Here is a 71,325-nt window from a genome sequence, read left to right as displayed (position 1 = left end):
TGAATTTGCTGAAAAAATTAGCGGTTGGTGGCTACCGATCATTCAAGATGACGCACGCACACAAACCAACCACCTCAAGTCATGCATTGATTTATATCAACATGAACTCAAAAACAAATTTTCTTTTGATATTTCAAGCATGTGGATTTTTATTATATTATGCTCGCTAGTAGAAAAGATGAGTCAAATCAATGCACTTCGCGAGTAGGCATCTCAATATCAAGGGTCTAAAAATTATTAAGGGTGTTGTTTGGTTACCTCCGTAAGTAGCATAAATAGCTGTAATGTAACCCGCTTTACATGTAAAAATATCGTTTTTGTTTTCTCAGAAAATCGGGCTTTTACATGTAAAATGGTTTACAATTTATGGTACGTTTTGAACATTTCAATCTTATACCAAAAATTTGTGTAAGTTGAAAAGTGCAAAGAATGTAAGCGGTATCCGTCATCATCATATTTATCCCATATTTAATTATAAAAATATTGATAAATTAAATTGTCTTTAAAGTTAATTATAAAATATTATTTAATAAAATTAAAAATATTAAATATTTTTATAAAAATAATAATTATATAATTAAATATTTTTACTACTAAAATATTTTTAAATTGAAAATATTATATTATTTTTAGTAATTATAAATTTTTTTAAGTAGTAAAATTAAATAAATATTATATTATTTAATATTTATATAAATAAATAATCTTATCATAAAATATTTTTTATAATGGAAGATATTATAAAAAATTAATAGTATAAGTGTTTTTAAAAATTTAATTATAAATTTTTTAAGTAATAAAATTAAATAAATATTAAATATTTTTATATTTAATAAATAATAATTAAATTAATTTTTATGAAGATTATTAAATAATTCATAATAATAATAATAATAGATAATTTTGGTAATCTCACCATCCCACTTACATGGTAACTATAGCTTTAAACTTACATCAAACCAAACAAATCAAAAAGTAAATACAAAGATTTTCGGTTACAACAAATCAAACAAAGAAATGATGTAAATCGAAATACAACATTTTCACTTACACCGTAATTTGACTTACATGTGATTTCACTTATAGATAACCAAACAACCCTTAAGTGAAAAGTATGGTTTTTAAACTACTAAAAATTAGTTCTCTTGAATTTTGTGGTGATAGTATTTATAGGAAATAATCTAGAAAATATATTCCCATTAGAAAGGCTTAGAGGGCTTTAGAGTGTCTTGAATTCATACATGATAATCTATTTGGATCTATGCAAACTACATCCTTGGTGGGAGTTGTTATTTTGTGCTCTTTACTAATGATTATAGTGGCACGAATTAGGTTTATTATTTTGAAAAATAAGAAAAGATATTTCATAAATTCAAAAAGTTAAAAAGACAAAATATAAAAGCAAAGTGGCTCTTACATCGAAGCTCTTTGTACTGATAGTGGGGGAGAATTTTTATCAAACGAATTTATTTTTTTTTGTGAAAAATATCTTGTCCATCGGAAGTTGACCATGCCTTACACTCTAGAGCAAAATGGTATCACAATACCGCAAACCAAATCAAAATATTGTGAAAATGCCAATAAGCATGTTATAAGAGTAAGGATTTTGAAATCAATTTTGGGCTAAGCTATGGCTACATTAGTCTATTTATTGAGCTTTTCTCCCATAAAGTTATCATGAATCAAACTACATCTAAAGCTTGGTATGATAGAAGGCCATCTGTAAGTCACTTAAGAATTTTTAGATGTATAGCTTTTGCTTTGGTAAATTCACAATTTTGTCATAAACGTAATGAAAATTTTCCAATATATATATATATATAGCATAGAGATTATATAACCCATTTAATGGTAAGATTTCAATTAGAAGGGATATAATAATTGATGGGAATGTAAGATAGAATTGGCATAGAAGTAAGGATAACTTATGATAGTAGATTCTTATGCACATTCGACTCACTCCTAATGACAGTCAAGATTCAACTCCTACAAATTTTGGCTAGTTTGAAAACATCATTTATTTGAAGAAGGAAAGAAATTTCGATTTCTTTCTTATTTGTCTTTATGTTGTTGATATCATTTAAACAAGCTCATTAAGCATTCTTATGGATGTGTTTATATCACATATGATGCATAAGTTTCAAAGGTAAGATATGAGTTCATTACTATTTTTTTGTCCTCAAAGTTTAACAAGCAAAAGATGGGATTTTTATTTCCCAAAGAAAATATGCCATGGATGCTGTAGAAATTCGGCATGCTCATTTGCAAGTTTACAACTACAACCATGAATATCGATGAAACATTGTAGATGGTATCTAACCTACACTTGACCTAATATTACATTTTCTATTAGTGCAATTTCAACGTTAACGCAACATCCTTCAAAGGTTTATCTTGGAGCAGCAATGCAGCTCTTATGTTACATCTCTTGAACTTTGGATTATAGGATTTGGTACTCAATAGTTTCTAATTTTAGATTATGTACATTGACTGATTGTGATTGGACTAGTTCATTGGATGATAGGCAAAATATTTTGACAAATACTTTTTATTTTGGATCATGAGTAATTACTTAAAGCTCAAAGAAGCAAGTCACAACATTATAGTCTTCCTCAAAATCTTAGTATGTTGTACCCACTTAAGTAGCTTTTTAAGCTATTTGGATAAAAAGAATATTGGTAGAACTTCAACAAAAGCAAGAAAAGCAACAGAGATATTTTTGTGATAGTAAGACTACAATCTCAATGACAAACAATTTACTTTTTATAACAAAATAAAGAACATTGACAATTGTCTTAGTTTCATTTGTGATTTAATTTAAAAAAAAAGGCTACTTTGAAATATTATACCACCAATGAGATTGGTTAATGTGCTTACTATCAAATGAGAAATTTATCTGCTTTGGAATTTTTTTCTTGGTGTTTGCAACTTTAAATCAAGGATTGTTGAAGACTAAATAAAAATTGATTCAAACTATATCAAATATTTCCAAATATGTTAGTTAGTAATGATATGATTTGCTTGTTTTGGGACAAATTGACTAATCATATCTAACTTAAATTCAAATCTTTATCTTGTTATGATATTTATGACTATTAGCCTATAAATATAGATAGGCATGTTTGGTTTGCCATTCTAGGCCTGAAAATAAAAGGCTTTCTTAATTTTCTCCATTAAATTATAATTTTTCTCTCCATTATCTACATCAATACCAAAATAAATTTTCATTTACCCTTGAATAGCACATAAATTTTTCGATTTTGATGATTTAGGAAAAGTTAGTAAAATATTTCCAAAGGATTTTTAAACATATCCTACAAAACTTCATCATACTAGAACCAAGATTCAAAACTGCCCTACGACTAATAAACAAAAAAAAAATTAATTCAATAATTTCATGTAATTTGGCACAACCTTCGTAAGAGCATCTCTAATGGGATGAAAACATGGGTTCAATGAGCGCTCAAGCCTTTGAGCACCCACTATGAGCGCCCAGTGGCCATTGAGCGCTCAATAGCCACTGAGTGCTCAACCGGTGGGGCCCATTTTATTTTTTTTAATTCAAATAAAGCATAGGCCAACGTATTAACTTTTAAAATCCAAACGTTTTGATGCAACCGATAATCTCTTTATTATTTTTAAATTTTCATTTTATCTCAATAAATACACCTACATTCTCAAACAAAACTTACATTTTTCTCCACTTCTTCATCTTCGAATTTTCAACTATATTATGGATAAAAATACTCCTCCATTTTCCTAAACTCTGAATTTTTCAAATAATTTTCAAAATTATCCATATTCTTACTTTCCACCAAATATGCAAATTTTTCAAAATTATCCTCAAAATTCAAACATTATGCTACCACACAAAATTTTCCCACTTTTATCCAAATGTCCAAAATCAACCAAATTTTCCATATGGTTAGCCTATGTTTTCGGGACCCAATTTTTCAATCAAGCATGGCAAGTCAATAGGCCGATTCAAAAACAAGTGGCTTTTAGATTCCTTCAATTGACCCCAAAAATTTGGATAAAAGTTCTCATGCCGATCAACTGAATGAAGATTAACATGGAGATCAAACTCTAGGATAGTTTAATGGGTTGATAAGGTGGCATGGGCATCAAACTCTAGGATAGTATAATGATTAAATCTGCCCTAAGTATGATAATTATTATTTGACATTCAAATAATCATAAATCTTCTTCTTCTTCTTCTTCTTCTTCTTCTTCTTCTGCTTCATCTTTGCATTTTAATATATACATCATTATCCTAGAGAGAGTAGTTATAATTTGATTAGGATAGATCAATTTCCGTTATAAAGGGAGGCACTTGCATAGGTATATGTACATGCATATAATTGAAGGTACTAATAAGAAATCTCAAAAAATGTAATTTGACCACATAAAAAAAGGTTAGTTTATGATAAATATATATTGAAAAACATTTATTAAAGAAAAATCTTTCCGCTACAATTTAAAATCATTAGATATATTTATAAAAAGGTAAAATTAATCCTAGCCTTACCTTAAAACCTAAATCATCTCAGAATCTAGATTTAGATCTCACTAGAAGAATGATCAAGGCTACCATTTGTAAAAGGAGTCAAAGCTTTTGTTGAGATGCCTTGAATACAATTGTGGTGCCCCTCTCCAAATTATGATTCAACCCAAAATTTAGGGAGTTTGACCAAAAATTAGAAAATTCAATGAAGATCAGTGATGGGTTTATGGCCTGGGCCCCGCAATACAGACTGATCTGGTGTGGGTTATATTATTTTATTTTAATTCAAATATAGGGTTTTTCTGTGTATCATCTTGTATCAATTTTTCCCTCAAAAGAGAAGAATAGAAAATCTCTCTCCCTGCCTGTGGACGTAGGTCACATTGACTGAACCACATAAATCTCTCAGTACTATTGTTTTTCTTTGTTTTCCTTCATATCATTATTGCGTTTGGCATAATAAATGGTATCAGAGCAAGGTTCCTTGAAATAACTTCGAATTTAGGGTTTCTAAAATTCTCATCTATAAAAAGGATTGCCTCTCATAAATTCAAAATTGAGAAGTTCAATAGACTGAATAATTTTACTCTGTGGATGATCAAGATGAAGGCGATTCTGGTTCAATAGGGATGTGTGGCAGCACTGGAACAAGAAGGAAAATTATACCAACGCAGTTGAAGATGGAGGAAAAGGCAGAGATTCTAGCAAAAGCATATAGTGCTATTCTATTAAGTTTAACTAATGAAGTCTTGAGAGAGGTCATTGATGAAATGATTATGGCAGGATTATGGAAGAAGCTAGAAAGAAAGTTTTATAAGAAATCCTTAACTAACTAGTTTTATCAAAAGCAATGTTTGTATACCTTATGGATGATAGAGAATATGCAGGGGAAAAATTATCTTGATAATTTTAACCGGATTATTCTAGATCTACAAGGTGTTGGTGTTAAAATTGATGATGAGAATCAAGCGGTCATCCTCTTATGTTCCTTGCCAAATTCATATGAGAACTTTGTTGATACTACATTGGATGGTAGGGACAATATTTTTGGCAGCAATGTGAAGGATGCAATACAGTCTAAGAAAATTGAAGCATAAGGTTTTTGTTCCAAAGGACATGCAGATGCAAGTTTGATTGTTAGTAGAGGCAAGAACACGGAAAAGGATGGTAGGATCATAGGAAAGTCATGTTCCTAATCGAGGCCTGGAGGATTACGTTATTTTTACTGTAAAGAAAAAAGTCACTTCAGGAAGGATTTCCCACAGAGGAAGGGAACAAAAAAAAAAGAAACAAGTAGTAATGCTAGTGTAGCTGTAGTGCAACAAGGAGTTATAGTTGTGCAAGATAATGATGATGTAGCAGTAAATAGTTTTGATGATGATGTGGACAACGATGTTTTGACTATCAGTATTTCAGGTTCTGTAAATACTTGGTTCTTGGACACTGGAGCATCTTATCATATGACATTCTCCAATGAATTATTCACTTCTTAAAAGGAATGGAAAGGCAATGTGCATTTGGGTAATGATGAGGAGCTTAGTGTTGATGGCAGTGGTTCTGTATAGATTAAGATGAATGATAGAATAGTCATAACATTTGATACATGGTATTTTCTTGGTCTACCGAAGAACTTGATTTTTATTGGTACTCTAGCAAAAAAAGATATAGTTTCTCTAGTGATGGTGAACAATTGAGAGTTTCTAAGGGTGTTGTGGTAGCCATGAAAGGTAAATTACAACATGGTATTTACTGATTAATGGGTATTTTAGTGATGGGAATAGTTGTTATATCTCATTCCTTGGAGCAACATGATGATAGGAGAAAATTATGGCATCACAGATTGGCTCACATAAGTGAGAAGGGGCTTGCAATACTGAGCAAACAAGGATTGTTGGCTAGTACAGAAATTGGGAATCTGAAATTCTGTGAGGCTTGTGTTATGGGCAAGCAGCGTAGGGTGAAATTCAATTCTAGAAAGCACACTTCAACTGGTATTATTGATTATGTTCATTCAGATTTATGGTTCCCTCTCTAGTTAAATCTCATGCCAGATGCATCTACTTTGTTACATTCATTGATGATTATTCTAGAAAAGTCTGAGTGTATTTTCTGATATCAAAGGATGAGGTGTTTAGAGAGTTTAAGAAGTGGAACACTACAGTTGAAAAGCGGACAGGAAAACAAGTCAAGACACCCAGAACAAGTAATGGTTTGGAATTCTTTAATACACAATTTGATGAGTTATACAAGAAAGAAGATATAGTGAGGTACCACACTATACGACATACACCACAATAGAATGGAGTTGTAGAACGCATGAACCAAAACCTCTTACAGCATGCTCGATGCATGTGATTAAGTGTTAACCTCTCTAAGCAATTTTTGGCTGAAACAATTAATACTACTTATTATCTGTTTAATAGATCTCCATCAATTGCAATTGATTTGAAGACTCCTCATAAGGTTTGGTCTGGTAAACCCTCTGATTATTCTAGCCTGAGTATATTTGGTTATTCTGCTTATATACAAATTATGGTAAACTTGAGCCAAGGGTAAAGAAATGCATACTTTTAGTGTATGATACTGGAGTTAAGGGATATAGATTGTGGTGTACAAAAAAATATAGAACTCTAAAATTTAATATTAGGAAAGATGTTACTTTCGATAAGTCTACAATGTTTAGCCAGAGAGAGGAGCTTGATAATCTTGCAGGTAATAAAGATCAGGGTGCCAACCAGAAGGTGGAGTTTGAGATTAAAGCTCAAAAAGGAATAGATGAAACTCTTGAACCATAGAGTATAGTAGTAAGGAGACCAAGAAGGGAAATTAAAAAGCCTCTGAGGTATGTGAATTGTGTTAATATTATTGATACTAACTCTGTTGCTTACCTTGCCAGTAGGAGAACATATTGATTTTGATGAACCGATGTCATATAAAGAGGCAGTTCAGAGTAAAGAAGCATCAAAATGGTTGATTGCCATAAATGAGGAGATACAGTCTCTTGTAAAGAACAAAACCTAGGAACTAGTTCTATAAACATAGGGTGTAAAACCAGTGGGATGCAAATGGGTGTTCAAGAAGAAAGAAGGGATTTCTGGAGTTAAGCCAGCGAGGTTCAAAGCAAGGCTTGTGGCAAAAGGTTTCTCGTAGAAAAAGGGAATAAATTATCATAAATTATTTTCACTAGTTGTGAAGCACAAAACAATTCAGGTTCTTCTAGCCATTGTAAGTGTTTTTTATTTTGAGTTAGAACAACTTGATGTCAAAACAGCTTTTTTACATGGGAATCTAGAGGAAATGATTTATATGTCACAACCAGAGGGGTTTCTTGTTTCTGGAAAGGAAGACTGTGAATGTTTGCTTAAAAAAATCTTTGTATTGGTTGAAGCAATCGCCAAGGTAGTGGTATAAAAGGTTTGATACATTCATGGTTTCTTATGATTTTGTGAGTAAATAGTATGATAATTGTGTTTACTCTAGAAAGCTTCTAGATGGTACTTTCAGATATCTATTGCTATACGTGGATGACATATTGATTGTAGCTAAGAATAAAGCTGAAGATGACAGTTTGAAGGCATTGTTGAGCAATGAGTTTGAAATGAAGAATTTAGGTGCAGCCAAGAAAATGTTCGGCATGGAATTGGGAGACACAGGAAATTAGGACTGTTATATGTTTCTCAACAGAATTACATTGAAAAGTTGATGCAGTCTTTTCTGATGGAACACTCAAAGTCAATTAGTACTCCTTTGGAAGCACACTTCAAATTTGATGCAAGTGCTTTACCTAGTACAAATGATGAGAGGGATTACATAAGTAGAGTCCCTTATTCCAGTGTTGTTGGCAACTTGATGTATGGAATGGTATGTACTAAGCCAGATTTGGATCATGAAATTAGTGTGGTAAGTATGTTTATGAGTAATCTAGTGAAGGCTCATTGGGAGGAAGTTAAATGGATTATGCAATATTTGAAAGGTACGAGTGATATTTTCTTGATTTATGGTAATGATGGTTATACTGGTGGTCCAATTGGCTATACAAATTCTGACTATGGTGGAGACCTTATTAAGAAGAGATCTCTAACTTGCTATATCTTTACTCTATTTGGATGTGCCATCAGTTGGAAAGCAACACTTCAGTCTACAGTTGCTTTGTCTACCACTGAAGCAGAATACATGTCATTGACAGAAAGGGTGAAGGAAGGCATATGGTTTCATGGACTTGTTGGGCTTGAATGTGCAGAAATTGATTATATATTATGATAGTCAGAGTTAAGCTTGGCGAAGAATCCAGTCTATCATGAAAGATCAAACCATATTGATTTTAGGTTGAGCTTCATTCGGGATGTTATTGAAGACAAATGACTCTCCATAGAGAAAATAGCCACGGCAAACAATCCAGCAGATTTGTTGATAAAGCTTTTACCTATAGAAAAGTTCAATCGTAGCTTAGACTTGGTGAATATTGACACAGCATGAGGCTCTTCAGTACGTGGATGGCAGGAAGATGTTCTTGGTTCTTGAAGCATGGGAAAATTCAAGTCAATGTAGAGATTTGTTGAGATGGCTTGAATATGATTGTGGTGACCCTCTCTGAATTATGATTCAACCCAAAAATTTAGGAAGTTTGACCCAAAATTAGAAAATTCAATAAGATCAGTTAAGCCTATGATGAAAAGATGTAAGTAGGTACACAACCCCAACATTCTCAACAGTAAAAACATCTACAATGATTTAGGGAATGTTTGTTTCGAAAGTAGTCCACAGAGGTAGTGAAATTCTAAAAATACCACTTTGGTGGAACTGTAAATTTCAGTTGCAAGTGTGTTGTTCTATGTATTTGTTTTCAAGGGTAAGTGTCAAATCAATAACCACTTACGGTGTTTGGTTGATGGAAGTCAAAGTATGAAAAATGACACTTCATCCATTCATAGTGTTTGGTTAACATGGAAATCCGGTTATAACCACCACTTTAGGAGGGGAGGTAAGATCGCCCCTTTGTTATTGTATGGATGTTTTTTTTTAATATTTTAATGTTTGTTTTTACTAATTAACATATTAATTAGATATTTTATGTGAACCAATAATTATAATCTCCCATGTCTATCCCACCTATTTTTAATTAACATATTAATATTATATATTAATAAATTAACGTATTAACACCTAACTAATATATTACAAGTGTTTTTTTGTTTTTATTTTTTTATCTTTAAAATAATAATTCCATGTTCATTATTTCTTAAATTTACCGAAACCTAACATGTAGTTTAAAACTTGTTAAATATAATACCTTATGTCTATCTAACCATTTTTTTTTTAATTAATATGTTAACATTATATTTTTAGTAATTAACACATTAACACCTACTTAAGAGATTACATGTGTGTTTTTTTAATTGTTTTTGTGATTTTTAAATAAAGGAAATTAAAAGAAGATGGGCTTGGAGATCGCCGGCGATAGTTCGCTGGAGAGGAGCTTCTGTGGTGAGGATTCTAAATAATTCTGTAGATTACTGTAGCAATTGGGAATTAGGGTTTATTTGATTAATTAAGTGGATAATGATGATTAAAATGGTGATGATAATCGGTGGAGATTAAGTGGTTAAACTTAGCAAATTGGTTGAGTGGGTTTGATTTGATTGAGTCAAGTTCATTCAATTAGGTTCATTTGGGTTTGAATGAGAGTAAAGAATTGGTTTGGTGCAACCAAGTGAGAATTAATTTGATTTGGACTCTATGTGTAATTGAGTTGGGTTAAATTCAAGTTAAGTTGGTTGAAATTGATTTGGGTTTGGTCCAGATTTTAGACTAATGATTTTGTGGTGAACCAATCAAGGAGAATTGGGTTCAGTTGAACCTAGACATGGACACGGACCGGTTAAGCGGACCGTTGGTCCCAACCCGCCCAGTTTGGGTCGATTTGAGGCCGACCCGTAACCAGTCTGTTGTACAGTAATGACCCGCCTGATCGGGTTGACCTGGTAAACCCGACGGGTTACGGGCCAGCCAAAGGATGACCCAAATCTGGTGATTATTAAATATATAAAATATTTTTAAAATAGTTTTTTATTATAAAATTAAAATTGGCTTTTAATGCCATCGGTGGGATTTTAACTTGAACCAATACAAAATCCCTCCACCCCTTTAACCAATTACTCTACAACTTTTTGTTAACTACAAGTTAAAAATAATTGAATAAAAAGAAACCTAAAACCATATTTTTTCTTAAATTAGTTTAAAAATCATAAATTTAATGATAATTTTAATAAATAAAAAATTGAAACAAATCAAAATAACTTCAACAACGATAAAGGGCTTCCACTTAATTTGCTTTCTTATTAAATTAAACTGCTTAAATATTTTGTTGGGTGTTACTTAAATTGTTTATATATTTTCTTGAGTGGTTGAAATTAGAGTTCATATAATTTTTTTAGTTTATATCAAAATTACCACTCAATTACTAATTTGTCACTACTGATGTTTACCTAAGACTTAGTTTCACTCTCGAACTCTCAAGGACTATTATTTTTATGCTCATGTTGTCAGTGAAGTAGAAGTCACTAGTTTTAAGACTTCATATTTTTATTTTTTATTATTGAATTTAAGCACACTTCTAATCATTTGTAAATCCCCTTCTCCTCCTAGGCAACCTTCCAAATTGTTTTTTTAACATTGTTGTTAAAAAATAAATAAAACTATTTTCATATCGAGTTATTTTTATATAATTTAAAAATAAAAAAATTAATTCTAATAAATTAGATGAAATTGAGACAAGTAAAAAATTCAAAATAATTTTGGGAAAAAGGTCATGCACTAAATTCATTTATCTATCTATATAAACTGTTTGTACATTTTTTTATGTGATAAATATTAGTTCTTTAATTTTTTTATTGGACTTGTCATCTAGTTACTTATTTATATCCATTGAGATCTATTTAAGCTTTATCTTTTGTCTTGAACTTTGAGGTGTTATTATTTTTTATGCTCATTATATTTATCGATAAAAAATCATTAGTTTCATAGTTTGTTGTTTATGTTTCTTGTTATTCAATTAAAGCCACTTGATTCAAGTGGTTACCAGCATTAAAAAAAGTCTCTTGTGCGGTGTGTGGAGTGGTGAGAGTTTTAATCATCGTTGAATAAAAAAACTCACGAGTCATATCGCAGCCCACACTCACGCACCACTTGTCACCCTTTATTTAAAAAAACAACACTAAAGAACACTTTAAATTATTTATATAAATTTATATCAATGAAAATAATTAAGAATTTGTTAAGTCCAACAAGTGTTTATTTATATTAAATGTATGTTTATGCTTTATTGCAAACACAAAATAGATAATTAATGATGTCTAACAATTATGTATATGTATATATATATATATATATATATATATATATATATCTATCTTCTACTACGTAACCAACAAATGTTAGTTTAGCGAGGTTGGAGGTTCACATTAAATTGGGAGAGGTTGCGGTTTAAAGCCTTGCATGTGCAAATTTCAGTTCTCAATTTTTTTTTAAAAAAAAAAAAACAATGCCAACCCTGCGGGTCAACCCGACGGTTCACTAGGTTGGGAAAACCCAACCCGTAACCGGCGCCGCTATAGTGCGGACCGGTTACGGGTTAGCGGCCCGACCCACCGGGTCAGCAGACCCCCTCTAGTTGAACCAAACTGGATCAAAAGATTTTGTATAACAATTGGAATTGGTTCAATGCTGGTTGGTGAAATTGAACATGGTTCAGTGAAATTGAGGTTGGTTCGGGAGGGTTTAGCCAAAATTGAGTTGGTTTAAGTGCAATTGGAGGCTAGTTTGATTATGCAAGGTCAGGTTTGAACCGATTGGAGTGAGTTGACCCAATTAGAGAGTCAGTTATTGGTTTCTTGTATTTTCTTTTGGTTTCTTGTATTTTCTTTTGGGTTCAATTAAGTCATTAGCCTGCATTTTATTTATTTTTATTTTTATTCCGTTTTCTTGTTAGGTGGGGTTCAGGCTTGGGAGAGAGTTCCTGGTCTAGTGAGAAACCCAAGGGAGACCAGGTGAGTTGGTAGTGGCTACTATTTTTAATAATTGGTTAATTGCTATTATTTGAAATAATTATTTAATGGCTACTATTTGGAAATAACTGTTTAATTATTTCATTTTATATTGTTAAAGGTTACTTATCTTAATTTGCAGTTTGTTATGCCATAGTAATTTTATTAGTATATCTGGTATCGTACGATTATACATTGTTTCAATTGTGGAAAATACATGTATATATGTTTTAATTATTATTTTCAGGTATTTATTTTAATGGTTATGTGTACCTTGACTTTGGAATGATTTGTGAAACTATGTGTCCATATTAAAATGATTTTACCGTCAATGCTTGTGGAATTGATTTTCATTCCTGGTATAGGAATGGTGTCCTGGATCTGGACTTTACGGGTATTATGCATGTATTCTTCTATTGACCTTTCACAGGATTTTAATGGTGACTACGGACTTTAGTCCGACACTGCAGTGAGGGCCCTACGGTCCGCCCTAATTGGAGGCGACATGATCAACCCTGAGTTTACCCCTTGTCAAGAGGTGCGTAGAGCCATTGACAGGGTTTAGTTTTGTTGAGAAACCCAGGGTCACCACACGGGGATTTCAATGGCCAACGTCAAGGTTGTGAATACCTTGATGGCTCTCAACCTAGTCACGACAGTGGATAAGTCAGGGAGTGTTTTTAGGCCAATGATTTGAGATTGGTCTTACAGTTCAGTTGTGCAAAAACATGTTATTTTGGATTGTAATGAGGGGGCGAAGCCCAACTGTCTCTCTTAGGAGGACAGTCTCTCACAAAAGCTGTATTTCCTTGGAAAAATTGATTTGATGAAGATTCGTGATGAATTTATGTTTTAAAAGCTCTTTCAAGTTGTATTTTGCCAAAATTCTGGTATTTGGGAAAGATTGGAAATTATTTGAGAAATGTGTTACACTTGCAGGAGCAGGACCCTACTTGATTACATATGCGAGTATAGAGCTAGTCAGGGTAGAGTCCAAGATTGTCGTGGGTCCCTTTTCTTTCTATGTGTTAGTGTCGTGATCTTGTAGCGGTTGTACCCACAAATTTGAGTAATTATGTTTGTTGTATTCGTGTATTTGAACCTGTAGTTTGTTTAAAGGTTGTTAATCGCGTTCTGTAAGTCTGATTTGGTTTTTCAGGGGTGTCAGTTTCTTAGTTAAAATGGATTTTTAACTGATGGGTGCCACATTTACCTCGGTAGAAGGGGTGGGTGTGACAGAATTGATTATAACTTGTAAAGATTTTAGAGCAAGTCCCTCTACACTCTTACATCATATCACATAGCTTATAAAAAATAGTCTCTTATTTTACTACAATTAGCAATATTACATCACATAAAATAGCATAAAAAATTATATATATATATATATGTATATATATATATATATATATTAAAAACAACAACAACAACAACAATAACAACAACAACAACTATACAACCATAATGCCACAAAGACAAACAATCTCATGAATAAGATTGTCTATTATTACAGAGCAATAGATCAAATAGCATACAATGCAAAAGCATGAACATTCTCAAACATACTATAATCAATAGAAAAAGGAAGAAAACACATTCCATTGGTTGTTGACCAGCTAGATGAACCTTGATTAAAGCTGAAAAATTGTCAAGGAAGAACCCCATAACTAGATACAAGTCATTGAAGTAAAAATTACATTAGAGGTACTAAGATTGAATATTAATTGCCAAGAAAGAAACCCATAATAGCATAATACCTCACATGAATACAGTTGTACATTAGTTTTTGCTCTTTCACTTGATATATCCTCAAAAAGGTCTACTTTGAATCCACAAGTCCACTTTGAATCATTATATGGCTTAGCTGACAAGGTCATATTAAAGCACTTTATTGGCATGTCTAAGTCCTCAACCATTAACAATTTAAAATCAACCAAGCAAAAATAGACCCAATGCAGGGGAAAAACAAACAAAATGTAAGTCTTGCAATCAACCTAAAACAAAAAATGCCGACCATCTAAATAATAGGTTGCAATGGTGGCATACATATGCCTCTTGATAGCTTTACCCCTCTTGGTAGCTAGTAGATGAAAACAAAAACCAAAATCAGGCTGGAAAAAAATTGAATGCATGGAAACATGGATATAATTCACACCCAAAACATTAAGGGATTGATAAAGGAAAACAACCTAAAAGACATGATATCCCAATCATGGAACATCATATACCTAGGCAAGCAAAAATTATAAAGTGAATGCATGAAACATCATAATGATCAATAACCAAAACATCAAACATGACAACATTAGCATAAAGGGAAATATATTTTGTATAAAATAACAAAAAACTGTGAATATCAGAGATTATATCACACCCTCAAGATACTCAATGAAATGGGCTATGATCTAGCTACAATAGAAAGGCAACATTTGCCCAACTTATTGCTCTACCAGTAAAGCAATTTGCATTGAGGTTATACCATTGGACCATGCCTCAGTGTTGTGCTTTTCTTGCAACATTCTTGTACTCATCATTCCCATTCCATCCCTACCTGACATAAAGCAAGAGATCGTACAAATGTATATCAGTGATGAAATCACACAAAGGCATAATAAGTAAAGCAGAGCAGAGTAGCCAAATCCACATACATTACACATTGAACATGCAGTCCACTCATCGAGGTTTGGCTTTCTCTTTCTATTATGTCCTCTATTATGTGTTCTCTCGAGACTCCTTTCTCACAATTTGAAAGAAAAATCTTCTCAGCTCTATCATTCCCTTCAACCTTCTCCTATACCTAATTAGATCATATCAACTAAGAAATAAACTAGCCTTTCAAAAAAAATCAATAAGGAAGAGAGGGGTTCCCTCTAGATTAGGGAACTAATAATCTCTAGACCCGAAGTCCAACTACAAATAAAACATGCGTGAAATGCATATGCAAAATAATGCAAATGCAACATAAAACCAAGCATGCAGATATAGTATTATGCTAGATCCACATAATAGTTAACATCAAAATATGAAGTAATACATGAAATGCATAAAATAGTCTAGTCCTGCATCTGCAAGTAGACATCAAGAATGGCAGGGATCATTCACTTCATCCAGGAAAGGAACTTCTAGATCCAAAGTTTTCTTAGGGCCATATTTTTCATGATTTAGCCCCTTACTTCACCTTCACGCAACAATAGATGATCAAATACATCAACGAGCACATCCTCCATAAACCCTCCGCATCCATGACCTTCTCATACAAGATTTTTGTGAAATGTGTTGGGTACTTGATTGTGGCGGCCATGTCACCAACAACGGTTATGAGATCACTCACCATCGATGGGCTTTTTTGTTGCCATGTTGGGATTTTGTGGCCTCTGAGATGATGGCGTGGGCGGCTTGCTTGAAATTGGTGGGGTAGGGTTGGAATCACCATCTTCACGCTCATTGGTTCAGGTTGTCTTGATTCATCATTATCATTGTTGTTGTCATCATTTTCAGATCTATCCTCGAATTCTAAAAATAATGAGGTGATGTATGAGCCCGTAGCATTGTCCTTCCCGCATATTATCCTAAGACCCTCGCAGTTCTCTATTGGTCTATCGATGAAAAGTTGCACAACCAAGTGTACCTACATCACAAAAGATATTAGTCAATGTGACATGCATAACACCCCACTGCATGTGGACTAACTAATTAAAATATAAATTTACCTCGACGTATGTAAGTGCTACAGCTAGATCGAGCATGATCATTTTTGTTATGTCATCCCAATTGGCACCACTAAGGTCTTTTGCCTTTTTAATTTCAGTATAACTGGCCTTAAAGGTTCAGTATTTGCTCTCCACATTTTCAGGTCTGAAATTTGTCTTGAATCTGGTGTTTACAACAATAGTAACGAAAGCAAACACAACTCACTTAAATGATTTATGATATTTGATGATTTTTTGAGTTTCGTCCAAAAGAAGTGGAATCAAGAAGTTATCAAACTCAAGCTTCCATTGCTTGCTTGGGTGCCATGCTTGTTTCCAACAAACTTTGAGCAAGAGCCATCACTTGTGCGTTCATGGCCATTAATTTAGCTTAGATTCTAATAAATGAATAAACCATAGAAAGTTGAGGCAATGTAAAACCTAAAAGTAGAACAAACAAAATTGTGGGAGAAAAAACAAATGTAATAAAAGTAAAGAGTCAACTAGTGTAATGGTTAGACAAATAAAAATTGGAAAGTACAAATTTAGAAACACAAATGTGATAAAATATAAAAGCTTCAAACAATGGAAAATGGAAAATGTATGTAACAAAATGGGAAAAAATGTTTAGGAATTACTGAAAATAGCTTCAAGGTATAAGAAATAAAAATTCAACTACAGCAATGTTCAAAAAGTACAAATAAAAGCTTCAAACCATGGAAAGTGTATGTAATACAAATGCAAACAAGATATTATAAAAGACAAAATATAACTTCAAAGCAAAAACCAATAAACATTCAGCTAGTCTAATGTGCAGAACACACAAATAAAAGATTCAAACCATGCAAAGTGCATGTAATAGAAATGCAAACAAGTGTTCAAAAAAGACCGAACATAGAGTTCAAAAAACAGAATGGGTCAATTAATGCAAAGATCAGAGAAAACCACTACATCGGGCCGGCATATCATTGGCTATCTTATCCCACATATCAGAAAACAGAATGGACCAATATTTCTTGTTGTTGTGTACTTCCTAAATTCAATATCTTATCCTTCGGGTTGACACTTGCGATTAGGTATGGATAATCTAACACACTAGCACTAACTTTACCTAGGTCCTGAATAGGAAAGAAGGATGCGAGGTCAAAATATTGAAATAATTTTTTAGCACAGTGAATGCTCACTCAACCCTTGAAATCAACATCAAGTGTCTTAGACTAAAGAGTTCCTTCGGGTTTGTTAAAGGTCTTCCACTATGTCTCTTCAAGTGGTATCTAACGCCTCTATATGGAACTATAAACCCATTCATAGTGGTATAGCCAGCGTCTATATGGTATTATTTCCCTACAACAAGAGGTCAATGGTCAATTAGGATTGCTAGGATGTTATATATGAGGTGGAATTTATTTTTCCAGCCTTCTATTATCTTGAGGCCTTTGGGTTGTGGTCGAGATATCACATCTATTAACACAGTAAAATCATTTGCCCATCCTTCCCAACCAGCTAGCACATAAGGCAATTTCAAATCAGGGTTCACCACTACAAGAAATACAGGAATAGGCAACGGAAATATTGCTACGGATTTGTTTCGTTGCTATTTGTAAACATTAGCGACGGAATTAGCATCGGATTACCGACGAAATAAAACTTTAGAAGTTCAACTTGTTTTTATTACATTACCATCGGAATTGTATAATATAGCAACGGAAGTGTGATTAATAGCAACGGAAATGTAGCAACAAAATAAGCCCGTTGCTATTCCGTTGCTAGAGCTTACGCGCCCTAATTTTTCCGCCTATTTCCGTTGCTAATAAATTGCTACGGATTGATTCCGTCGCTATTTGTAAGTATTGGAAACGGAATCAGCATTAGATTACCGACGGAATAAAGCTTCAGAAGTTCAACTTATTTCTATTACATTACCGACGGAATTTTAAAATATTGCGACGGAATTTAGATTAATAGCAACGGAATAAGTCCGTATCTATTCCAAACTTATATATATATATATATATATATATATATATTTATTAATATTTGTAATTTATATATTATTCATTAATACATTTTCACTTTTTAATAATGTGTGATTATCCAATATATATATATATATATATAAAAATGAAAAGGAAGAAAAAAAACTTAAGTCTCAAATTGAGTTTGTTTTTCTATATAATAATAAAAATAAGAATAAACCTTAATTCTTTGGATTTTTTTCAAACAATAATTAATTTCAAGGAAAGAAAGGAATAAATAAAGGGTCACAAAGAGAGAGGGAATGAAAGGTTTGATTGGGTTTATCCTTTTTTGTTAAAAAAAAATTATATATATATATAAATATAAATATATATATATATTTCTTAAAAGAATAAATATTTAATAAACTTTAAAATTAATAATAAATAAGTAATAAACAGTATATTTCAATCTCTAGTGGAGTTGATGATATAAATATATTAAAAAAATATTAATTTCATATTAATGTATGCCCTGATGTAATTTGTTTATTTTTTATAAAAAATAATATTAATTAATTAATATATTTGTTTGATTGTACATGATTTGTTTGCTTGAGGGGCCTACATCGGGGACTCCAAAGAAGGAGAGTGGAGACACATAAAGAAAATTCTATATTGATTCCACTGTACTACTCTACATTAATTTGGCCCTGACTATTATTTTTTTTGCACATTTGTGTGGGCTCATTATGTTTTACGAATTATTTTTATTTTTTTAATCTACTTGAATTTTTAAATAAAAAAGAAAAAAAAAACAAAAACAAAAACAGAACAAAACTTGCTCAAGTTTGCATGCATGCACTTACGAAAACAAACAATTAATTTATGTTTAAACACTAAAATTTTTCAATAAAAATAATAACAAATCAGTTAATAAAAAAAAACAAAGTTATTATAAAATGGAAAGTTAATTTAAAATTAAACTTCACAATTAATCGAAACAAATTAATTTCATAAAATATAAAAATAATTAATTAAAACCCAAATAGGTTTAGGACTTGAACATTTATTTTTTCTTTATTTTGATATATTTACATAAATCCCCTTCCAATCTTCCCAAAGCCCTAATTCCCCAATCCCTAATTTCCCTCCCATCTTCTTCACCTCAAATCCGACCTCCGAGGGGAGAGAAGGGACAACAATGGCGGCAAGGGAGCCTGACCCCAACCTTGGCTTCCTCACCAAGAGGGACACAGAGGTCAAGCTTCCCCGTCCCACGCAGGTGAAGAACAAGACGCCGGCGCCCATCCAGATCACCGCCGAGCAGATCCTCCGGGAGGCTCGCGAGCGCCAGGAACCCGACATACGGCCGCCCAAGCAGAAGATCACTGACCATACAGAGCTCTCCGACTACCGCCTCCGCCGCCGCAAGGAGTTTGAGGACCTCATCCGCCGCGTCCGCTGGAATACCTCCGTCTGGGTCAAGTATGCCTCATGGGAGGAAACGCAGCAGGACTTGGCCCGCACTCGCTCCGTCTGGGAGCGTGCCCTTGAGGTCGATTATCGAAATCACACCCTCTGGCTCAAGTATGCGGAGTTTGAGATGAGGAATCGCTGCGTCAACCACGCACGCAATGTCTGGGATCGCGCCGTCACTCTCCTTCCCCGCGTTGATCAACTTTGGTACAAGTATATACATATGGAGGAGATGCTCCGGAACATTGCTGGTGCCCGCCAGGTGTTCGAGCGATGGATGGACTGGCAGCCTGACATGCAAGGGTGGCTCTCCTACATCAAGTTTGAGCTCCGGTATGGAGTGGGCGTTCTGATCTCCGGCGAGATGCAACACCGACGAGCGCTTCCCCGTTGGTACCATGCCTTCCTTTAGTCCTTTTATCACCACATGAAAGAAATCTATTTTGATTTTCATGTATAGTTGCGTTTAATATTTTTATTTTCTAATTCAAGAAGTTCATCAAAGTGTTGTGTGCCATTTGTAGATTTACTGAGTTTTTTATTAGATTTTCCCAGTGGACGGTGCCAAATCTATAAAATCTATAAGTTTGTTTTCTGGTACATTGAATGAGCAGAGATGCCACTTGTGTGGGGGTGAAGCTAGCTTAACTTCTCATGCAAGTTGTCATTTCTATTTATGTTCTCTTTGGTATCCATGATCCATCTGAAAATATTAGTTGTCACATGAAAAAGAATCATATTGAGTCAAACAGAAGAGTTTGCATCAGAGGAGATAAATCGGGTGGAAAATTTTGTATAATCTTTTCTTAGTGAGAAATTTTTGAGTCATACTTTGAGTTTGTTAGTTTCAGGGGGTTAAAATGAGTTGTGCTTTCAATTGCAAAGTTTAAATCATCAATGGTCTTAATGTAGGTATGCTAAGTTGTAAAAGTTTTGCCTAAGCTTCACTATTTCCTTGTGTATCTTAACAGAAGACCATAGAGCTTTATTGGTGCTACTTTTGAAATGTTCTTGTTTTATCATTTATTTGATGGTTGTTTAGTTTCATGTAAAACAGTAATTATGTCTTTCATTGTTATGTTAATAACTTTACTTTCTCTTGAAATTGTTTTAGTTATAATTTTTAACAAACATCATTAATTAATAAGTTAAAGTTGAATAAGATGGAATTTTGTTCCAATCAACATTCAAACTTTATTTGGTACCTGAACTATATAACACCATATTATAGTTGTATAAAATTAAGATTAGTAATAAACATTAACTTTGTAGACTTTTGAAACCATGTGGGTGAGTGTTTATATGAACTTGAGTTTTCCAGACAAAAACATATGAAGAAATAGAACAGGTATAGAATTTATAGATCTAACTGCAAAGTCAGGAAGCGCGCCGCTACTAAATTACAGCTCTTAATAGCAATGTATGATTGTTAGATGATAAATTATATATAATTCACAAGTAAAACCAAGAAGAATGTAAAGTAAACATAAGTAGAATTGTACTAGTATTGAGATTGATGTTCCTCTTATACTATAGAGTATCATCACTGCTAAATTGTAGCTATTACAGCAGTATATGATAATTTGACTATACATAAATTGAATCAACAAGAATGTACAATTAATAGATCTATGAAGAATCGAAATTGATGTAATTATAAAGAGCATGATGTACTGAACCAAGTGGATGAAAATATGATATGAATGCTAAATTATAGATCTAATATGATTACCAGGTCTCAATGCGGAATCTTCATGTATTTTTTTCTGTTACCTTGTTTAGTTAACTTGTACAGGCAGGTCAGAGCCAATATTAAAATTTTCACAAACATTCAAATTGATGCTGTGAAATTTTACTAAATTTTCAAATTAGATTGATTTGAAGAAACTTACTAATATACATTGCATGCATATCCAATTATATATATATATTTATATTTATAGATATATTTGTGTTTCTTAATTTTATTAAGATTATCTGTTTGTAGATAAACACATAAAAGAATTGGATTTGTTTTTCTATTTCATAGGGTATAAGTTAATTGTATTTTTGTATTTTTGGTATGATTGAAATGATGGATTATGGATACTTGATCAGATATTTTTTTTGTGAATCATTTGTATTATTTGTATTTGTATGGGTAATTTTTTTATTTGTGCAATAAATTGTGCAGGTTGTGTGAAAAACAAATTTAGTAGCTAATAGTTATGATAATTAATAACAAAGAATAGTGACGGATATTCCTTTGCAAAATAACAAATGATAATGGAAATTCTGTTGTAAATAAAAAATAGCATCAGAAATTCTGTTGCTAATACATATATTGCAATTGTATAAGAAAACAACAACCAAAATTCCGTTGCTACGAAAACTAGCAACGAAAAAAAAGAAAAATCCGTTGCTAAGAAAAAACAACAACTGTAATTCCGTTGCTACAAGAAAATTAACAATGGAAAAACTTCCGTTGCTAATAAGAAAAATAACCACCGAACTTCCGTTGCTACAAGGGAAATAGTAACGGAACAAAAATGAATTCCGTTGCTAATAAGAAAATAACAACCAAAATTCCGTTGCTACAAAAACAATTGCAACGGAAATATAATGAATTTTGTAGTTAATGAGGGCATAGCAACGGATTTCATTAGAAATAAGATAATAGCGACGGATATTCCCTTGCTAAAATAAGAAAAATATTGTTGCTAAACTAAAATTTTCGGTAGCTATAACAATAATTGTAACGGAATAGTCCGTTGTTAGGTAACACTAGCGACGGAAATATAGCAACGGAATTTTTGTGAACCATAAAAGAATGAATATTTTATTATTTTAATAACAACGGAGTTCTTGTGTTTGGCAACGGAATTATCCGTCGGAACAACATAAGAAATAACGACGGAATTTTATCATACCGACGGAATTTGAATAGCGACTTGAGAATAGCCGTCGGAATGATTCCGTTGCTAAATATTTATAGCAACGGAAATGTAGTTCTTAGCGACGGAAAAATCCGTTGCCTATTCCTGTATTTCTTGTAGTGCACCACTACAAGCACATTCTGGGTTAGACCTTTCCAACCTCAGAACCTCGATAATCTTGAGGGACAGTTGTATTGATGTGTGTTCCATCCAACAACCCTATAAAATCCTACATGACAAATATGAGTGAAGGAGTTGCCATGAAATGCTCCATGAATTTGATTAAGATGTTTGTTTACTAAAACATGGGCTTACTTTGGGAAAAAGGCACCAATTAGGGCTAATACATACTTGGAATAAGTCCTAAAAAAACTATAAATAAGATAGTCTTGAATTTTACATCCTACTCTCTCTTCTTCTTTTTTTCTTTTTTTTTTTCTTCTGCACTGAATGATTAACAACATTGATCATTTACTCTAGGCACAAACGGTTTCATAAAAATCTTATCTATAATTTAGAAATTAGTGAAAGTGAATTAGGCCTAGCCAATGCACCATTAATGTGGAAATCAAACTTCTCATAGGCAATGCACTAGTAAGGATGGCAATTTTCTTTGGTTTAATATGTAATCAATTTATCTAAACCCCTATTATGACCTATTTAAAAAAACCAATTTAAGGTTTGAGATATATTTGGAATTTAAAACTAAAATTCAAAAGGAGTTTGGAACAAATTTTGGACATGACCTTGGGTATCTGAAACCTGTGTGTACATTTAATAAGTATTCAACTTAAAACTTGTGAAACCAGAATCCTAAAATCAAATAACATATGTACATATATAAAACATTAGAATGCATACTCAAGTACAATTACTATTTTAAAATCTTTAACCAAATTAATCTATTAGCCTAAATTAAACAACTTCCAACTTTTAATTTTTATATTATTTTTGGAAAATTTTAATCATAATTTTCATAATCAACCCCAAAAAGTAAAAATAATATTCTCAGCCATCTTTTCTTTTCGGTTTAAGAAGATCAATTTATAAATTTACTATAACCTATTATTCAAATTGAGTATGGATTAAATTTCTAAAGTTATATTGTTTTAGGTGGGTTTAGTGGCTTTAGGGCATGGTGGGTTTAGGAATATATGGATCTTTGGCGTGTTTGGTGTTGGCTTGAATGAAAAAATTTTAAATAAGTTTGAACTTAGGAATTGTGTTTTTGACAAGTAGCTTTGATATTGCCATCCCTAGCCAACTCTCAAGGCTGACCTTGGTGCAAATAGAGCCCTAAGCAAAATTATAAAATGTTTAAAATAATTTTATTGAATAATAAATTATATAATAAAAATAAAAAAAATAGATCATAAATATATAAGATAAAGTAAAGTTTTACATTAAAAAATTAAGATTTTCACCAATATTGATTAACTTGACAAAATAAAATAATAATAGTAAATTAATTAATTAATATTTTAAATATAAAATTTTTAGGAAAATCATGAATTGTGGGGGCCTAAAGAAATCAAGTGTCAAATAATTTAATAACATAATATTGTCGTAAATTTATTAAATAACATAAGTTTTATATTTTGAAAATAAATACTTAAGATTTTTTAACAATATGGTAAAACAACAATAATAAATGAAAATTTAAATACTCCTTCTACTACTCTTTATTTGTGACTTTCTAGAACACTTTTGAATTTCTTTTTATTTACCCTTTAAAAAAAACAAAAGAGTATTATTTTTTTTTAAATTTTTCTTTGACCACTACTTTCTTTGATTATGATAAAAGAATTAGATGCATGTCATAACAAATTTTGGTGGGAATGAATGTTCAAATTTTCATATTGAAATTTTTTTTTCAGATTTTAAATTTATGGAATGAGGCTAATTTTTTTATTTTTGAATGAAAGTATTTTTGGTTTCTACAAACAAAAATTTAGTGAGAATAAATATTCACATTTTCATATTCAATTTTTTTTTCAGATTTAAAAACTACCTAAGAGGAGAATATTTTTTATTTTTTGATTTTTTTAATTTCTAAAATAAATTTTGGTGAGAATAAATGTTCAAATTTAGATTGAATTTATTTTCACATTTTAAAAATTATGAGAGGGAAAATTTCATGATTTTTTTATTGAAAGTATAATCTTTGACTTTTTACTTTCAAAAAGATTTTGGTGGAAATGAATGTTCAAATTTTTAAATTGAATTTTTTTCATATTTTAAAAATTTTAATACAAGGCAGCATTTTTTTATTTTCTGATTAAATATATATGGTCTTTTTTATTTTTAAAAAAAAATTTGGTGAGAATGAATGCTCAACATTTCAAAATGAATTTATTTTCAGATTTAAAAAATTATGGAAGGAGGGAATATCGTTTTAGAAAAGAAGCATGCATCATATTTACTACTTTATCTCACATCAATTATGGAAAAAAATAGTAAAATACTGCATTTAAGAATAAAAAATAAATAAATTTAATGGGATAATAAAGTGAAGGGTAATTTTGAAATATTAAGTGATATTTTGACAAAATTAAAACATGTAAACCTCTTAATTCATATGAAATAGTTAAAAATAACAATTAAATTTTAGTAACAAAAAAATATAAGTTTTTTAAAAAAATCATGAATTGTAAGACCCGAACAAATCATGAGCCCTGGACACATGCTTTATAGTAGCCTATGTCTAGAGCTGCCCTCGCAAGCTCAAATATTGCCATCCCTGGCTGGAAGGAGTTCCAATGACTCCACCATGAACTTCTCTCCCTATCACTAGAATCTACCATACTAAGGGCCTGTTTGGTTAGGAAGTAAATGGTCGAAGTGATGGAAGTCTAAAAACACCACTTCAGTGGAAATGTGGAATTCAGTTGGATGTCTCTACTTCCATGTGTTTGGTTGAGATGGAAATTGTGACATCATGAACCACTTTATGTGTTTGGATGATGGAAGTGAAAACCTGGAAAATGTGACTTCAGTAGTTCTTTGTGTTTGGTAATACCGAAGTGGGGTTATAATCACTATTTCGGGTAGGGGGTGAGGTTACCCTATTTTTGTTAAATTGGTTATTATAAATGCTTTTAAAATATAATGTTGTTTTAGGTTTTTTTTATGTTAATTACTTTTATTTACCACACATTATAATTTTAATAGTTGATTTACATAAATTGGTTTAATTCTAATTTTACAAGTTTTAATTGAGTTATTTTTGTTTTATTTTGCAAAAATCAGCCCGTAAATTACAAATTAATTTGAAATGGTTAATCAATAAATTGATTTAATTCTAATTTTCCAACTTTTAATTGAATTATATTTTTAGACTTGTAAAAACCCAACCGTAAATTACAACTTAAATGGTTCACCAATATTTACAATAAATTGGTTTAATTTTAATTTAACAAATTTATTTTATTTATTAAAAGTTTTTTTGGACAATTTCATATTGGAAAGGGTTTTTTTTTGTATATTCATCATGCCCGAGTGGGTATCTGTTTGTATGTTTTCTTTACCCTTAAATTTGTTATGTTTTTTCTGTAATATTCTTTTGTTAACATATTAAGGGAAAAAAGTTATGATGTGAAAAACAAATTTTGTTATCACCTATTGTGCAATATAATTGTATACAAGTAAACATCAACAAAACAAAAATTATATTATAATCAAACATCAAATTTCCCTGGCCAGTATGCAAATATACAATTTATATTATAATCAGACATCAACTTTCCTTAGGCAACATCAACAACAAAAATTACATCATTTTAATAACATTGGAACCAATAATCCGTGATCAACATTGACCATCATTGTACATTCCAAATGATTTTGTGCATCCTCAAACAAGCCTGTTCTACATAGACCATCAACCAAAATAGAGTGTGTGTACTCATTAGACTCTAGAGCTGCTTCCTCCATTTCATTAATACATGGAATGTAGTTCTCAGATTTCCTTCCTTGCAGTACATGCCGAGCCCAATCCCATTCTTAAGCATTCCATCTGTGTGTGAGTCAGCGTCAAAACAACATAAGGATCACTACTCAACATATCTCTGATAGCTATTTCTACCAAAACACAAAGTGCCAAAGTTGAGGGAAATAGGAGGCTAACTGCATTTGCTGGACTATTGAAGGAAGAACTGCTATGTTTTTCCTTTCCAGAATCAATTGAAAGCCTTACAGAGCCCATTAATGCTTGTGTATATAGGTCACTACCTCTGCAGGAAAACCAGTATAAGATCAAATATTATCAAGTATAAGATCAATAGAATAGCATAGCAATTTCCAATAATATGTAAAAATATACTTACAGTTCTGAGTAGTACTGAACCAAAACAATTCATATTTGCTTGGCATGGCTCAGGTAGTAGCAATAGTGACAATTAAGCACATTCATCGGTGCATGTTCTATTTGTAAAACCAACCGAAGGGACCAAAAACTATTCAAGTTGGCTGCAATGGTGGCACACTATGCCTCCTAATTGCCTCGCCACACTTGTACAAATCGGGTAAAAACAAAAACCTATTGAGTAATCGATGAAAGCATTAAAATACAAATAGTTCAGAAACATCAACAAATATGAACCTGAGAGACATCTTTTAAAAATAACCTGTATACATTCAAACAAGTGAAACAATGCATAAGAACACCAACTTAATGCTACCTTGACACTTAAGCCAACTAGATACGCAATGGCTGCAAAAGATTGGCATCGAAGTGCCCCTCATTTTGCCCCGCCAATGCTCTAATTTTGACTTTCGTGTCATATTATAGAACTATGCCTCAGTACATTGCCACAAATTGCCTCTCATCATTTCCAACCTATCATAATCTGAATTCCGACAAAAAATTGAAAGTGATGTTAGTGACAAACAGACATATATCCAAACCATACAGAGCAACATAAAGATAAGTAGGTTCAAACAAACATACACATGTCAATAAGTTCATGAGAGACAAATGCAGATAACAAAACATGAAATGCATGAATTGGTTCTACCATAGCAAGGTGTCCCATACTAGGTCCACCCAAAACAAAACATGAAGCAGTCATGATGCATGAAATGTAGGAACAAGCAATAAAATAAGACATGTGAAGAGAAGGAGTTAAGCATGCATGACAGGTGCTAATTCAATCCATCCTAGATAGGTATTTTTCAATGCAATCCTTCCTGAGTTCCATATCCTTGACCATGAAACCTCTGGCCTCAACTTCACGAAGCTGCAGATAGTAAAAGGCATCAACAAGTTTTTTCTTATGAAAACCATCTACCTCCATAACCTTTGCATACAAGGTCTCTGACCAGTGGGTAGGGTTCTTAATGGCAGATGCCATTTCTCCCACCATAATAATGAGATCACCCATCATTGAAGGGTTCTTCGATCCCCTGCTTGAGCGTTGTGACCTTGGAGTAGAGGATGTGGCAGGGCTGCTAACAACTGGTGGGGCAGAGTTTGCATCAGCATCAGCATCATCATCACTTGGCTGATCTACTGGGGATTCATCAAAGTTGTCCATGTTATTGCCTCCATGGTCTGATTTATCCCCGAAGTCATCAAACATAGAAGTTGCATACGAGCCCGTTGCATTATCCTCACCACATATAAGCCTTAGTTCTTCATAATGTTCAATTGGTTTGTTTATAACAGGCTTAGTTGCTGGGTGAGCCTATATTACAGTTTCATTAATAAGAAACTAAACATGTTCTTATGGATGCCAACGTTGTGCTAGTTATTATGATGCAACAAAAACCATCTCACCTCAACGTAAGCTAAAGCAACTAGGGGGTCAAGGGTGATGGTCTTCGTGGCATCATCCCAACCTGCACCACTGAGATCTCTCACCTTTTTTATCTAAGCGTATCGGGATTTCAATGTTCGATAATGGTTTTCAACGTTCTTAGCATTGAACTCAGTCTTGAATCTAGAATTGACGGCAACAGCAACAAAGGCAAATCCTGCTCTTTCAAATAATTTGTCACATTTCAACCCTTTTCTAACTTGGTCAACAAGAAGTGGAATCAAAAACCTGTCGAACTCAGCCTTCCATCTTTTATTTGGAGTCCTACGCTTGCTGCCAGATGCCCTCGACGAGGATTTCTTAGCTATACGGTCGAGGCCCTCCATAAGCCCTGGAATTCTATTGGATAAAATCATATTTATGTAAGTTAGTTTCATCTCTTCTTATGGAAACTACAACAGTTGCATAATCATATCCATAAGGTTCAACATTGATAGAAAACAAAATACAAGACTCTAAAATCATCACAGAAAACATGAAGATGTGCAGCAATTTCAATAGACAATTCGCAAACATAATTTACAACAACATAGAAAAGGTAAACCAAGTTTAGACAAGTAACTATAATCCGCAAACATAACATGTAACTATAATCCTAAAAGCATGCTCATGTTCATATAGCCATTTATATCTATCAATGTATTTACTATAACATGCCAATATAGAAACCATACAACCACATAACACATACAAACTGAGTAGCAAGTGCTTCAAGTAAATTGGAAACCAGTAGACCATGCATTTATTCATTTCTGAAATAATCATGCAATTATGATGTAAATCCTTGAATTCTATACAAAAAAAAAATTATAAGTAACCATGCATTTATTCATTTATGAAATAAGCATGCATTTATGAAATAAACAATGAAAAACATGTGATATGTGCATTTTCAACAACACATAGCATATAATAAATAACATGCCTTAAACATAAACAATGAAAAACATGTGCATTTTCAACAACACATAGCATATAATAAATAACATGCCTTAAACATAAACAATGAAAAACATGTTTCATTTCAACAGCGCATAGCATATAATAAATAACATGCCTTAAACAACAATTTTAATAAAGATAAAACCCATGTAGGACAAGTGAATCAAGGATGTAGGGAAAGACATAGAGTTACAAGTAATGAGCAGTACATACGAAAAATAAGTCATGCAATAAACAAGTATGCAACGATAACTCAACAAAAGTGTGAGTACTAATTTCACACAAAGCCGTTGTATCGAGTCCACATGTCATTTGCGATTTTATCTCTAAGTTCAACCCATTGTCAATTTTCTTCACGCTGTTCTCGTTGCGATCGGGGCTGCGATGCCATGATTTGGTCGTCAAGGTGTGTGATTCCTTCATGCAAGAGCATGTCGTTTGGGTCTACACCTGCTGTGTAGTTATGCAATATGCAACATGTAAGAACTAAGTTAACCTGTATCATGAATGGGAAGAAAGGATGTGATGTTAGAATTTTGACACTATTCTTCAAGATTGCAAAAGCGTGCTCCACTCAAGACCGCAACATTGAGTGTCTAAGGTTGAACAATTCCTTCGGGTTTGTTAGTGGCCTTCCACTATACTCTTTTAAATGGTACCTAACACCTCGATAAGGTGCTATGAACCCTTGCATAGTGGTATAACCGGCGTCTACAAGATAATATTTCCCTACAATAATTGTATTCATCGTTTGGACTTTGTTTTAATATTTTAATTGATAAAATAAAATGGGTTCCCTACCTTCTATCATTTTTATTCCCTCTGGTTGTGGTCTCGATAGTGCATCTTTTAGGAAAGTGAAGTCATTCGCTGATCCTTCCCAACCCGCCAACACATAGGTGAACTGCAAGTCAAGGTTCACCACAGCCAAGACATTCTGGGTTGGGCCTTTTCAACCACGAAACCGGGGTAGTTCTTGAGGGGGGATGGATGCATCAATATGTGTACCGTCTAACAAACCTATCATGACAACAGTACATGATGGAACAAGAAATGATTTAAGTGGAAATTATTAAATTTTTTGTTATATGTCGAATAAACTTACTTTGAAAAATGGAAACCAATTCGGGTTACTCTCAATCTCCGAGTGACAATTACCGCTGGGGGGATGCACAAAATCATCCCTAATGGCACAAATAGCTTTGAGTATGCTATTAAAATATCGACTAATCGTTTCCCCTGAACGAAGAAAATCAGTTCTTATAGTCCTATTCTTGGTATTGTGACCGACAATATGCCAGAACATGGATAACTGTTCCTCAACATGATATATGTCATGTGTCTACAAGGAGGTGCTTGTCACGCATGATCAATGCAAGATGCATAAAAGGGCCTACATCCATCCTAAGATAGCTCACACAATAGTCGCGACCACTCTTTAAAACACGTTCCATATGTTTTTTCCTAGTTAGGTCACGAAATATGGATGGTTCCTTACTTCTCCCTGCCCTAGAGACATGCATTTCTTCAATAAGGAAGGCAACAACCACAACAATTGTAGTGAACACCGCAACCAATGGCCTCACACGGTCATTAACAGTCCAGCTATCCATCTACATAATTAATGATATCGTTATTGATTTCAATTAGTCATGAACTGTCAGCTACTATCTTAGTTTACCTATATGTACATAGCTGTCTACATGATGCACAGCCCTATGAAGTTGTATTTTTTATGAAAGCTACAACGGGAAACAAAAGATGATTCATTCCAAGAAAAAATACAAGCTACAAATGAATACATTCAGAAAAAAACTAGAAACAAGGGCAATGCAGCATAATTTAAATTAATAATTAGGAGAACTACAATTCTATTGATGAGAAAGTAATAAGGAAACAACAGCTTCAGGGAAAGTAACAGGAAGATAAGCATCATGTCATTCAAACATATAAACATGAACCCATTGAGATATAGTAACATAATGGGACAGAACACTACAACACAGTACAAGAGAAATGTAATCAAAAGATTATGGAAGCATGAAAAGGACTAACATGGAAATAGTGATCAAAACATGAAGGAATGAAAAGAAGAAAGAAATTTACCAAAAGCAACAATAATTTGATGGTGTTCATGATATGGAAACATAAAAGAAAATAAAATATGGCAAAACATGTTCATATAAATCAATTGAACACGATACAAATAAATGAAGGATCGTGAAATAGTTAGACCACATGCAATTGAACATGAAATTCTCTTCATGAGGAAGTAATAAAAGAAACAACTTCAGGGAAAATAATATGTAGATAATCATCATGCCATTGAAACAAATAAACAAGAACCCATAGAGATATAGTATCATAAAGGGTATAGAACAACGCAACACAGTACAAGATAAATGTAATCTAAAGATCATGGAACCATGAAAAAGACTAACATGGAAATAGTAATCAAAACATGAAGGAATGAAAAGAAGAAAGAAATTTACCAAAAGCAACAATAATTTGATGGTGTTCATGATATGGAAACATAAAAGAAAATAAAATATGGCAAAACATGTTCATATAAATCAATTGAACACGATACAAATAAATGAAGGATCGTGAAACAGTTAGACCACATGCAATTGAACATGAAATTCTCTTCATGAGGAAGTAAAAAAGAAACAACAGCTTCAGGGAAAATAATATGTAGATAATCATCATGCCATTGAAACAAATAAACAAGAACCCATAGACATATAGTATCATAATGGGTACAGAACAACCCAACACTGTACTAGATAAATGTAATCTAAAGATCAAGTCAACATGAAAAGGAACAATATGAAAATAGTAATCAGATCATGAAGGAATGAAAAGAAGAAAGAAATTTATCAAAAGCATCAATAAATTCATGGTGTTCATGATGGGAAAACACAAAAAAGAAAAATAAAATATGTCGAAACATGTTCATATAAATCAATAGAACACAATATAAATAAATGAAGGACAGTGTGGGACTAAGACAGCCAGAGAGAAGGAAACAACAACTTTAGGGAAAATTACCAGCACATAAGCATCATGCTATTCAAACAAATAAACAAGAGTAAAGAAAAATATCGAGACAATATGGGTATAGAATGACGTAACACATTACAAAATAAATGAAATGTAAAGATAATGGAATGACGAGAAGGAACAACAAAATTATTATCAGTTCATAAAGGAATGAAAAGAAGAAACAATCAAACAACATGCAATTGCACAATGGAAACGTAATAGGTACAGAACACTGCAACACATTACAAAATTAATGATATGTAAAGATCATGGAATTAGGAAAAAAGAACAGTAAAATAGTAATCAGTTCATGAAGGAATGTACAGAAGAAATAAATTTATGAAAACCGACAACAAATACGTGATCTGATAAGGAAAACAAAATAAAATATGGAAAACATGTTCATATAGAGCAATGCAACATAATATTAATAAATGAAGAACAATATGAGACTGAAACAAGCAAACACCATGCAAACAAACATGAAATTCTGTTAATGAGGAAGTATAAAGGAAATAACAATTTCAGAGAAAATGAGCCACAAATGAGCATCCTGTCATTCAAACAAATAAACAAGAACAAAAAAACACAAGAAAAATAAAGCTATGGAAAAAATAGCAGTATAAATTATACAAAAGGAAAAGCATGGAAAAAACCTAGTACATAAGTAATAACCAAACGCTGAGGGTAACCATCAAAGTAAAGAAAAAACCAAAGAAGATCTGGTTACACCTATTCACATGTTGTACAGACCGTATGTCAAAAAACATTAACAACAGTTATAAAATGCTATGATATGATCATGAACAAAGAAAAACAGAAATGAAAGTAATGCTATGAAGATCTACAAGGGAAAATACATACTTTGAAGATCTGCACGATAATATAACAATAAGTCTAAAGAAATATTGTATTCATATGAATATCAGCAGAAAAATAAATCAAAAGAAGGGGGACAACCCTAGATAAATTTCAGTTTTGCACTGAATATTGATGATATGAAAATCTCCTAATAATGGACAAAAAAAATAAGTAAATAAATAAATAACTAAAATATACATGCTCACAGATCTGCATAGAAACACAAGATTGGGAAGAAAACAACATGTGAAAAACAATGGATGCGTTCAAATCATCGACATGGCATATGAAACCCGGAACGAAAACAAAAAGGGAAAAATCGGAAACAATACACAAGATACAAGCAAGGACGACCAAAACGAACAAAAAAAACTTAAAATCATCCCAAATATCATGGTTCAAAACCATTTTCAAGGAGAGATGTCTACCAAGTATGATCTGAAGGGATGGTGAAAAAAAGTAGGGAAGTAGGCGAGAGAGGGAAGATCTGGGCAAAGTAGATGGCGATAAGAGTCGCCACGATGCTTGGGTGAAGACGAAGATGAAGACAGAGATAAAGGAGAGATCCAGATGGCAAGAGGCGGCGAAATGAAAACCCTAGCACGACATCGCCAAAAATAGATTGGGAAGTGGGAAAGGACCGAGGTGATCCCAAGCAACCCACGTGACACCACGTGAAGGAAGTCACTTGCCTCAAATCCCACTTCAGAGCTTTTAATCCGGAAGTCAAAAGCAAGAAGTGGCTAGTTTTGGAAGTTGTCAAATCACCACTTCGGTCTCCACTTCGGCGAACCAAACACAAGGAAGTGGTCTGGAACTCATCTTTTCAGCCACTTCGACCTCCATTTCGGCGAACCAAACACGCCCTAAGATGGGGGAAAATTGCTCAGCATGTAAAAATCATACAGAAAATATCTCCGCCAAGCATAAAAAAACTATTTACATGCAAAAGAATTTCATTAGTAAATAGGCTCAATTAGTTTTAAGTACAAGACTCCACACTCAACTTGTTATTTCTTCTATTTCTACCATTGGTTCTGCACTAACTGTAATCAACCTTGGGACTTGTAAAACTCATCCCAAGAAAACCATCATTTTTACTGGCATACCAATTTACATCTAAAGAATCAGCACCCTTTCTCTCAACACAAATTCTAATTCCACCATAAAAATATATAAATATATGATCAATGTGGTTCCTCATGAGGAAGCCATTTATGTCCTCTTCAAACTCAGAGCTTGGAAAATCCAAGGGGAATCTTCCAAGCTTTCTCTATCAGTTGTCACAGAGGGATCACTGCAATCTTCACCAAATGTTTTAGATGGTGTTGCCTGAGGGGAATTCATCAATTTGTTATCCTTTTGTAGACACTGTGCTTTTTTGGTCTTACTTGAATTGCATCCAATACTCAGTGTCAGCTCAACATCGCATTCTTCCAACTCGTTATCGGCGACAGCTTCTGTTAAAGCATCGCATTGTATGGCAGGCCGCCGGAGATCAGAAGCCATTTGTGCAGTTGATGGTTGTCCATAGCAAGGGACAGTAGAAGGTGACTGGAGTCTGTAACTCCAGTTTGAGGAATGGCTGGTCTCTGAAGTTGTTGCACTGCCATTTGTGATTGAATGGAGCTTCATCTTTTTAATGTTCATCTCAGCCATTAGTATCTTCTGAACTTTGTATAGCCGATGTAATTCGTGCACCTGAAATACAAATTTGTGATATAGTATTTGATAAATAAACAAATTACTAAAAACAAGGAAACATTAAATTGAACCTGTTGTTTGAAGATTTCTTCATGCTTCATCATAATTTTCTTTACATATTCTCGATCGTGTTGTCCGAGAGACATATTCATGAACTCCGGAAGATGTCCAAAACCAGTGCTTCTGCTCTGCTTTAAAAGTTTATCTCTGGAAATGATCCGGTTGCCATCAACATGGTGGTTGCTCTTCAGAATAGGATGGAAAGAATTCGGAGAATGTAGTTCTGTTCCCATGTCTGAATGAAGAAAGATGGATCATGTTATGTTTGGTCTTATTGTTGTGAAAGAGATGAATGAATTGAAATAGTACAAATGCTTCTTGGATGAGTGAGGAATTATAAAAGATTAATTGAAATAATATTTGTCCTTTTGGGATTATTAAAGATTTATCATCAGATTTCAAGCACTTTCTCTTTCAAAACATAAATCAACAAAATAGAAAAAGAGTAGTCTCTTGATTGCCTAAGTACCGGATCTAAGAAATGAAGTAATTTCTAAAGACCATTAGCATGTTATTGATTTCTGAAAATGAAATAACAGAGAAACACAAATAGAACAACAAGATGTAGCCACGGATTACCTTCAAGTTCTGATTCAACTGGTTATGACGCATCTTCTTCCCTACCAATCTTCACCACATCCATAAGAAAACCATACAAAAAAAAAAACAAAAAACAAAAAACAAAAAACAAAAAGAAAACAAAGAAACAAAGCTCTCAACTGAGGCTTCTTCAAAGGAAGAGTCCCTGAATTAGGAGAGAATTAATATAATTCCTCCCCACTAATGAACCAACCATCTCTTGGCTTAGAATGAGAACAAAGAGAGCTCAAAATAATGCAAGCTTGACAGGCTGTGAAGGGGGAAAAGGTGGAGAAGCCTAGGGAGAAATCTAAACAGTATTGCATTATATTAATGGATGGTAACAAAACAAAAGAGAAAGGCTATATAAAAATACATACAAGCATCTCTCTCTCTCTCTTCAAGTTAGACCATGAAGCATGTGAACTTAATATTCCAGACAGCTCTTAAGGGACATGGAGATACCAAGATGCTAAATGTGCCGATGCTTTACTTTCTTTCTAAAGACAAGATGACATCCTTTGAATCTATACTATGAACACAAAAGAAAATCTTGAGATATTCTTGATGTTGTCCTAACTCTACTTACACGTTACAAGGCAACTACAGATTCTCAAGAGTGTTTGTTTGGGGTGAATGAATCAAAGAGTGGAAGTTGGGTGTTGTTATTAATGAAATTAGAACAAGTGAGATTGTCTAGAAGTTCGAATTGTAAAAAGGGTAATTCCTCTTCACACTTCAAGATGAAGTGAGCACAAAAGAAAAGATAGAGTTGAAAACTCAACAATTCTGTTTACTTACTCTATTTATTTGCCATACGAATTTTATTATCAATAAATTAAAAAAAAATTGTAATTTCCATGAATTGGAAGAGGTGAATTAGCCTTTCACTCAAAGTATTTCTGTCCATGAAATTTAATTATTTTTTTTTTCAACAATGTGGACAAGGCACCTCACACACTATCATTTTAAATCCACAATCATACTTTTGGAAAAAGTCAAATCTTCAAATTTTTACATAGAAATTAATGGCACTATCAATTTTCTGTTGCAGAAGTAGTATATATATATCAACAATGTAGAGAACCTACCTGACACATATCTTTTTAATTATTAGGCCTTAACTACAAATTGGAAGGGAGTTGAACTTTTGACTTCTTACATGGGAGTAATTGTCTTACTATTCAACTGTTGCAGCATTGCAGCATTGCAGCAGTGATAAGTGGTAAAATAATATATCTTGAGTCAACATGATTTATATATTTGGTCATAATTACCTCTTAGTATTTGAATCTTCGATAATAAATATAAAAAAAAATAAGTAATTTTTTTATTTACTATTATTTAGTATTATGCGTTTTTTTTATAAATAAATAATGAGAGATAAGATAGTCTATGACTTTCCCTCCACTTCACCTCAGAAAAGAAACAAAACAACTCAACAACCAAGCCAGCAATGTAGGAAGAAAAACATATTATAAACATGAAATGTAAACCAGATCTAGCTCATGGGTTGGAATGACAGGTGTTTACTTAGGGAAGCATCTTTCCTAGTTGTAGTTGAAGGCATGGTGGTGAGAGTAATGGATAAGATCTAAAGCAAAATTGCTAACACATCTCACATGCAAAAGCATCACTCTAAATAAAAATACATGATTTGATCTACTTGGTTACATGAATCTTCCCAAATATAATAGGCCTAATCATTGTTTTAAGGGAAAAATTCACAACATGTGGATGTGTGTCCCTGTGTGTATATGTGTTCCTTTCTCATTGCATTGGGAATCTCTCACAATTACATAATAAAAACTCATCTCATGGGGATTCACCTCAAGCTTGTTTAACATTTTTTATTTTTTATTTTTTATTTTTAACAATATTTTAGGTTTAATTTGAGGATCTGAATCAGAGGTATTATAATATTGTTTTATATAACATATTTCACATGTCATAACTGAGATTTTATATATGTATATATCTACATATACTTTTACATTTGATTGACAACTATTTAGTTGATCACCTTTACACTGAAATTTAAAACCTTAAACAAGGGATTGGAGGACATAACTTATCATATATAGATGGGTTTCTTAGAATATCTTTATATTTATTCCATTTAGATTTTAATGATTTTATTATTATGCATCTATATAAAATTAATCAACTGTGGCATCAATTGTTCTTCAAATTCAAAAACATCATTATCTTATTAACTTCAGAATCTAGATTTCTACATTTAATAGTTGCTTCTCGAGTTCCACAACTATGTTGCATTGTGATGTTTTTATCAAACAAATTCAACATATATATCTTCACTTACCTTCAACATGTCCTTGAAGAAAAAAACAAAAAGTGGAGAAACAGAGGAGAAAATGATAACAAACACAATATGATGACATCCCTATCATAAAGTAGATACATATGACAACCACCCTCAAGGTTTTGTCACATGCTTGTATTCGTAATAACACCCAAAAAGTCAGTCAACATCAATATTTATGTTCAGTACGGGTAGCACACAAGAGAATTTTGATTTGATCTCTATTTTGAAGCTATTTTAGTTTTCTTTCAAAATGAAAAACTAAATTTAGCTAAATTGTAATTTTTGTTTACAAAGAAGTTTCTTGCATGATTCTAACACGATAACATGTGAGATTATTATGGTGGAGATAGAAATAATATAGTGTCATATTTGTTAATTAAATAAAACATTAGTTGTAATGGATGAACATAATAGTCATATCTATGTAGCCGATAATATATTTTAAAAAATTAAAATAAAAGAATGAAAAAAAATTTATAATATAATCTTGTTATATATATGTGATAATATGGGCGAAACACTTTATGTACTCTATTTACATCACATTCACACATTAAAAAAAATTAAACTCTTTAATCTCTCGTATGAAAATCAAATACTTAGAGACAATAGCAATAATATAATTCCCTCGCCTGTAAACATGTCTTATCAATTTTATTAAAAATTATATATAAAAACATAATGACCTAATATCACATATTCCAATGAAAAAAAACTGAAGTTTGCCATTTATGAAAAATCATAATAAAAATAAGAAACGAACAATAAAGAAATGGTCTATTCTATTCCCCACAAGGGAATGGATAGAAAAGACATCACTCATCACTATTATCCAAAAGCAAAGCAGTACCTATTCTTAAACCAATAAAACTCATCCTCTTGAAAGCAGCCAGCAACCAAAGCACATGTGCCATTGCCTTGGTCAACATGGGACCAAATTCTTTATCCTAAAGTTTTCATATAAAATTATCATCATATATATTAAATTTTTAATTTCTTCAGGGGAGTTGACAGATCAAGTCCTTTCTTTCCTTTTATTCTCTTAAGGGTTTCTTTACTCCTTTTATTCAATCCTTATTTTTGTGCCATCTTTTATCATTTTTTTGGCAGTGGACTCTTTGCCTGTATGATTCACATGTGATGTTGGATTGAAGGAAAAATAATAATTTAGTCTTAAATATAAATACATGTGTCTCTTGTTATTATTAACATATAGTTTTCTTTGAAATTAAGCTCAATGATTGGATGTACAAATTAATTTGTTTAATTATTTGTCATCAAATAATTAGATATAAATGTTTCATTTTTGTTAACTGTTGATTATTAAATGAATTTAAGTTATTATGCCACAACCAAATTAGCACTAACTATAATGATAGCAATGAATTGATTTCCATGATCAATAAAAATAAATGTAAATAATTGAGAAAATTGCTTGTATACCTTCTATAGAATGATTGATTAATAATATATTTTTTTAATTATATTTATTTATATATCCCTATAAAATATTTTTATTTGTTTATAAATTTTATGATTAAAATTCAATTTGAAAATTTATATAAAAAACCAAATTTATCCTTAATTCCTATCTTTGCCTTTCCCTCTCCCTAGACATATGAAAGAAACAGAATGATTGGTACTCTTGTTTTTTAATTAGAGATTTTAGTTGACTTTTGATTTAAGAAGATGTAGAAGCAATGGCATGATTATATAAGCAGATAAGATTTTTATGTTGGTATAAAACTATTATGCATTTGACGAGAGCACACGAATTACATGACCTCATTTTAAAAATGATATTTTATTCATTATTTATACATAATTTACAATTTCAAATAAACATTTTAAACTTTATCATAAATTACTTTTTGTTTAAAATAAATCTTAATTTTGAAATAAGTACAAAGTTCCCTTAACTTATTTACATCAAATTTTCTCTATATTTGAAAAAGAAATAAATAGTTAATTATTTATTATTGCATTAATATTTTCATCCTCACCTTACTGCTTTTTTGTTATTAACAACAATACAAAACATGGACAGGTAGCTTAGTCTCCAAAAAGTTGGAAAATGCTTCCTAATTGGCTATAGATAATATCATGATTCGATGCTTCTCCCAGACACAATAGACACAATTTCGTGAAGCTTAATGCAAATGGGTCATTGGAAGGGAATCCAGGTGTGCAGAAGCTAATGCCCTAATAAAAATTTTCTCGCTTATGAGATCATTGGCTTAATTTTAAGAGTATCATTGTTAAGTCTGATGACACGGATTGACATTATATGACAACCCAAGTAGTGACATGACAAGAGGATGGTGACGTGGCTATGATGACTCATCAAAGAAAGTGAAGACTAGGATGATGATGTGGCAAAATGATGATGTCATGACATGTGAAGAAGATCAAGGATGAAGATTGTGTTTAGTAGATATTACTCTCAATTGAATCATGTGATGTTATGCTATTTTTGGAAAGTACATCAAGACTAAAGGATCTTTTCAAGAAAGGCAAGTTTTATTTAAAGTATGTTTATCTATCCTTGGTAAGATCCGGGATGATAAATCATATCTTTGATAGAGCTCTTTTTTAGAAAGATCTATTTTGAAGAGGGAGAAGAATATCCTAACAAGAAAATCATGAAGATTGTGTGAAACTTTGTTTGGCATGAAGATATTTGAAAACACATAATTAAAGAAGGCAAGAACAAATTTAGTTTGATGTAAAGGTATCTAGAGACACAAGCTAAATAAGGAAAGAAGAAGCCATGGAGATTATCAAGACCATATTTAGCAACACAACTTGAAGGAAGATCCAAGAGCTATCTATAAGCGGAACTATTAATGAAGACTAATCATATATGGAGATTGTTTGAAGATTGCATGAGATATGATTAGAGATTTGGAGATCCAAGCATGGATGATTGAAGATCATGCTTGAAGATATTGAAGACTAACTTGGATGAAGATGAGATCAAGTTTAGTAACAATATTTCTATGAGACAAATGAAGATCATTGGGAAGACCAAACTTGGGCCATGTTTGGAAAGAAGATTGGGAGATTTTCGGTGGCTATCTTTGGTGAGATGGTCGTGTGTACCTTGGTGGGCACGTCCCTCGGGAGAAGAAGACCTACTGAAGTGACGTGAGGAAGGAAGTTGCAGCAAGCAGGAGGAGCTCGGGTCGAGTCAACTGCTACGGGTGCGGATTGAAGGAACCGAGAGGTTGAAGGTCACAGATTCGGGTGCATCTGGCTAGAACTCAGTCATGTTCAGTAAGGTGTGCCATGTTGCAACTGGTTATTGCAACATCTAACTTTGAAAAGTGTCCAAGTAAGGAAGACGTGGAGAATTCTAAAAGAGGTAACTTTATTAGACGTCGGTGCATCTATATAAGAGATCATGCTTGAAGATTTAGGATGAGCCAACCAGTGAGAGACTCTTAGGTGAGAGTTGAGTGAGTGGCCATCGGGCAATCTAGAGAGGATGTTCTTTGTATTGAGAGAGTGAGAAGGTGTTGTACTCCTTGTTCTTATACCTCTTTTAGTAGATTGTTTCTCCGGGCCTGGCCCCCCATATGTAGGCAAGATTGTGCCGAACTAGGTTATCAATTTTCTTGTCTCCTTACTCTTATTTGATTGTGTGTGTGTGTTCAAATCTTGAGTGAGTTTTTGAGTGACTTTAGCACATCACACCCCCTCCGGAACCATCAAGTGGTATCAAAGAGTTGATCGTCATTATGTGCTTTGGTTTCAAGGCCGGCGAGATCCAAGCTAGAAGTTCCGACGATGGCTGCAAGAGAAGGATTATCGGTGACTCGACCACCTTTACTCAACGGCTCCAACTATCCCTATTGGAAAGCCCGCATGAGAGCATTCATCAAGTCCCTGGATGAAAGCATATGGACAGCCGTTGAAGAAGGTTGGTCTCCTCCTGTCGAACTTGATGATGAGAAGTGTGAGATCAAGAAGAAGAAAAGCAAGTGGGGTTTGGAAGATATAAGCAAGGCTAACGCAAACGGGAAGGCTTTCAATGCTATTTTCGGAGGAGTAGATGAAAATCAGTTCAAGTATGTGGCCACCTGTGAATCAATCAGCCAAGGAAGCCTGGGATATCTTCCAAAAAATACATAAAGGTATAAATCTTGTTAGAATCTGAAAACTCCAGATGCTAACAAGCAGGTTCGAAAGTCTGAAAATGGAGGAGGATGAAACTATTGCTACTTTCAACGCCAAGTTGATGGACATAGCAAATCAGGCATTTCAACTTGGAAAAAGATACTCTAATGAGAAGTTGAATCAGAAGACTCTTAAGTCACTACCAAAGAGATTTGAAGCAAAAGTAGCAGCAATAGAAGAAGCTCGAGACATCACTACTATGCGTCTAGATGAGCTGATGAGTTCTCTCCAAGCATATGAGATGAATCAGAAGATAGATAGAAAAGAAGAATGGCTGACACTGAAAGTCGAAGCTGAGATGCAGAAGATGTTGCAACATTGGGAGTTGCAACATCAGGACGCACCGTGATGACGAAATTGCTTTGCTGTCAAAGAAACTTCATAAGATGTTCAGACAATACCAGACTGGGAATAGAAGACTTCAGAGAGAAAACTACAATGAAGAAGAGAAGAAGGATGAAGAGGAGAGCAGTAAGAGAAAACGGAGTATCAAGTGCCGAGAATGTGGAGGCATTGGACACATTAGGAAATAATTTGGCAATACTCTGAAGAAAAAGAAGAAGGCACTAAAAGCTACATGGAGTGATGAGTCCGAAAGAAGCGAAGAAGATAATGAAGAGGAATCAGAAGGCCTAACAATTCACTATATTGGCTTTCCAGCTATACTCTCCTTAAAAAACAATAGTGTTGCTCATTCTGAAGCAACATCAGAAGACAGTAATGACAGTAACAAGTGCATAAGTGAAAGTGACCTGCTGAAAGGATATGAGCTCATGTTGAAGAAATTTGATAAAATGATCTTGCAAAACAAATGTCTCAAGGAGGAGAAGAAAAACCTACAGAGGAAGCTAACCGGGTGTGAGAAGAAATTATCACATGCTGAAGAGGCTGTCAACTCCATGAATAAAGGAAAAATGAAGGTGGATGAAATCCTATCTACTCAAAGCCCACTGAAGTCAAAGTGAGGCCTTGGTTATATTGGTGAATCCTCAAGAGTGAAGAAAGACAAACTAGAAAAGGTTTTTGTGAAGCCTCATGATCAACAAGTTGAAAGAAATAAAAAAGAAGTCCTAATATATTTTCACTGTGGCAAAATTAGGCATATTCGGTCCAAGGTGACAAGCTGGAACAAGATTTGAAAGAAGGAAAAATCATAGGATATGAACAAAAGATCATCAGGAGAAAAATTAGAGGGAATATAGTAGTTATCAAGAGGATCTGGATCAGAAGAGACTCCGAAGTGAAAGAAGGCTCTGTGAACAAATGTGTTGAGTTTAACTATGTTGTTGAACAAGCCTATCAAAAGTCAAACCTTGGAGAGACATGTTGTAAGGTGAAAGGTTTTGAAGCACCATGATTTTTTTTGTTTCAAAAAGAAAAGGGAAGGGGGGGGGGAGTTTAGGGAAGTTATTTTGTTACAACTTCCAAAAGGTGTCTTTTCAAAACCCTAACCTCAAATTCCAAAGGGCTCTCGGTCTTCAGAGGAGAACGAAAAAGAGGAAATCAAGATGAAGTATAAGAGAGTGGCTTGCAAGTTTCCTGAGAAGAAGAAGGAGATTGGTCATTCTTCTCAAGGCATGAAGACATCCGGTGGTGCTAGTAAATCCTTCGGTAGAAGCCCAGGAGGACCTGTCTAAGGCGCTAATTCCATATGTTCCACCTGCACCATTGAGCATTGCCTATCCAGAGACATCAGAAATAAAGAGGCGGGATCCCTTAGCTTGGCTCACTCGGAGGTTCCCAGAATTATTTAAGAAGGAGAAAGGGTCTGGAGGCTTATCCACGACAGGTAAGACCTCTCCAAACGATCCCTATGGATGGATGGATGATGCCTTTCCAAGTATCTTCAAAGGAAAGAGCAATGTGGGATTCCAGAAGGGAGGTTCTGGCCAAACTTGTCATGGATAATTCTAGTTCTAGTAAAAGAAGCAAGACTGCTTATGACTTGAAAAAAAGAGTTGTTTCATGACTTTTTCAAAATTGAGAAGGCCCAAAAATTAGCAGATTAGTTCAAAGCTGAAGAGGTTGCCCATGATGTTACAACACAGCTTGAAGTAGAGACAAAAGATATGGAAGTTCAGGAGGTTAAAGAAGCCCAAAAATCTTCTACTGATGGAATGTCAAGTAATACCAAAGGAAAGGAAGCGCTTGTCGAAGAATCGGAAGAAGAATCAAGTGATTCCTCTGGCAGTCACGGCTCGGAGTTTGATGAAGATCCAAAGGAGGAAGTTCAGAATATCTTGTTAGATTTAAAGAATTCAAGGAAGAAGTCAAAGACTAAAGATGTTGAGTATGTTCCATCCCCTATTGCAATATTTGAGAGTTCACACAATTCAGAAGATGTACCCCTGAAGAGCAAAATAGAGGAACTGAGGAAGAAGAAAAAGACAGAAGGTAGTGGGTTGAAGAGAAAGGAGGGGCCAGTCCTTAGATGTTAGAAGAAGGTTGAAGCAAAAAGGCCGAAGAAGAATGTGGCATCTCAACCCAAGCCTTCATTAAAGAAGACTCCTGCAATTTCAGCAAGCAAGATAAAATCAACTGTGCCAAACTCAAAAAGGTTCTTGAATGAAGAATGTAAAGAGAAATGGAAGATTATAAGTAAATGGGGAGTAATTTCAGAAAGGATCATTGATGAGCCTGCATTTGATCAATATGGATTAACAGATTTCTTAACTGAAAAGGGTCTTATCAAATCGGTCACTTTTGGGAAGCAATACAGTCCTTCACTTGTTCAGGAGTTCTACTGCAATTTGTCTTCAGAAATGAAGTCACCCAGAGCTAGTGACTATCATAAAATTTATGTCAAAGGAAAGAAAGTGGAGTTCTCACCAGAAAGTATCAATGAGTTTCTGGAATGCCCTACTGAAGTTGGAGATGTAATATGACCTTAGTGGGCACGTCCCTCGGGGAAGGAGACCTACTGAAGTGACGTGAGGAAGGAAGCAGCTGCAGGCAGGAGGAGCTCGGGTCGAGTCAACTGCTAAGGGGCGGACTGAAGGAACCAGGAGGTTGAAAGTCGCAGATTCGGGTGCATCTGGCTAGAACTCAGTCATGTTCAGTAAGGTGTACCATGTTGCAACTGGTTGTTGCAACATCTAACTTTGGAAGGTGTCCAAGTTAGGAAGCCGTGGAGAATTCTAAAAGAGGTAACTTTATTAGACGTCGGTTCATCTATATAAGAGATCATGCTTGAAGATTTAGGATGAGCCAACCAGTGAGAGACTCTTAGATGAGAGTTGAGTGAGTGGCCATCGGGCAATCTAGAGAGGATGTTCTTTGTATTGAGAGAGTGAGAGGGTGTTGTACTCCTTGTTCCTATACCTCTTTTAGTGGATTGTTTTTTAGCGCCTGGCCCCCCAGATGTAGGCAAGGTTGTGCCAAACTGAGTTATCAATTTGCTTGTCTCCTTACTCTTGTTTGATTGTGTGTGTGTGTGTGTGTGTGTGTGTGTGTGTGTGTGTGTTCAACCCTTGAGTGAGTTTTTGAGTGACTTTAGCACATCACACCCCCTCCGAAACCATCAATCATGTTGGCTGACTTAGAAGCATTAGGGTTTGGCTTATTGCTTGCATGGACCAAGGGCATCATATAATCTTATATGTGAACTTGCTGCTAGAGTGGTGTTTGATCTCATTAGAATCGCTAATGTTGCTTTTTACCATCTTGGAAATTTAATTAATAATATCAAAAATTTAAAAATAGAAATTGACATGTCTCCTATTGCACTCAACAAGAATTTTTTTGCCCCAGATGATTTTGCCAAATTTAGATGTAATACGAAGAAAGATTTTTGAAACATTGAGGTAGCCAATGGGATCCCTTTCTTCTTTATTGATTGCTGATACTTTAAATGTGGACTTTCCTAAACGTTTCACTATATTAGCTATTTTTACATTAAAAAAACCTAATTAATCTCTTATTTTTTTTGGCTAGTTAATTTTTTTTAATTCTAATCAATCATCTTTGTATTATTTTTTAAAATTCTACCATGTCCCTCATTCTTTATAATACAGTTACCAATTAGTAATGCAAAGAAAAAAAAATAAATTGAAGATTTGCCAATTACACATAAAAGAAACTTTTTAATGAATTTTGAAAATATTAGATTTTAATTATAAAATTTAAAATAAATATAAATTTATAATTTGTATTAAAAAATTTATATATATATATATGATGGTTCCGGTTGGGGTGTGATGTGTTAAGTTCACTCAAAAACTCACTCAAAGATTAAACACTCACACACAATCAAAGCAAGATAAAGGAGACAAGCAAATTGGTAACCCAGTTCGGCACAACCTTGCCTACATCTGGGGGGCCAGGCCCGGAGAAACAATCCACTGAAAGAGGTATAGGAACAAGGAGTACAACACTCACTCACTCTCTCAATACAAAGAATATCCTCTCAAGATTGCCCGACGACCACACACTCAATTCTCACCGAAGAGTCTCTCACTTGTTGGCTCGCCCCAAAATCTTCGAGCAGGATGTCTTATATAGACGCACCGACGTCTACAAAGTTACCTCTTTTAGAATTCTCCGCGGCTTCCTAACTTGGACACATTCCAAAGTTAGATGTTGCGACACCCAGTTGCAACATAGCTCACGTTACTGAACAGGACTGAGTTCTAGCCAAATGCACCCGAATCTGCGACCTTCAACCTCCCGGTTTCTTCAGTCCGCCTCATAGCAGTTGACTCGACTCGAGCTCCTCCTGCTTGCAGCTGCTTCCTTCCTCACATCACTTCAGAAAGTCTCCCTCTCCCGAGGTACGTGCCCACCAAGGCACACGTGACAATCCTACCGAAGATAGCCACCGAAGATCTCCCGATCTTCCTTTCCAAACTTGGCCCAAGTTTGGTCTTCCAAATAATCTTCGTTTGACTCATGGAAATATTATTACTAAACTTGATCTTGTCTTCATCCAAGTTTAGCCTTCAATATCTTTAAGCATGATATTTAATCATCCATGCTTGGATATTCAAATCTCTAATCATATCTTATGCAATCTTCAATCAATCTCCTCATATGACTGGTCTCCATGAATAGTTCCGCCCATAGATAGCTCTTGAATCTTCCTTCAATATAGTAATGCTAAATATGGTCTTGATGATCTCCTTGGTATGTCTTTACCTTATTTAGTTTGTGTCTTCAAATAGCTTCACACCAAACTAAATCTTTGTGTCTTCAAATAGCTTCAAATAATCTTCATGATCTTGAACTCTTGCCAATAATAGAATATTCCTCTCTCTTCAAATAGATCTTTCTAAAAATGAGCTCTATCAAAGATATGAATTATCAACCCGGATCTTACCAAGGATAGATAATCATATCTAAAATAAAACTTGCCTTTCTAGAAAAGATCCTATAGTCTTGATGCACTTTCCAAAAATAGTTTATCATCACATGATTGTATTGAGAGAAATATCTATTAAATCTAGATCTTAATCAAATCTCCACCTTGATCTCCATTAAATCTCTACCTTGATCTTCATGATAACATCCTTTGCCACATCATCATCCTAGTCATCTTTTCCTTTAATGAGTCACCACATGCCACGTCATCATCCTCTTGCCATGACACCACTTCGCTTGTCATATAATGTCAATCCACGTCATTAGACTTAACAATATATATAGGTTAAAACTACTAGTTGGTCCTTCAAATTAGGTGAAGTTGTCCCTTTGGTCCCCTATTTGATTTTATCTGTTAGAGATACTTATATTATTTTAATTAAAAAATGTTAACCCACTTATTGACTATGTTTTCCATCCAATCTCACTGATGTCAAATTTTTATCATTAAAATATCTTTTAAAAAAAGGGAAGGAAAAAAATTGTTAACTACCAAACTTATCTTTTATATCTAATTAGATCCGGATCTAAATGTTCCCAAAGCCTAATCAAACATTCCCCCCCCCTTCCGCCTCTCTCCTTCACATAGGGTAGATAATTTATCCTGGTGCTGCATCAGCATCTCCCCCCTACCACCATTGCCCTCGTGTCACTATTACTAGCTTCAATCACATCACAAGACCCCTAAATGACAGTTAGATGGGGTCAGAGTAACATGTATTGGAATATGATCAATTCAGTTTACAAATGAACTTTTGAGAGACAATAAAATAAAAATCGATGATCAAGGAAACATAGCAAAATTTGTGTTTCTCTAATTTATCTTGTATCCCATTCCATTCTACCAAAATAGTAGGATTTGTGTTTTAAAAATTGTTTTTATTTATCAGTAAGAGTTTATATTATGGATGGTTGATCAATAGTAATGCCACAATGTAAATAATTTCAATATAAACATTATTTATGGAACAAAAATTCATTTCTTTATTATGTAAGGGTGCGTTTGGTTAGCTGTAATTGAAAAGACAATGGATTTCATATTACAATTTAATTGTAAATCCTGTAATTGAAAATGCAGTGAAGTAACAAATCCAGTGTTTGTTTAGATGTATCTGGAATGTAGGATTTTAGAATTTTTTGTTTGGTTTGAAGGCTTTTTAAATTTGGATTTGTAAAAAATGTGTTTGGTTTGATGTATTTGAGCTATATGATCACCATGGTGAGATTACCCCTCACCTGTTTAACATCTCATTTTTTTTTAATATATATATATAATCAAAAATCATAACATTAAGAAAATCATAATTTTATTATTACATTAATGACACACACTACAAACAATCACAATTGTCCACAAATAAATGTTATAAAAAAAAAGAAACAAATCACTCCAGTCCTACTTTGGGGATTCCTTCTGATTTGTTTATGGCTTTGTTTTCAAATGCCTCTATGTATGCATGATAAACATGTTTACTCGTGGGTGTTGGTAACTGGCATAATCACGGAATGTGAAACAGTTAAACCAAAAAATACTGACTGAATTCTCAGTTAAACAAGATCTAAGAAGACAAACTAGAAAATACAAGGGAAGAGCACGATGGCGACTCGATCTAGCCCTTATTTTACTGATGTTGTTGCTGCGGTTCTAGCGTCGAAGAGGAGAAGAGCACCACGAGCTGGGGCGTCCTTCACAGCTGATCTCCTCCTTATTTTTGTTGTTGTTGTTGCTGCGGTTACGGCGATGTGATAGGAGAAGACCAGCTCAAGCTAGGGCGTCGTTGATGGCCAATCTATTCCTTAGTTTTGCTGTTGTTGCTACTGTGGTTCCAGTGACGAACAGGAGAAAAGCACGACGGGTTGGGCGTCCTTTGCGGCCGATCTCCTCCGTGTTTTAGCAGCTGTGGTTCCGGTGACACGACATGAGAAAGACCAATGATGATGAAGAAAGAGGTGGGTTTCTCAAAAAGGGTGAGCAAACAAGGTTGAAAATTTTCTCAAATGCTTTTGAATTACATTGGATTTAGTATTATAGTGGATTTAACCGTAATTCAAAACACAGCTGACAATGGGGTTGGGGTTATTTGCAATTACATTTGGATTTGTAACTACATTTAAACAAACAACAGTTTTTTAAAAATGTTATATTTTCAATTACATATAATTAGAAATACACCATGTAATTGGAAATACACCCAAACAAACCGATTCTAAGGTAGTGTTTGTTTGGGTGTATTTGGAGTTACATGTAACTCCAAATACACCCAAATGCTAAAATCTATTGTTTGTTTGAAGGGATTTCATGTTATTGGTGTATTTTCAAATACTTTTTAAATGTACAGATGAAGGATTTGGTTTTACGGCCAAATTGCCATAAAACCAAATCCTCCATTTAGGATTATGGGATTTATGAGCTTCAACAAGGAATCTCATCCTTAAGATTACTGCGCCTCACCCAGACACCCAGGCCTCTATCACCGACGCCATCTTTGTTCGTTGATATGCCGGTGACCGACGACACTACACCAAAGATGTTTTGCACCAACAATATCTTCACTTGTAACCGAGTGATCCTGTCAAACATCACTCGCCAGCTCTCAAAGGAGCCACATCAACATAGCTCGAGCTGTTTTCCGGAAACGCTAACTGCAGTCGAAAGTAGTGGATGGGATTGATCGTTGTCTCCGAAATTACCGGCGTGTGGCTTGGACTCGTCTCCGGTAATGACGAGAGAAATAAATCTGAAGCCGTGAGGTTGCCGGAGGCGGAAGTGATGGAGATGAATGAAATCAAGATCAGGAGTAGGATAAGGATAAGAGAGATGGGCAAGATCAAAGATTAGGATAAGATGGTGATTTAAAAATATTTTTAAATAATATTCTCAAATATCTTTTGAAAATATTTGTAATAACTAAAAAAGATTAAAACAACTAATATTTAAGAGATAGTTGAATTTATTAATTTAAAAATATTATGCTAATATTTTTAATAATTAATTTTACAATAAAATTTATTTAATAGTCTATTAATATATATGGGTTTAAAAACTTAATTTAGTTTTATCATATATTAAAAAAATATATATTTAAAATATGTGATGGTAATTTGGTAACCTCACTTTGGGTAATTACATCTCTCAAATACATTAACAAATCCCTCAAACCAAACATAAAATTTTATAATACAGAAATCTTCAATTACATCCAACCAAACATCATATTTGATTTTACTGTATTTTAAACTCCAAGTATTTACAGTTACATTCAACCAAACGTCACCTAAGTGTAATGCTTGCCAATTATATTAGTTTCTTAATATATATATTTTGTGGATCGGAATAATCCACGTTTACCAAAGTACCCTTGCTCTGGAACCAAAATCTCCGTACACGCCATCAGTGGCTCCTTCCTCACGGAGTACAGACAACGCAAAGCGACAAACTCGCACCCGATGACATTGAGCAAGTCTTAGATGAAACCTGTGCAAAAAGTAGGGTTATTTTCGGTAAAACATAAAATAAAGTAAGATGAGAAAAGGAAAAATAAAGGTAAACACATAAAAAGACAAAAGAGCCTGTCGGCATCTGAACGGCCACCCTATTTAGGGATCAGAGCACGCGTTGTTTGCCCGCCAAGGCGCAGCCCTAACTATGTGGGCCCCTTATTCCCTTCAAACTTGTGCGACCCATACCTTGATCAACTTAATTAATCATCATCATATCATTCATTAATAATTAAGTCTTTGATTGTTTGGTATTAATGAATAATAATAATTCACATGTTGGATTGGAAGTGGGGGTTGGAGGCTTCCTCTGATTAGGGACACCTTACACTATCTTTCACGTTATCCAAGAAAATTATTAGGATTTCTAAGTTAATATAATTGGAGCTTGTTCTCCTAATTTATTTTATTTTTATTTATTTATTTATTTTGGGCAATCAGTCACTTGATTAGTGGCCTCCCATTGGATCCCATGCTCCCTATTTTTATCATAAGCTCCGATTGGATCTCTTGTTTTGGAGATTTTAATGATTTTTGTTATCCCCAACCCATACCTCTTTTTCTAAAATTATACTTTTTAGTGCAAGCGCTCATTGACATCATTAATTTAGTAATAAAAAAAATGTCATTGAAAAAAATATTTGAAATTCAAACTTCAAATAAAATTATCTTCTCCCATATTCCTAAATTTCCAACAACACTTGAAAAAAAGTGACCACCATCCCCAAATGGAGGAGGTTCACGCCATGTGAATGTGTCTTAAAATTGGCACTTGCATTGTTCTCTTCTCATTCTTAATTTTTCAATGAAGAGATCATAATTATAGGTTTATCGGATCTTTGTTCCATCGTTAGATGCTTGTTCTCTTCTTCATTTCATCGTAAAGGACATATGCTTGTCATTCATCAGAAAATAAAATTAAAATCTTTATTATCATGATGTACTTGCTAATTTTTATGTGCACATTGTTTCATATTGTCGTGTATACAAGATGGGATGTGCCCAAATTTTCTATCCAATATTATGAATATATTTGTTATGAGCACGAATAGACCCTCAATAAACTTCATTGTTTATTATTGTCTAAACTACTTACTCAAAGTATTTATCATTTGTCATATGTATTTTTTGTTTATTATTTCATTTCACCAAATATCTAATGCATGGAATAATGTATTTTAATTAAGTATATTAAAGTTTACTGAATGCTTTAGATTACCTCTTTTTTTTTTTTTAAGATAAGGCCAATATGGTTAAACAATTTGATAACCTGGTTAACGACAAATGTTATTTAGTTCAATAGTATCAACTCTTCATGAATAGAAAAAGCACATGACCAAATGGCACAGGAAGCTACTCTGGTGCATGCCATTTGCCCCCCTTGATAGATATGGTGCCTTTAATCTAGGGAAAGGGAGTATTGGATGAGCTCATGCAATGATATGACGGCCGCACAAAAAGATTTAAGATTGGTGAAAAGTGCATAAGTTTCAGGCTTGAAGATATTTTACTAATATTGAGACTGCCCTTTGATGGAGCCGTGGTAGAATTCAAGTAGTAGAAAGCGTACCATGTATTTGAGGAGAAATACCTTGAGAAAATCATTAACAAAGACAAGCACAACATAAAACGAACTTACTAAAACTTGTTAATAAGAGAAGAAGCAAAGTTGAGAGTTTTGTGAAGATGCTGGTGGTGTACCTGATGTATATGCAAACCTTCCCAACATCTTCTACTCACCCTCAACCTAGGTAGCCTATTACACTGATGAGTTGGTTGCATTAGGGCAATATGCATAAGCGTAGGCATAAATAAATAGTTCATGGATAATGTCCCTAAGATGGTTACCCATGCAAAGACTAGATGCTTGTGGGAAAGCATTGAAGACAAGTTATATGAGAATGTGTTATTGTTTTGAATATTTGGTTTCATTAAGTAGTTGGTACTGGGAATAAGATCAAGTTTGGCAAGATACTTGAATTTTATGCTTTGGCAAGAACAATTTCAGTAAGCAAGCATCAATAGTTTCCCTTATTGATTCCCTCATTGGGAGCGAAGTAAGCTCACACTATTTCTTAATTTTAGCTAATCTAGTTGCTTGCCAGTGTTCTCTTTATTATTTTCTAGTCCATATCTAGCTACATTCTTTATTTGTATTCATACATGATTTTTGTTTGCCATTCATGTTTATAATATCTACTTTCTAGTTAAAATTAGATGTAAATGTTTACTAATTTGCTTTATCACTTAATAATATGTACAAAATATTTATTATTATGATATACCATATATGTAATATTTTCTTTCACTGATTAGTATTAGCGGTTTCTATTTATTATCTTTTGAAATTTTTTATATTTAACATTTATGAGTCACTTTTGAGCATTTTCATTTTAATAATGATAGTGTTAACTGTGTATGTTCTCTTAGTTTTCTGAAATTGATCCGATTAACCAATTAGATGGTGATTGACGGATGTTTTATGCGTGGTGTTAAATATATGCAAGTGTCAACATATGAATATGCAAATAACTGCTTCATTAATACCGCAAGTGTACAGAGTCATCAAGTAATACCTCGTGTGTGAGCATGAGGGTCTTATTTCCCCAGGAACGGCGAGAGAGTCCTATTACTTCCTTTTCACTTAATCAATAGCCTAAACATTTATGTTCTTTTTTTAATCTATTTCTACAATATTTTGTACAATACAATTGGAGAATCGTTAAGCACAATTGGAAGGAGTTTAGAGGTTGTATGATAGTTATCTTGATTATTACTTATGGTAGCCATTTAGTGTGACAATCGTGTTTTAGAATTGGACAGGTGAAATTCAAAGGCCTCTAGTCTCAAATCCCATGCCTTGGCAACTAGGTCTAAATCACTAAGAACTTAAAATGGAATCTCTTCCATCCGGTCTCCTTTGTTTGCCTTAAGTGTGAGAATTCCATGAGAAAGGATATATCAAACCCTAAGCCTAAGGGGTAATCAATCCCTAATCAAGAGATCTAGCCATGCTTAATCTCTTAGAGCATACATAGATCAAACATATAATGGGTCTCCTAATGTGAGGGCATATCCTTTCTCATCCACATTAACATGAATATCACTCAAGCACACATGCAATAATTCACAATAACTAGAAAGATTTATTGGATTAAATAATCAAGATTCATAAACAGTAATCTAGCGACCTAAACTTGCAATTCCTCTCGAATTAGGTTCTTATGGATCATAAAAATAAACAATTAAAACAAGAGAAAACCATAAGACCAAAAAAATAAATAAAAGTTTAAAAAAATTTCTAAACTAACTCCCTCCAATGGGTCCACTAAGGTTGAGGGTGAGAGGATCCCAAGATTGACAAGATGACATCTGTCACTCGATCTTTCCTCTAACGATGATCATTAGATTATCCTTGAGAAACCTCGACGAAATTTGTTGGAATATGGAAGAACCTCGTCTCTAGCCACTCAGATCTCCAGAACTCCGGCTTTCCCACCTTATTTGGCAAAAGAGTCTTCTCGAATTTAGAGAAAACTAGGGTATTTACAGTGATCGGATCTGCCACGGCCCCACCACAGCCATTGTGGTGCCCGTAGTGAGTAAGTTATTGCTTGGGCTTCAAGTCGCATCCTAGCACAGTCTCCGGGCATGTGTGACTATATCACGGGCATTATGGGTCTTTGCAAAGGCCGTTGTAAGGCCGTTGTGACTTCTGTGTTGCTTCCAATGGTTCCACGCTGCCACGGTTTCATAACGGTGGTGATAAGTGTAGATAACGGGCATTGTAACTTATCACCATGCCCGTTGTGAGCTGTTGTGAAGTTTTGATTCAGCAACTTGGCTTGTTTTACTTCAAACCGCTCCCATATTGGCTTCTTTTTCCCTAAACTAGAAATAAAGGCTGTGGTGAACAAAAGATTGAATTATGTACTAATGCGGTGCTTAACATGTCAAATTCCATACTAAATGCAGTGTGAATGATATAGAACATATGATCTAATTAGCACTTATCAGTGATCTAATAGGAATAGCATATATAGATGCCAGAGATAACCAAAGGGTCTTGTAGAGGGCTCTACTACCATGCCACTTGCAAGGTTTATGAAAGCAATAAAAGAGAATGGAAAAAGAAATGGGAGTCATTAAAGAACTAGGATCCTCACTACATAGACTAAATACGGTAGAGTTTCTAGGAACCAAGGTTGGTATGTTTTGTTCTATGGTAAATGCATGTGAGTAGATAGATAATGCACCAGCTCTAGAGAGAAGGCTAAAGGTTTAGCTTGCTCTGATAAAATCCTTCCCCCCAAATCCCATAAAAGAATTTCAAAAAGTAGGTAAGCTAATCAAGGCAAAAGTTGGCTCCGTAGGAGACTCATAAGAAAACTGCTCATGAAAAACCAATCACCCACATTCTCATGGAAAATGTGGGTGACAACTGCACAACCCATTCTTCCCCATCCCTTCAAAATATTATTGAGTGGAAAAGCAAAAAGAAGAAGGTTAGCCTAACTCCAACAATTTCCATTGCACTCTAAGAAGATAATATGATGGTTTATATCTAAATTATTATAGAATTACCGGCAAATATGAAAAATGAAATACCATTTTTAACATATAACATAGGAGAGAGAGCAAACTCTAAGAAGGAATCTACTAACAAACCATGGAAGTAGACATGCAATGGCTAGGAGGATGACGCTACAGATGAAGAGAAGACCTTCTTACTATCCAATTTCTTCACCATGAAGAAGTGGTTTGCCGATTTCTCCCAGTTAGACGAGGCACAACAAGCATGGAAATAATCTTGAACTATGGATCAACAAGCTTACTACTTATTACAATGCAAGATCGTATATTTTTCTTATCTCCAACAATTTTTACTATTTGAGTTAAATGTTAATATTTTGTATTTACTACTTAAGTCACAAATACTTATTTTCTATATCTACTTAGTGCTTCTTATTAATTTCAATTGATTATTATTTTACACATATGAAGTTAGCTTGTTGTGTTATTCTTTTTTTTTTTTTGCTTTTAGTAATTTAGTACTAAATTTAATTTGTAATTGTTTTCAAGCATTCTATCGTTTGTTTGAGTGTTTAACAACATATTTTTGTAATCAATTTTTTTATTAATCTTGTAGTATGGGGGTGTGATATATATATATATATATATATTTGGTTTATCTAATGATATTTAACTTTTCCCTGAGGATGACTATATGGATTAACAAATGAAGTTACATAACTTGTGACCACATGTAAGCCTTAGTAGATGCAAAGAAAATGGTTTCGAACAAAGTTCTTGATGTGTTTGTCCTAATGTCGGTGGGCATCTTGAATAAATCACCCATGCACTATAAGAGGCATGACACTATTCCTAGGCCATTGGCCCTCACCTTATCCAAATAGGAGCACATCATTGACCACTCATACAAGATGATAGCCGATGCACTAGATGCATATTATGCAGTGATAGTGGTTATTATGCTGATTAATCTAAACTATCACTACCATCTTTCATGTTGGACAAGGAGAATAAAGAATGCTTTTACTAATTCTTTATCGTAAGCTCAGCATAAAATTTTACAGTTGATGCTATCATACTATGCAATTATCGTTTATGTTTTTGGTCTCCTTGAATTAACCTTGGCTTGCTCTTCCTACAAAAGACACTGTTCAACCACTACCTTTTCACCAAACTTAATATACATGTAATAAACAATTACCCATTGATGCACGTGTGGGATTGCCTACAACATAGGGTAGATAATATTGTATTTACTCCACATTTGCGATAAGGTTTATGGAGCAAATATTGAATTGCAAACAACTCCACTTACCATAAGTTTGATGTGCCATGCTAACACCAATGGTATGCCACCTGCATACTAATGAATGGTATGAACTTTAGCCATAAGATGAAGGCCAATAAGAAGCCTAATGCTGAAGAAGACCCACCATATGACGCACCCATCACAAGATCAACAAGCCGATCAAGATAGGAGTAGTAAACATTGTTGTTGGTCTATCTCTCCAAGAAGATGCTTCACCTACTATCGAGGATGAAACATTAGCTCTAATGGCACCTGGAGAACCAAAAATGCCCTTCCACTCAAAAAAGAAACAACACTCATTAACCAAAAAAAGATGGAAGATGGTTGACTTGTCTGCACCTCTTGTCATAGCTTGATTTGTTTACTTCCTATTATTACTTGATAATTATTATATATAATGGTTAGTATTTGTAATTCTAGTTCAAAATAATAAGATTGTTATCAAAATATCATTTGTCGTTCACTTTACTTTGTAATTGTTTACTATTCTTTGCACTTAATATATTTGTTGTGCTTGTCAATTACCTCAAATTGTTCCCTATCCAAACACCCTCCCCCTAGGGACCAGTACTCCATGACTATTTCCTTAATATTTTTTGTTATCTTTAGGCAAAAATGAGTTTTCTATCATTGATAGTGCTTGTGGTGATCACATATCATATTCATTAGCTTGAAACTATTCAGTAAATAAAGACCATGTTCAATGACAAAATAATTTGTGAAATTCGCTAATTAAATAGAAGCAATTTTCTTAAAAGGGAATGTAAGAAAATAGAAGGAACCAAGGATAACAAATGGAAATGACAAATATAAAGTAGAATCATAATATCTTGAAGGGCTTCTCTCAAAAATACATAACATCCAAGCATAACAAATAGGAACATCTTACACTAAATACTTATTATTCAATGGAAGGTGTACCTAATGGAATTAATTTTGCTTGTCCTAAGAAGATGATGCATTTCTTATATCCAGCCATTGAATGTCTTTGTCACATTAAAGACACCTCACACCATTTGTTTCCTCTTAAGAGATAATTTGATCAGTGGCTCACATTGGACTTCTAGAGTAGCCAATTGTGCACTTGTACTAACATGGATATGAGGCCATTGATTTCATCACCATATTCTTTAAACATGAATGTATATGCAATTAAAGAAGATAGCTCAACACTCTTCCTTCAATGCTTTCCCTAGCCTTGCATTTCTCTTCATGAAGTGTGTTTCCACCTATCACAAACAGTATTCATATATGAAGGAAAAAAAAAGCTTCTGCAATAACATTTACAAGTGCCTTAGATTTGTAAGAGATGAAGGTAATGATCTTGTTGTAGTCATCATCACCATATAAAACCTATCCTAGAGAGGCCACAAATCAAGCACAATTATTGTTTGCATCATTGTCAATATTATATAATGGTATATAGTATAATCCTTCAATGTCATCTTGTCATACCTAACAAGTTGCTGCCATATTTCCTAATCTTGTAAGTTCTATCAAGGAATAACAGTAGTCTATAACCTCTCTTAAAACCAAGAAGATAAGTATGAAAAATAAAAAAGTATGTATAAAGTACTCACTACCTTTTTTCTTCGATAATGACTCTGCCGAGGTTTGTCTCATCCACTTTGTTTGTATGTCATATCAATAGATCTCTTTCATGGAGAATTCCTCATGCAACCTCTTTTCCCCATCCAAGCTTTCTTGTATAGTAGGTTGAGACCATGCTCATGTAGTATTCTCATTGATGTCGACAACCTTATGTAGGGGATATCCCTTAAGTTTTCGAATAACATGTTCACTAACTTATTTATTTATTTTTAGCAGGATTTTGGATGGTAGATAGTATCGACACCATTGCCACACATTGTGTTGATTCTAAATATTTGAAGATTGCCATCCCTCGAGGTGTAGATATGCTGCTAATAGGCCCTTCCAACACATTCAATAATAACCATTTGTTTATCTATTTTTTTTTTAGAATTTAAATCAAAATTCAATTCAATAACAAAGTTACAAAGCACCTCCTTCAAGTTTCAAAATTCGGAAACCGTCTACTGAATTTAAATAATGCCATCATAGAAGAATTAGTGATAAATAATGCTCTTACAAATAGTTGTTGGGATAACAATGCTTTTTGTTGAAAGACATGCTCTGTAATAATAGATCCCTAATAGTGCGCCATAAATGAAAAGTTATAAGAAATATATTAAGAAAGAGATAATACCTAACCAATAATAATTATCCCTAAATAGTAGTATGGAAATAAATAGGAAACATAAATTCATTAGAAGGAAACATTGCAAACTAATCATATTACAAACTAAATTGGAATATTGCAAAATAAGCTGAAATACGTAAAAATGATGGATTATGCATAACACATTCTTCCGCATGTATACAACATATGTCTAACAACATAAACTTCCGTAAATTATAGAACTCATGGATATATGATATTTACGAGTGTAATGACTAGTTAGAGGAAGCATCCATGGTTCCTTATATTACATCTACCATTAGGTCTACCATATTCTTGTTGAATATATGGTATATATTGCATATATACAGGAAGTTATCCTCCCAGTCAATTGAACAAATTATTTTGTGTGCATCTAGTGTCACAAACTTGACTCTCACCCAGGAAGCCTCAAGGATCTAACCTTCATACATCTCACTTAGTATTGACTCCCAAAGGTGAATATAGTAAATTTTAGGACTCAACCTTCACTATTATATTTGGCAATAACAAAAAAATGTTTTCATTGACAAATTGAAACAAGAATGCCTTACCTAACCAAAGTAGTCAACAATATATTTTATGAGAAACCCATGGAAAAAGACAAGAGAAGTCACACCTTCATAAGGTTTCTATGTAGGATTTTCCTTGAGCCCTTGTTCTTATACTTACACAAAAGCACTCACAGTCTTAAACGAAGGCTTCGATGGGCCTTCCTTCTTTGGGTAAGGGTAGTGTGTCATGAACAAGAACAGAAGGTCATGCCTCACACAAGTGAGTGCTATATAAACTAAATGGAAAAAATTATAGGAAGTAAAAGAGAAAGAAAAAAAGATATCATTGGAAGATAGACAAAAGATGTTACAAGAAGTAGATGGAGAAAAAAAAGATGAAGAAGGTTGCTTCTTTCACAAGAAAAACATACAACATTATATAACAACACCCAAACTACGAAAAGACAATGGGATTAGACAAGATTTTTCTCTCTAACTAAAGAGTGCTTCTAAAATTGAATAGAAGCTAATAGGCTCCATTAAAGGAAAGGATCTAAAAGTAATTCAATTAAAAAAAAGAGTGAAATTATATTAGATTCTAAGAGGGATTGTCGAGGAAGGATGAAAAGTTATTGGATCTATAAGTAGTTATCCCAAAATTATGTGTGGATGTTGACCTGAGATATATTACCATGAGGGCTTTCACATGGTCTTCAGCTTATAATATCATATAGAATAATTAAAAAAAAAATCAATTATGCAAACTGTTATAAAACGTAATAGAGTGGATGCCTATTAACACATAACTCTTCATCTCCTCAAACTCCTAAACCTCTTCATCTAGTGAACTCCTAAAATTCCTTAAACTATTTATCTTCTCATGTCTCTTCATCTTCCCATAATATTTATGAGGAAGTTTAATAGATGTAGCTTATCATATGGATCCTAGCTTGTAAATAGAGGCATTTTAATCTTGTACAATACATATATGATATACATATGATATAAACAAATGAAGTGAATAAGAAGACAATTTTTCTCTTCTTTCCATTAATTCTAAGTATTGTGTTTGTTTGCTTTCTTAATTTTATAACATGTTATCAACATGAAAGCTCTAACTTTTCAAGATTCGAGGTAAACTTTTGGATCTTGTTTATTATAAAATCTTCTAATAACAAGTAATAGACAATGCATGCCATTTACATATTCATATTTTCTTTCACAATAATTCAATCGTCATGATATTTGATATTATTTGGCTTATTTTATATTTACATAATAGTATCAATATGTCGAATTTTGCAAAACTTGAATTTGCGGCTCTTGACATTATGGGGAAGAATTATTTATCATGGGTGTTAGATGCTGAAATTCATTTGGATGAAAATGGTCATGGAGACACAATCAAAGACGGGTATAATCCATCAAACCAAGATAAGGCCAAAACCATGCTCTTTCTTCGTCACCACCTCCATGAAGGATTGAAAATTGAATACCTCACGGTAAAAGACCCACTTATTCTCTGGAATCATTAAAAAAAATACGACCACAAAAAAAACTATAATTCTTCCAAAAGCTAGTTATGATTTGATGCATTTACGATTACAAGATTTTAAAACTGTAAATGAGTATAACTCTGTAATATTTAAAATCAGTTCTTAATTGAAATTATGTGGAGAAACAAATCACTGATAAAGATGTGTTAGAAAAAACATTCCCCACTTTTCATGCATCCATGTGCTAATGCAGCAGTAATATCGTGAAAAGGGTTTCAAGAAATACTTTGAATTGATTTTTTGTCTCCTAGTAATTGAACAAAATAATGAGATGTTAATGAAAAATCATGAGTTGCATTCTACCGGTTCTACTCCATTTCTTGAAGTGAATGTGATGACACACAATAACTACAATTATGGACAAAATCATGGATGTGGTCATGGTCATGACCATAGTCGTGGTCGTGGCCATGGATGTGGAAATAATCGAGTTTATTATCATAGTGGTCATTTAAAGAACTCATCTCCCCACTTGAAGTGGAAAAATAAGGAAGAGAAAAATGAAAAGGAAAAAAGTGGGAAAACTAGTAAACATGTGGATAATCCATGTTATCGTTGTGGTGACAAAGGTTATTAGTCATGTACCTATCATACGCCAAAACATCTCATTGATATTTACCAAGAATCACTCAAAAATAAAGAGAAAAAGATCAAGACAAAATTTTCTTATAAATATGATCTCGATCATAGCCATATTGATGATACTCATTTGGATATTGCTGACTTCTTGATTGATCCTGAAGAGAAGATTGATCATTTAATTGGTGATTGGAGTATAGTCTAAAAATAATTTTTTTATGTTTTATTAATATCAAATGTGTTTTTATTTTACAAAGACAATAAATAATTTACTTATAAAGTTATTTTTCATATGTTTTTAAATAGCATTTTTTAGTGTTGATTTTTTTTCTTGTTATGTTTTAATGAAGAATGAGTATCCATTTGGTTAACAACAACATCATTGATGAAGATATGTGTTTCGCTTATAGTGCTACAACTCACACCATCCTTAAAGATAAAAAATACTTCTCTTATTTAGTAATACAAGAAGCTAATGTCAGCATTATATCAGGTACTACAAAGTTAATTGAAGGCTCTGAAAGAGCTAATTTGTCATTACCTGGAGGAACAAAATTTTATATCAAAAATGCATTATATTCTACCAAGTCTCAAAGAAACTTGCTAAGTTTCAAGGATATCCGCCGAAATGGATATCATATTAAGACAACAAATGAGGGAAATATTGAATATCTCTAAATTGCAATTTTGATCTTAGGTAAAGAATGCATATTGGAAAAATTACTTGCATTTTCCTCTGGTTTGTACTACACGAATATTAGTATACTAAAACATATGCTATCATAAATCACGAGCTTAGAAATTATAATACATTTATTATTTGGTATGATCAGTTGGGCCATCCAGATCAATTATATTTGAAGCAAAAAATAATTGAGAATTCATGTGGACATTCGTTAAAGAACCAGAAGATTCTTCAATCCAAAGATTTTCCATGTCTTGCTTGTTCTCAGGGAAAGTTGATTATTCGACCATCATCACCAAAAATAGGAAATTAATCTCTTATATTTCTGGAACGTATACAAAGTGATATTTGTGTTCCAGTAGTGCCACCATGTGGGCCATTTAGATATTTTATGGTTTTAATTGATGTGTCAACTAGATGGTCCCATATATGTTTATTATCAACATGCAACCAAGCATTTGCTATATTACTTGCTCAATTAATTCGATTATGAGCCCAATTTTTTTATTATCCAATTAAGAAAATACGCTTTGATAATGTTGGTTAATTTACTTCTTAAAGTTTTGATGACTATTGTATATCCATTGGAATTGATGTTGAACATCCTATAGCACATGTTCATATACAAAATGGTCTTGTAGAGTCACTTATTAAGAGTTTGCAATTAATTGAAAGGCCATTGTTTATGAGAACAAAACTTCTAATTTCTTGTTAGGGGCATGCTATTTTGCATGTAACAGCTTTAATTCATATTAGGAAAACAAGTTATCATAAGTACTCCCTTTTACAATTGGTTTTTGGTCAAAAACCTACTATTTACCATTTAAGAATTTTTGAATGTATGGTTTATGTTCTAATTGTGCCACCACAGTGCACTAAGATTGGCCATCAAAGGAGGTTAGGAATTTATGTTAAGTATGAGTCTCCATCTATAATAAAATATCTAGAACCATTAACAAGAGACTTACTCACAGCTCGATTTATTGATTGTCATTTTAATGAATCAGTTTTCCCAACATTAGGCAGAGAAAATAAACAGATGGTAAAAGAGATTAGATGGAATGAATTATTATTATCTTATCTTGATTCTCCTACTAAACAATATGAACAAGAAGTTCAAAAGATAATTCATTTAAAAAGTATAGCTGAACAACTGCCATATGCATTTACTGCCCCAAAGAAAGTAACTAAATCATATATACCAATTGTTAATGCTCCAATCAAAATTGATGTCCCTGTAGGACAAATTAATATCGTAACTGAATTCAAAGCACCCATGAAATGTGGCTGGCCTGTAGGTTCCAAAGATAAAAATCTTTGAAAAAGAAAAGGAGCTAAGAATCTAGATGGCCAAATCCATGATACAATAACTCTAGAAGAGTCTTTAGAATATTCCCCAATTGTAGAAGAAACATAAGTACCTGAAATTTGTGAAAATAAAGAGATCTCAATAAATTATGTTCTATATGAAATAAAATGGAACTGAAATGAAGTCAACGTTGACAATATTTTGGCATATAATATAGCGCTAAATGTGATAAATAATGAGGATTATAAACCAAAGTCTGTTGAGGAATACAGGAAAAGAAATGATTGGCCAAAATGGAAAAATGCAATTGAGTCAGAATTAAACTCTCTTATAAAATGAAAGGTTTTTGGACCTGTAGTTCGTACACCTAAAGGTGTAAAACCAGTTGGATATGAATGGGTATTTGTGCGAAAACAAAATATGAAAGGTGAAATTATGAGATATAAGGCACAACTTGTGGCTCAAATATTTTCTCAAAGACTTGGCATTAACTATGATGAAACATACTCACCTGTGGTGCATGTAACTACTTTTTGATACTTAATTAGTCTGGCGGTACATGAAGGACTCGATTTGCGTTTGATGGATGTTGTTACAACTTACTTATATGGATCTTGATAGTGAAATATATATGAAGCTCTCTAAAGGATTAAAATTGCCTAAAGCATGTAATTCAAGTTCTCGAGAATATTATTCAATTAAATGAAATAAGTCATTATATGAATTTAAACAATTTGGACGCATGTGGTATAACCGTTTCACTGAATATTTATTAAAAGAAGGATATAAAAATAATTCTATTTGTACATATATTTTAAGAAAAAAAATCTGGAAAGAATGAGTTTGTTGTAATCACAGTTTATATTGATGACTTAAATATTATTGGAACTCCAGAAAAGCTTCAAAAGATAGTAAATTACTTAAAGAAAAAATTTGAGATATAGGATCTTGGAAGATCAAAGTTTTGCCTTGGGTTGTGATAAACACCTAAATGTTTGTATTTTATATGTATATGTTGTGTACTATCCATGCACATTTTGATAAATCAATGTCTTTTATGGTTTAATTGGTTTCATTCGTGTTACAGGACTCAAGGAAACCTAGGTGAGCTCGACAACACAATTTACGAAGAAATCGGCAATGAAAACAACTTTTTTAGAGTCTAGGGTTCTGTATCCACAACACAGCAAGTACTGTAGCATAAAAGATTGAAGAAACGACAAAGTCTCAAGTTTTCCTTACGGGCAACATCATGGCTGGAAAGAAGCCCGCAAGGCAGTTGGAGAAATTGCGTACTTGTTACTGTAACAGAACTACCATAGGAAAGCACTGTATCAGGTACTGTAGCACTTTACAAAAAAATCGGCAGAAATTCCGAGGAGCTTTTGGGCATCCTCACGCCCGTGAACCAAGCTGTGAAGCTAGCCCGAGAAAGGCCTATAAAAGCGGTTTCTAAGGCATTGTGTTCATTATCCTCTTCCCCTTTCTTGAGCTCTCCACTCCCCAAATTTTGATCCGAGGTAAAGAACAACGTTTGAGGGAATTTTTTAGAAGGAAATCGACGGGAGAAGCACACTCTGGCAAGATCTATCCTTGATCCCACATCATTTGGCTTCTAACTTTCGAGGGAGTCTTTATTATACTTTTTTTAGTTGTTCCCATTGTATTGAATCATGTATTTGCTCGTATGGACGGCTAAACCCCAAGGTCCCCGGATGCCGGTGAACCTTGGGGTGAACTTGCTTGTTTGGATGTTTTGATTACTTTAATGCATTTGATTGGTTTGTGGTTTAAATCTTGTGTTGTTTAATGTACCGAATTGCATGAGAACTCTATGTTTGATTCCTAGGTTGTACTTGGTTGTGTGACCATCGCCCTTGTACTAGACTCACTTGGTTTAAAAGTGATTCATGTATAAATATGCCGTGACCATCGGGTATTTCGTACCTCTCCAACCATTAGGGATGAACCTAGGTATTGTGTTCGACCCTAATTAGAGACTTCCCTAAGCATAATTTAATCATAGGAGGAGTTGGTTAGAAGAAAAGATGAGCCAATACTTATACGGGATTATGGGTTAATCACCTGACCATGGGGGTTAACCTACTTTAGGTTATTTCTAGGCCCAAACTGTTATTGCTTTCTAATCTTAACATCTTTCTAGCTTTAGTAGACCTAAAGGGATTTGCATCCGTGACCATCTTTTTCTATAGAAACCCCTCTCTTTCACCCCACCATGTAAACACCTTCTTTAGTTATTTTTATCCTTTTTAGTAATTTAGAGCACTCACTCGAATTTGTAGGCTAAACAACAAGTAAAAAGAAAGTAAAGGTAGCTCCTTGGTCCCGTGGAATACGATCCCTATGTCACTCATAGGGTATTACATGACGACCCCGTGCACATACGGATGTCACACTAGGTTGCAAATTGAACATTTGAAAAATAAGATTTTTGTGCATCAAGAAGCTTATACTACGAAAGAGCTGAAATTATTTTATATGGATAAATCACATCAGTTGACTGCCTCGATGGTTGTAAGGTCGGTATATGTGAATAAACACCCTTTTTGACCTTGAGAAAATGATGATGAACTACTTGATCCTGAAGTACCATATCTTAGTGCAATCGGAGCACTAATGTATCTTGCTGGTCACACAAGACTTGATATATAATTTGCTGTTAAGATATTAGTAAGACATAATCCTTCTCCCACACTAAGGCATTGGAATGAAGTAAAACATATACTTCGTTACCTTTGAGGAACAATGTATATGGGTTTGTTTTTCCCAAATTTACATAAATCAGATTTAATTGGTTATGCAGATGCCGGGTATTTATCTAACCCACATAATGGCCGGTTACAAATAGGGTATTTGTTTACATGTTTTGGTACAATCATTTCATGGTGATCTATGAAACAAACTATAACACCCACATTATCTAATTATGCTGAAATTTTAAAATACATGAGGCGAGCCGAGAATGAGTTTAGTTAAGATCTATAATTCAACACATTCAAGAGAATTGTGGTTTGTCATCTGAAAAAAATGATTCCAACAGTTCTTTATGAAGATAATGCTGCATGTATTACCCAACTAAAAGATGGGTACATTAAAGGGGATAGAATAAATCATATTTCACCAAAATTCTTTTTCACTCATGATTTTGGTGATATTAACATTCAACAAGTTCGTTTAAGTGATAATCTAGCATATTTGTTTACCAAGGCATTTCCTACTGCAATATTTGAAAAGTTAGTCCATAATATTAGAGTTCATTAACTTAAAGATCTCAATTGATATTATCATGAGGAGGAATTAATACTTGTTATACTCTTTTTTCCTTAACCAAGGTTTTTCCCATTGGGTTTTCCTGGCAAGGTTTTAATGAGGCAGCAATTATAGCGTATATTAAGGATAATGAACTCTTTTTCCTTCAAAAGATTTTTATCCCATTGGATTTTTACCAATAAGGTTTTAATGTGCCATTTCTTTTGATTATAGGCATCCAAGGGATGCCTATTACCGCATAACTCTTCATCTCACAAAACTCCTAAACCTTTTCATCTCCTAAACTCCTAAAATTCCTAAAACTATTCATCTTCTTATGTCTCTTCATCTTCCCATAATATTTATGAGGAATTTTAATGGATATAACTTTTCCTATAATTCTTAGCTTATAAATAGAGGCTTAGTAATCTTGTACAATACATACATGATATATGGTTGTAAGACCCGGACCAGCCTGACCGGTTCAATTGGAAAAACCGAGAACCGGCCATGTGGTCGGTTCGGGTATACCTCTTTAAACCAGATGTAAGAAACCCGGTATTAACTCACTGACCCGGCCAGTTTGATCATGACCTGGCCGGTTTACCTGCAAACCCATTGACCCGGTTAAAAAATTAAATAAAAAAAATTAAGGAGTGAATGGCAGCGAGAGATAATGAAGGCAGTGACTTAAGGAAGTGATGGAGAAGCAAGATAGCCACGCCTATGTGGAGATGCAAAAGAGACGGCGAGAGGGGATGTGAGGGAGATGCAAGGTAGCAAGAGAGACGGCGAGAACGAGGAGGCTAGTGTGAGATGAGAGAGAGAGAGAGAGAGAGAGAGAGAGAGCATTGTTTTTTCCTTTTTTATTTGTTAGTCCCAAGAGGTTATCAGGGCCTTGGAACTTGAGAGAAGATTTATTAAGTTTTTTAAAATATTTTATATTTTTTAAAAATAGTATATATAAATTTAAATTATTAATTTTATTATATTTTTAGATATTTTAAAGATAAAATAAAGGATATAAATTTAAATATAATGTTTAATCGATTCTGTTTTTTAATTATTAAAATATATGTTATATTATTTTTTTCATTATTAATTATTATAATATATTTTTAAGATTTTATTATTGATCTCGGTTTAACTCCGGTTCGACCCAGTCGAACCCATCGACCCCTGACCCCTGAGCTTAGCCAGGTCAATGCCCGAGCTGGGTCTGACAACCTTAATATGATATACATATGACATACACAAATGAAGTGAATAAGAAGATTAATTTTCTTTTTTCTACATTTTAGGTATTGTGTTTTTTTGCTTTCTTAATTTTATAACACAAACAAAAATTTCTAGTTTGTCACATGTCACCTATGTCACCTAAATTAATAAAAAGAAAAGGCATACCATATCGACGTTTTTTTTTACAAATGCAAAGATAAATAGAAGAAGGATTAAAGTACATCCAACTAATTCAATATGCACAAAATTAAAACTGGCATCTCACATGCAAGTTTTCTTTAAACTCTTCACTGTGGAAGCTGATTTTTTGTTGTCGTTATTAAAAAAAAAAAAAATTGTATGTCACACGCACCCAAAACCAGAATGAAGTCATTAAATAAAATCTTAAAAGGTTATTTTTATAACTTTTAGCTATTGTAATTTTTAAAAAAATTATTCATTTAAAATAGTTTATGTTAGTGCAACTGCACTATTATTGGCATGATTTGACACATAGTCAAGATGACGTAGCAATCTATGTGACATGGCAAAATTAATAACATGGAGAGTATGGTGACATGGCAAGGAGTCTTGGCTTGCAAGGCAAGACATCTTGAAGATCTTGGTGGAGTTATTCAAGACCATATTTAGGAGATGTGATTGAAGACTAAATATGGAATGAAGACTAATTGAAGATTTGATTTGAAGAATCCTTGATGAAGATTGATTGAAGTCCATTAACGGCAAGATTTGAGGACCAAACTTGGGTGAATTGAAGATCAAGTTTGGAGAATCTTTGAAAACCAAACTTGGAAGATTGAAGACTAAGTTTGGCAAGTTTCATGAAGACGCATAAGGGCGTGCGCCCCTTGCGAGGGGACTGCGTGATGAGGAATTGAGGAGGTAGGCTAGTTGCCGACAGTCGGGATCGGGAGATTTGGCTGCATTGACTTGGACTAAGCATGACCGGGAGGTTGATGGGTCTTGAGGTCGTCCGCAACGTAACCAGAACTCAATCAAGTTAGCAGTCAGGGCCATGTTGCAACTTATGTTACAACAGGAGTTGCAACAGCTAATTTCGGAAGGTTTTTAAATTAGTAGCCGCAGAGATTCTAAAAGAGGTATGTGCTATATTTGAGACGTTGAGGCGTCTATATAAGCTACCTTGCTCGTAGACTCTAGCGTGACTCTTGAGTGACTCTTGAAGGAGAGTGTGCGAGCACTAGACAATCTAGAGAGGGTAGTGATCTTCATTGAGAGTGTGAGTGACAAGTATTTGTACTCATGTATTTTTACCTCTTTTAGTGGATTGTTTATCTCCGGGCTTGGCCCCCCAGATGTAGGCGAGTGGACGCCGAACTGGGTTACCAATTTTGTGTGTCTCCTTCTTGTTTTGTTTGTGTGAACTTTCTTAGATGGTTTGTGTGAGATCTATGTGTGCTTGAGTGTTCACTATAACTCACAAACCACACCGGCGGAACTAACAAGTGGTATCAGAGCCTTGGTCGCCGTTTTCACTTTGGTTGCAAAGTTGGCGAGGTCTTAACAAGTTCCATTGATGGCCGAAAAAGAGGGAGCTTCCGTCACACGACCACCGTTGCTAGATGGATCAAATTATACATACTGGAAAGCACGCAAGAAGGCTTTTAGTAAATCTCTTGATGAGAATGCATGGACAGCCGTAGAAGAAGGATGGTCTCCCCCAATCGAAGTTGATGAAAACATGAACGAGACAGTGAAAATAAAGAGTAACTGGAGTTCCGAAGATATGCTCAAAGCAAATGCCAATGGAAAAACACTCAATGCTATTTTCGGAGGAGTAGATGAGAACCAGTTCAAGTATGTTGCAACTTGTGATTGCGCCAAGAAAGCTTGGGGGATTCTTTAAACCATTCATGAAGGCACCAACTTGGTAAGAGAATCTAAACTTCAAATGCTAACAACCATGTTTGAGAATCTCAGGATGGGAGAAGATGAAACGATAGCCTTGTCCAATGCAAAATTGATGGACATAGCAAATCAAGCCTACCATCTCGATAAGGAGTACTCGGATAAGAAGCTAGTCCGAAAGACTCTTAGATCGCTTCCAAGAAGATTTGATGCTAAAGTTGCTGCAATAGAAGAAGCAAAAGATATCACAACCATGAGACTTGATGAGTTGATGGGATCTCTACAAGCATATGAGATGAATCTGAATCCAGGTAGAAGAGAAAAAGATATAGCTCTGAAATTGAAGCAACAAGCCCAAAAGAGTTACGACAGTCTGAAGATATAGAAGAAGAAAGAGAAATTGCTCTTTTGGTCAAGGAATTATGCAGATATTTCAGAAAAATTCAGGAAGAAGACAAAGCAGAAGATGCAGTCAATACTCACACTTCTTTACCAACTGACAGAGATTTCAGAAATTTCAGTGCTTTTGCAAGTCCTGTTACAACATCAGTTGCAACACCTGAAGAAGTTGTTTGTGAAGAAGTGACTGAAAACAATCTTCTTCATGGGTACGAACTTGTGCTGAATAAACTTGATAAGATACTCATACAAAACAAGAGTCTTGCAAAAAAGATAAAAGACTGTCAAGAAAAGTTGAACAATGCTGAAAAGACCTTAAACTATATGAAGAAAGGAAAGGCCAAGATTGATGAGTTACCTTTTCAAACAAGTGTGACACAAAATCATATAGAAGAGACATCAGGAGACAAGAAAGGCAAAGTTGAAGCTGGTTGTGTTCTATCTAATGCTTATGAATACAAACAAGTGAAGTATAACAAGGAGAAGAGACGACATAGAAGACAAGTTCCTACATGCTTTCATTGTGGAAAAAGAGGACATATAAGACCAAAGTGTCATCAACTAAAGGCAGATATGAGGAATCATAGAGTACTTGGAAAAGCAAAGAAGTGGATTCCGATATGTCACTATTGTGGTGTCAAAGGGCACATCCGTCCAAGATGTTGGAAGATGAAGAAAGACATAAAAGAAAACAAAAATATAAAGCAGACTCCTTATACCAGAGAAAAGAAGAAAGAAAGCAAGAATGTATGGGTCAGAAAAGGAGATTTAGTGGGGTACTCTTCAACAAAAAGATCCTCAGAAAACAACTGGTATTTTGACAGTGGTTGTTCAAGACATATGACAAAAAACAAAAGATTTTTGATAAATTACAAAGAATGTCCAATTGGGCATG

The 71,325-nt window shown here is 33.6% G+C and overlaps 3 protein-coding genes across 7 annotated transcripts; 1 reads left to right on the top strand and 2 right to left on the bottom strand.

The window, feature by feature from the left end:
* The first annotated feature begins 19,283 nt into the window (after positions 1-19,283).
* Positions 19,284-20,269, top strand: LOC120278832 (crooked neck-like protein 1). Its single transcript, XM_039285569.1, has one exon. It carries the CDS (start codon positions 19,395-19,397, stop codon positions 20,079-20,081), a length of 687 nt encoding a protein of 228 aa, XP_039141503.1. The 5' UTR covers positions 19,284-19,394; the 3' UTR covers positions 20,082-20,269.
* Positions 20,270-27,731: 7,462 nt separating this feature from the next.
* LOC120278518 lies at positions 27,732-28,726 on the bottom strand. Its single transcript, XM_039285298.1, has 3 exons — positions 28,496-28,726; positions 28,361-28,453; positions 27,732-28,268 (listed from the first exon to the last, which is right to left on the bottom strand). Exons 1-3 carry the CDS (start codon positions 28,724-28,726, stop codon positions 27,732-27,734), a joined length of 861 nt encoding a protein of 286 aa, XP_039141232.1.
* Positions 28,727-34,186: 5,460 nt separating this feature from the next.
* On the bottom strand, positions 34,187-36,354 carry LOC120278763. 5 transcript variants are annotated; one of them, XM_039285488.1, is made up of 4 exons: positions 35,733-36,350; positions 35,592-35,640; positions 35,024-35,247; positions 34,187-34,949 (listed from the first exon to the last, which is right to left on the bottom strand). In XM_039285488.1, exons 3-4 carry the CDS (start codon positions 35,243-35,245, stop codon positions 34,464-34,466), a joined length of 708 nt encoding a protein of 235 aa, XP_039141422.1. In that variant the 5' UTR covers positions 35,246-35,247; positions 35,592-35,640; positions 35,733-36,350; the 3' UTR covers positions 34,187-34,463. The 5 variants fall into 5 exon arrangements, with proteins under 5 accessions (XP_039141422.1, XP_039141423.1, XP_039141424.1 ...); XM_039285489.1 differs by having other exon boundaries at positions 35,592-35,632; XM_039285490.1 differs by having other exon boundaries at positions 35,972-36,350.
* Between the last annotated feature and the right edge of the window lie 34,971 nt (positions 36,355-71,325).

This window comes from Dioscorea cayenensis, chromosome 16 (assembly GCF_009730915.1).
Source record: "Dioscorea cayenensis subsp. rotundata cultivar TDr96_F1 chromosome 16, TDr96_F1_v2_PseudoChromosome.rev07_lg8_w22 25.fasta, whole genome shotgun sequence".
Classification (NCBI taxonomy): Eukaryota; Viridiplantae; Streptophyta; class Magnoliopsida; order Dioscoreales; family Dioscoreaceae; genus Dioscorea; species Dioscorea cayenensis.
This window is presented reverse-complemented; position numbering and strand designations above follow the sequence as displayed.

What these genes read in the sequence shown, in the direction of transcription:
- LOC120278832 (XM_039285569.1), top strand. Translation starts at nt 19,395, where the DNA reads ATGGCGGCAAGGGAGCCTGACCCCAACCTTGGCTTCCTCACCAAGAGG.
- LOC120278518 (XM_039285298.1), bottom strand. Translation starts at nt 28,726, where the DNA reads ATGGAGGGCCTCGACCGTATAGCTAAGAAATCCTCGTCGAGGGCATCT. An exon ending in CTGAGTTCAATGCTAAGAAC is followed by an intron (nt 28,454 to 28,495) that starts GTTGAAAACCAT and finishes CGATACGCTTAG; the next exon opens with ATAAAAAAGGTGAGAGATCT. An exon ending in TTGCTTTAGCTTACGTTGAG is followed by an intron (nt 28,269 to 28,360) that starts GTGAGATGGTTT and finishes ACTGTAATATAG; the next exon opens with GCTCACCCAGCAACTAAGCC.
- LOC120278763 (XM_039285488.1), bottom strand. Translation starts at nt 35,245, where the DNA reads ATGGGAACAGAACTACATTCTCCGAATTCTTTCCATCCTATTCTGAAG. An exon ending in AAGAAATCTTCAAACAACAG is followed by an intron (nt 34,950 to 35,023) that starts GTTCAATTTAAT and finishes TTTGTATTTCAG; the next exon opens with GTGCACGAATTACATCGGCT.